At 44.4% G+C, this 72,089-nt stretch overlaps 1 protein-coding gene across 3 annotated transcripts; it reads left to right on the top strand.

Moving 5' to 3' along the window:
• Nucleotides 1–19,180: 19,180 nt before the first annotated feature.
• LOC112115954 (adenylate kinase 4, mitochondrial) lies at nt 19,181–56,250 on the top strand. 3 transcript variants are annotated; one of them, XM_024213198.3, is made up of 6 exons: nt 19,181–19,214; nt 19,874–20,055; nt 46,254–46,373; nt 52,225–52,397; nt 53,096–53,214; nt 55,804–56,250. In XM_024213198.3, the coding sequence occupies exons 2-6, from the start codon at nt 19,911–19,913 to the stop codon at nt 55,916–55,918; spliced, it is 672 nt and encodes a 223-aa protein (XP_024068966.1). In that variant the 5' UTR covers nt 19,181–19,214; nt 19,874–19,910; the 3' UTR covers nt 55,919–56,250. The 3 variants fall into 3 exon arrangements, with proteins under 3 accessions (XP_024068966.1, XP_024068964.1, XP_026511736.1); XM_024213196.3 differs by lacking the exon at nt 19,181–19,214 and adding an exon at nt 19,331–19,368; XM_026655951.2 differs by lacking the exon at nt 19,181–19,214 and having other exon boundaries at nt 19,823–20,055.
• The last annotated feature ends 15,839 nt before the right edge of the window (nt 56,251–72,089 follow it).

The raw sequence follows: 72,089 nt of genomic DNA, 5'->3' as shown, positions 1-72,089 counted from the left end.
GGGCTGGGGCCGAGGGGTTCTGAGTGTGGGAGGGGGCTCCGGGCTGAGCTTGGGGCAGAGGGTTGGGGTGCAGGAGTGAGGGGTGCAAGCTCTGGGAGGGAGTTTGGGTGCAGGGGTAATATGGTCACACTGCACCTAATCTCATAGAATCCACTGGACATTTCATGAGTTTTACTTTTTATTAGGGTCATTTGTGGTTTATAGATCCAAAATCCTTCAGGGATTGTCACAAATCAGTGTAAAATTCTCAATTGTGGGGTGTGCATTGGTTGAGCCTGGGGCAGGGGGTTGGGGTGCAAACTCTGGAAGGGAGTTTGGGTGCAGGAGGGGGCTCCAGGCTGGGGCAGAGTGTTGGAGTGCAGGAGAGCGTGAGGGATGCGGGCTCTGAGAGGGAGTTTGGTGCAGGAGGGGGCTCTGGGCTGGTGCAGAGGATTGGGGTGCAGGAGAGAGTGAGGGGTGCAGGCTCTGGGAGGGAGTTTGGGTGCAGGAGGGGGCACCGGGCTGGGGCAGGGGGTTGGAGTGCAGGAGAGAGTGAGGGGTGCAGGCTCCGAGAGGGAGTTTGGTGCAGGAGGGGGTGCCGGGCTGGGGCAGGCGGTTGGGAGCTGCAGGGATGGTGCTGGGGCCGGGAGCAGCACACAGAGCTGCCTCCCCACTCCCCCATGGGTCGCAGAGACGTGCCAGCAGCCAGCTGCTTCCAGGAGCAGCATGGGGCCACGGCAGGCAGGCAGCCTGCCTGAGCCCTGCTGTGCCGCCAGACTTTTAGCGTCCCGGAGATCGCGATCGACTGGCAGAGGTTCCAGGATCGACCAGTCAATTATGATCGACGGATTGGTGACCACGGTTCTAGCCCTTTCTACCCCCTATGCACTGTCATAGTAACAGCCACATTCAGCAGTAATATCATTAACCCCTCCCCCCTTTCCTTAATTCTTTGTATACTGGAACTGGACCTTTATCAATCCCAAAAGGACCCTGGACTAACTTTATGCATCTGAAAATATTAGGTGAAATCCTGGTCCCATTGAAGTCCATGGGAGTTTTGCCACTGAATTGAATGGACCAGAATTCTACCCTGCCCATAGTATGAAAAAGAGAGTAAGAGTCTGATCCAAAGCCCATTCAAGTCAATCAGAGTCTTTCTATTGGTTCCAGTGGTCTTTGGAGCAGGCCTTGTATCAATAATTCCTCCTCTATAATGTATTGAGGGCATAATGTGATTGACTTGTAAATTTAACAATGTTTTGGTGACATTAAACCCCACCAGCGACCAGGATTTCACCTAATAATGTAAAATCTATTTCTGAGTTTTTAAGGTTCAGTGCTAACAAACAGTAAGTGTTCTATCATAATAACCAGAAATGGGCCAGGTGGCACATGATAGAAATTGCTTCCTCTGAAAGGGTAATTATGTGAGTTAACCAATTGGAACAGGAGTTCTCAACCTGGGCCTCATGGTTCTGAGCAGGTACAATGGGGCGGCGTGTCCCAGCTGTGGGGTGAGGGTAGAGGGGTGTCTTGGTATGGAAAAAGGAGGCCCTAGTGGGGAAAGGGCTGAGAATCACTGGAGTACAGCAACATGGAAAATGAGTTTGGACCTACAGCCAAACTGTGGGTCAGAAAGGCATGATTTTAACTCTGGATCGGGATCACAATGAGGGGGAGAACCAGAATAGTGGAGGTGCTGGAGGGCTTGTTTCTACATGGAAAATAAAGCGACATATCAGTGTGCATGCAGTGGTTTTTTGTTTTTTTTGCTAAATGTGGCACATAGGAGGAAGGAAGTGTTTCTCTCCCTCCCCCCCAAAAAACTTTTTTCTTGTGGTGTTTGTGTTTGGCAATATATATACAGCAGTATAGATTTATTAAAATACTATCATCTGGTATGGGATCAACATTAAGATATGGGAGGAGGAGGGGATCTGAAGGCTAGTTCTTTTGAGCTAGAAGGAATACAACCGATCTGTTCGTTCTGACATTGCATAGGGTTTTCAGGCTCAGATAACATTCTCAGTTCCTGCCCTGCCTTGGTAGCCTCCGCTCTGTCTAAACAGGAAATGAGAACCAGTGTCTGTGGAGGTGCCCCCACTGCTCTGAGTTTAAACAGGCAGCTTTGCTGTGTCTTCATCCATACGTGAAATATGCAATACATGATGACTAACTGTAGTTAGCTGGGTCTGATTACGTAGTCTGGTAGGTTGTAATAAAATGGATGCTTAAGCAGCGTTAGGGAAGTCCTCATCTGAGGCCTGATCTAAAGCTCATTGAAGTCAATGGGAGTCTTGTCCTGTGGATCAGGCCTCTAATGAAAACTGTAACAGGCTGTGGGCATTCAGCCTATTTACCCTGGCTGGGGAGGATAATCTTTTTAGAAGTCTTTTTTGGGGGGGAGGGATAGCTCAGTGGTTTGAGCATTAGCCTGCTAAACCCAGGGTTGTGAGTTCAATCCTTGAGGGGGCCACTTAGGTAGGGATCTGGGGCAAAATCAGTACTTGGTCCTGCTAGTGAAGGCAGGGGGCTGGACCCGATGACCTTTCAAGGTCTCTTCCAGTTCTAGGAGATAGGATATCTCCATTAATTATTATTTATTATTATAAGTCCCCTTTCAATGTCTAGTGTGATTGTCTAAAATAACTCTCTGGACAGCAAAACTCTTCCTCATTGCAGAGACTTAGACTGCATGGCTGCATTTCCAATCTCAAGGGCCCTGCATGATCATGAGCTTTCCTTTGACCAAGAAAACTGGGTGCATGTTCCACAAACATCTGTCAGCTCCCAAAATGGCCTCAGAAGTAGCTGAAGAGAAAAATAAGGTGCTCCAATCTCACAAGGGCTAAAGGGGCTGTTTTCTCAGCACCCCCATCTTGTGCTGGCCTAATTTGGTAACAAAGGACTAATACCATCTATGGTGACCCATTGATAGTTGGACTCAGAGGACTGTAATACAATATTTCTTTAAATAATACTTTAGTTGTCCTGTGTAAAAATAATACACACACACACATAAATATCAAATGATTGCTACATCTACACTCATTGAGAAGAGGAAACTTGATAGTTAATGTACTTACATTCTAAATAGAGATAAGTAAACTCTTTGGGGGATGAACTGTCTTTTTATTCTATGCATGTACAGCACCTATCATGATGGGGTCCTGGTGCCTGAGTGGTGCTCCTAAGGTGTTACTTTAATAGTACTACACCACCATAACTTCCTTTAAGCAATTAAAACCAGCTAGATGTTCAATAATAGCTATATAGCACTAAGGTAAATACAGACTCAGATATGTCCAGCCCCAGAGCTGTGGTAGTGCCTGTCTATATTAAAGGATTAGAGAAGTAAAACAAAGCAGGAATTACCATTCTGTGTCATAGCAGGGGTGCATCAAACCCACTGTTCTGTCTCCAAGGGCCAGTATCCAGTGCTTTGGAGGAAGGTGCAGGACACTCTGCCTATATGGAAATATTTTCTTAACCCATCTGAGGTAGCAATAGCAGTACAGAGAACAAAGGGAGATCACTGCTGATTGATCACCTGTCCAATGAAACCTTCACAGGTAACGAAAAGGGTGCTGCGTCACACGTGTATACTTCCTTAGGAAGTATGCAGATAGGGTGACCAGACAGCAAGTGTGAAAAATCGGGACGGGGTGGAGGGTAATAGGAGCCAATATAAGAAAAAGACCCAAAAATCAGGACTGTCCCTATAAAATCGGGACATCTGGTCACCCTATATGCAGAGCTGGGAATGGTCACCATGTTGATATGTGCAGGTGTCTGTTCATCTATGAAACAGTTACTTTGAAACTTCACCACTTCCAAAAGAGAACTGATCCAATGGTCCCCTCTGGTGTTAATTTTCCAGCATTGCAGCTTCGTATCTATAACATTTGGACAGGACGGAGGCTCCACACAATAGTCTTTGCTGAGGAAAACACCAAAAGATGGGAGTATTGAAAATCTCAGCTTTAAAAAAGCCCAAACATATTTTAAAGTTAATGCTCAGAAAAATAAGAGACTCTGGCTTCAATCAGGAGCAGATACTCTACCACCTCCTCTCCAATTCCTTTATAGTCCTTTTATCAAATCACCTAGCTGTGTGTGGTCTTTCAGTCTTCATCTCATTACATTTTGGAGAGGCAAGGATAAAATAGTTGATTGAGCATGAGACAGGGCCAGGAGCTCCTGAGTCCTAATCCTAGCTTTACCACCAGTTTGACAGGGGGCCTAGTGCACACTCCTGTAGCTCTATGGTCTAGCTCCCAATTAGTAAAATGAGGATACTGGCCCACCACTTATTTACCTAAATGGAAAGATGTTGAGGCTGAATTAGTCTTTTGAAAGTATGTAAATATTTATAAACAGGAGGGATTATAGATCCATGAAGAAAGGAAGGTACACCTCTATCCCGTTATAATGCCACCCGATATAACACGAATTCGGATATAACACAGTAAGCAGTGCTCCGGCGCATCAAAGCAAGTTCGATATAACGCGGTTTCACCTATAATGTGGTAAGATTTTTTGGCTCCCGAGGACAGCGTTATATCGAGGTAGAGGTGTATGAATGTCGTAACTACTACTTGCATTAAGAACTTGCCTCGTTTTCTATTGATCCATCCGGGTACCTATGTGATCCTCATCACCACAGTACACAAGCACCTTCCTTTACTTAAAATGTCAGTGTTTTTTCACTACCTTCCCTGCCACCAAGAGGCGGGGTTGGGGAGGGGGTGGTCTTTAATTTGAGAGAGAGCCAGGGTGAAGAGGTGGGCTTTATATTTGGCTCTGAATCTAATCTTAATTCTTGTGGCAATGAGTTCCATAATGGATAGGGACCTCCATCTACTGTTACTTTATGAATACTCATCTTTCAAACTCTATAGCATGCTTCTTCAAAGCCTAGAGTACTCGTTCAAAGCCTATATTTTTTTAAAGAACTTCCAAGTAGAAAAGGTCAGTCAATTAACAGGCAAACTCAACAGATATAAAGTGATTTTTTTTATTCCAGTAGAACTAAAGGTCTTTTTTAAAGCCATTTATTCTTTTCTTCAAGTGAGTTAAGATGTACCCTTACAACAAGCATCTTTCTGCTCGAGCACCTGGTCACTTTCATAAACAAAGCATGTCCGGTATCCAGAAAATAAGGACATCTTCTCTGATTTCTGCTCGTTGGGTTCTTGTGAAGCTAAGATGGCTGCCATCCTTCAGTTATCACAGTACTGTACCTTTAGAATAGACAGCATCAGCACTGTGATAACTGAGCCAGGGCAGCCTGTCAGTCATTATGTCTGTTAGTATCATATAGAGAATAGTGCTTAATTTATTGTGTGCTTACATAGTGTTTCCTCTTGTGCATGTTTCAAAAATAAAGATCACATCAAATACTGAGGTTCAGCTCTCCGAGGACACGGATGATGGATTTAATGCACGTTTAATAAATACATGTGGAAATGAACAAAGTGTTCTGAAACTTCAGTTAATTTATCCACTCTTTTTGAAAATTACCTGGTTAATTGGTATCAGTGCAGTTAAATTCAATGCAGCTTTAAAGTATTTTTCAGAGCTGTACAATCTTTTACCAATAACAGTCTTAAGAATCCAAATCTACTGATACTGTATTTAACAGGGGGGGAAATAATTTACTCATTCTATGGAGATACTCACTGATGGAATGAGGGTATTTTCCCCTCTCATTTTTTTTTTTTCAGTTTCAATCAGCATTTGAAGTAGAGTGCTGTTCCCATACATAAACTACATAGGCAAGATCCTCAACTGGTACAATTGGCATAGTTCCACTTAAGACAATGAAGCTGCACAAATTTACACTGGTGGAGGATCTGGACCCATTATCTAATAGTTTAGCTAATTATGTGGATATAATATCTTTTAAGTTTCAAAGTAGTATGTTCCACACTGAAAGTGCTAGGGCCTTGACACACAAAAAAGACAAGGTTTCTGTCTTGTGGGATTCACAGTACCATCTCATGCCTCCATTCTGCAAACGCTTACAGATGTGCTAAAGTTCCAACAGGTGCGTCTGCAGCACTGGGGTCCTTTGAGGCCCAATCCTACTCCCACTGAAGTTTTGCCATTGATTTCAGTGGGAGCAGGATCAAATCCAAAATAGTAACAAGCACTGGATGTGGAAAGGATCCTGGAGTTTGAAGAAAGAGTTGCTGTCTGACGGGCTTGTTTGTTCAGGCTGTGCGATGGTTGATTTGGGCCATACACTGAGGTCTAAATGAAAACTGCTGAAATCAAGAATTACATTGCAAACAATGAAAGACGCTTATCAAAATATTTTCTCTGGTTTATGTTTGAAGTACTGCTGAAAAAGTCATGGTAGTTTTTCTCTTTGAATAAAGGCATCTAATCTAGTGAATCAGTTCTGTAATGATCAGCATATTAAAATAAATGTTTCATCAGGTTTCACAATGGAAAGGAATTGATAAATAGATTTTACATTTCACATAATGTTCCATTTAAGAATTTGATGGACTTAATTGGTGTAAGTGGTACTTAAATATTTCTAATAGGGTAGAGCAAGAACTTTAAGGATAACATAATAAATAACCAACTAAACTGACAATGTATTTCCTTAAGTTAAATAAAATGCTTTTAAAAGTCAGAAATGCTTAACATTCAGCTGGGCCCAAGTACTACCAAAATGGACTCTTACATATTTTTAACACAAGAGGGCAATAAAGAGACAAATGTGAAACACAGCTTCCTGGAAAAAATATTTGTGCATTTTTAAAACAAATTACAAACATATGTTTCATAAACAAGGGACCAGTCAATATGTTATACAATATTGTTCCAGGATGCAAATATGAATGGGCAAATATGTACAAAAATATTAGGATATATATTTGCCATCAACTGCAAATTTATCAGCATCCTTAGAATAAACTGCCATTTTCTGAAAATAGTAACCGTAAGGTAACCTAGGAGCACACATTTATTAAGGATTTATATAAAAAATAAGTGTTTCCTGGCTTTCAAAAATGTGAACAATGTAAAGGTACAAAAATGTCATTAGAGCATTCTATTAGCATCACAAAGGCTGGACACTTTAGATGTATTTACATTTTGCAGATGATAAGGGGATCTATTTACTCTGCCTTCTCACCTTTTAACACTCACCTTCTTTTCTAGAATAAAAAGAAAGCTTTCCTCAATGGTCAGGTAACATAGGTCCGAATCCTGAAAACATACAGGAGTAGTCCCTCTGATCTCAATGTGGTACACATACATTTACTCAAGTGCATTTTTCGGTGTGTATTTTTGTTCAGCTTATTTCTAAGGCATTGCAAATACTTTAACTTGATTTTAAAATTTTCAAATCCATGTTCTGTTTTTTGCTGTCAGATTTTGCGTTTGAAAAAAATTCTATTCACATTTGTTTTTATTTTTGCTTCTTTTCCATGTGTGTCCCCCACCCCCCCACCCCCATTTCCACTACTCTCTTCTTTCGGGGTTGATAACTTACCACGTTTCTTGAGTGTTTTGAATTACACAACACTCCTTTTGATTAGAGTCTAAAAACTAAATTGGCTATTTACTCTCCCCCTACAAATACAACTTTTCTTTCTTTTCTCCTAGCATGTAGCTTGGAATTAGAGCTCTGATTTTTATAGGCCAACTCTGACACTGACTAGGAAGAGATCTGTCTTATCCAAAGCTAGGAAAAGTGGGGAAAAAATCCACCTTTATTACAAATATTTTACTTTGTGTGTGATCTTAAGAGCAGAAAACTGCAGTTACAGGGATCTAATTGATCTTTTGGCTACTGGGTAAGTGACTTTACTCCTTAAGAAAGTTACTGGAATTTTAATATGGCAGGAGCTCCTCCCTACAGTGCAGTTTACAGCACCTAGAAGTGAAAGACTCTAGTGTGCTAGGACAGTTATTAAAGCAATATTTTCTATAGCTTTAAATTCTTCTTTATTAGTTTTTAAAGATTTGCTTCTTCACTTGTAAGTGAGGTAGGAGACAGGTACATTCAACAATATGAGACTCTCCCATCAAGGAAACTTCCGTAATGGGAATTGTTTATAAAATCTTCTCCATTCTTTATCTACGTTCTGCTTGATTCCTTCCGCCAACACTTACCTTTTAGTCTTTTTGACTCCCTTCCCCTCTTAAACGTTGATTAGTGGTTGAGTTAACGGTCTGATAGATGAATTCTAACTGCTGCTGTTGGTGTACCAAATGTATGAATAATTAAATAAATAAATCTCTAAAACATGATTAGTCATTCATCAGCTACGGTCTGTGGGCAAGTATTCAGTCACTTTTCTGGAAACAAGAGCTTCTAGAGGCCCCTTCCTGAAAAATACACAAAAATATTCAAGCAAATTTAACACCAGCAACCTGACTGGATCCCCCAGCACTCTCTTTCTCGGAACCCCCCTCCCTCACACACACATACACCCATTATTAGAACACAGCTCAAGATGGACCAACATCTCCCATGTAAGGGGAGCTCAATATAGTGACGGGGGGGGGGGAGCAGGGATGCTCTTTGTTTTCAGCTCATGCTGCACTGAAAACATCTGCTAACAATCACAGAGGCTGGCATGGCAGGAACCAGGGCCATGGACTTGGCCTTTGTCACTTATTAGCCAATGGGAAGAAAATGTCCCTACGCTTTGTTAAAGAATAACTTACTAGGTCAGCAAAAAGAACAGGAGTACTTGTGGCACCTTAGAGACTAACAAATTTATTAGAGCATAAGCTTTCGTGGGCTACAACCCACTTCTTCGGATGCATATAGGATATATGCATATATGCATCCGAAGAAGTGGGTTGTAGCCCACGAAAGCTTATGCTCTAATAAATTTGTTAGTCTCTAAGGTGCCACAAGTACTCCTGTTCTTTTTGCGGATACAGACTAACATGGCTGCTACTCTGAAACCTGTTACTAGGTCAGGAAACAAGTTGGTGATCTAGGATCTGGCCCTGTACCTGCCCCCTTTGTCCAGCTGAACTTGCCCTGAGGCCCTCTCTTTGCAATAAATAAGAAAATACCCTGCTATGTAAGTGAAAGCTAGAGGGAACTGGAGGTGTGGCTCCAAAGGGGGTGAGGGGCGTGAGCAGGAGCACAGAGACTAGGAAAAGCCCCTCTGGCATTCTCCCTTGCTGATCCCAGCCAGCGAGTAAGTGCCAGTGCCCGCCACTGTGGGAACAAAAGCACCATCAGACAAGTTTTTGCCGCTTGTCTGGGAGAGGAGAGAGCACCGCTGTCCTGCAGCCATAGCTTGGTACCCAGCTCCCAAGGGCTGCTGGTGTGAAGCTCTGCCTGGCGGTGGTCGGGGGCAGGGGGAGCGAATCTGAAACTGACAAGCCCACGTACCAGGCAGCTTCCAGGCTGCTTGAGGGAGACTCCAGCCCCGTCTCGGCTCCTCCTCCGTTTGGGAAGCTCACCCCAGCGAGCCGTGGAGACTCCTCCATCTTCCTCCTCCTCCCAGGCTCCTCCCGCTGGATGCTTCATGTAAACAAGATCCAGGCTATATTTACAATCGCTTGACGGAAAGGAACCAGTGCCAGGATCCCGAAGGAAAATAACAGTGCGCAACATTAAAAACCGCACACACACGTCCCGAAAGGCCAGGGGCTGGGAGACCTACAGGGCTTCAGCCCTGCTCCCCATCAGCATGCAAAACCACCCCGCAAAGGCAATCGGACAGCGGTGCGCCGGTACCCCACCCTCCCTCTATAACCGTCCCCACCGAAGTCAGCCCCCCGGTCCGCGGAGCGCCTGTCAGCGTGCGAGGCAGAGCGGGTTACAACGCATCCAGCTGTTGGGAGGAGCACCACGCGTGCGAGGAAGAACAAGCCTGGCTCGAGGGAGAGCGCTGTAAAGAAAACAACATTCCCAACCAAAACTCCTCTTCCTTTCTCACCCCCCCCCGGCAGCAAGAGAACTCCTGCCTGTCCTCCATCCCGCTCACACCCGCAAAAAATAGGTCCCCTCCCCCAAAACATAAACAAACCTCTGGCTTTCGTTTCCAGCGCTGCCTAAAGGTGAATTATGAGAGGACAGCACAGGACTTGTGATGCCAAGATTGCAACGCCCTGCAATACCCCCGCTCCCCGCCCCCCGAGCTGCAAAAGGGTGCGCTGCTCCCGATCGCAGCCCGTGCACCCCCTATTCCCTGCCCTCTGCTCACCCACCTTTGCGGCCGGGGCTCCTTTCCCCTCGTCTCTTTGTTCTTTGCGATCTTTGCATGAAGATTATCTAATGACGCAGCATAGACTCGCCACAACGTGACTGTCGCCATTTTTCTGTTTTTATTATATCTCTCTGCCATGTGATTAAAAAAAAAAAAAACTTCCGGGCCCCCTGCCCAGGACCGCCCATAGCAAAAACGGAGACAAGACACAACTTCACACACACACACGCGCGCAAGTGTCGCGTCTCTCCTTGTCTCCAGCGATGCGTCCCAACTGTCAGAAAATAACAAGCAACCAGAGGGCACCGCTTCTTGCATTGTGGGATTTAACCGTCTGGTAGAGAAAGTCACCCCTCACTCACGTTCTGCCCCAGATTTACAATCAGGAGCTCAGAAGCGGTTAAGATGAGACCAGACACTGTTCTGCTTGATCAAATGCCTCCGATTTCCACGCCGCTTTCTGCTGAGCTATACCAACTTTGGGCTCTGTTCACTCGTCAGAATAATAAAAAAAGTTAACGCTGTTACAGCATTTTTTTAATCATTCTTAAAATGACTTGTCTGCTCCATGTTGATATCAAAGGTTTGGACGTGTGACACTGAAATCTGTTTTCTCATTGAATTGATCCTCTTCCCACAAATACAGACACTGGTTTGTTATGTTGGGTTATTCATAAGCTACTGGCAGAAGTTGCTATGACAGGAAAAAAGGTTAAAACATTTTTTAAAATAGTTTCACATGTGAAGCATTGTACAGACTGCAAATGGCTGTAAGAGCAAAGTAGATAAAACTGGGGGTCTACCAACCAGCCATGACAGGTTCCCACGCAGACATTTACAAAATAAAAACAATGGGCAACACCATGTTGTCTTTTGTCTGGCAAAGCTCCCATTGAAGTCAAGGAACCACATTACTAAAAAACCTGTTAGGTCTTTTACTAACATCACCTTAGATTAATAAAACCAGGATTTATAAGAGTGGGGAGGAGCAGGGCTAGCCCTAGACCAAATGGCACCTCCCGCTTGTTAAACTTTGAATACTTTATTGCATTTGTAGCTTATTTCACAACTTTGATGCATGATTTATCCCTGTCATATAAGATGATAAATTTGCACGCTAGGATCTGTAAATCTGTATTTATTCATGCCATATATAAGCAAATAAAAATCATTTCCTCTAAGCATATAGAAACTTTTTAATTTTAAGAATAACTGAAATGTACTAACATCAAGAAATTGAACTGTGCACCAACATTGGGTGGACCAGTATTAAATAGTGTTACGGTAAGTGACAACCTTAGAATGTTAACCTTAAGTCCTTTAGTTCAAAAGGTCACTTTTCTTGCCTTTGCCCTCCCGAACTGAAGCACAACATCAGCGAGATCCAAAGACTGGCCAATAGCATTTTCAAGCAATAAATAGCAAGCAATGTCAGTCTCTCGTCAGCCATCGTCGATCAAAGATATGTTTTAATGAGCCTGAGCTTTGAAAAACTGCGCTCACCACTCGCAACTGTGACTGGCAACATGAGCGGACTCTTGAAAGCTTTCCAGACATTAGAAAAAGTGTCCTTCAGCTCTTCATCATGAATTAATCGGAGAACTTGGAGTGGAAAGTGCTTCCCGTGTTGCAAAATGTGACGGATGTTGTCCATTTTGACATAGAGGTCTTTATCATTGACCTCTGAATGGTCCCCTTGTGTCAGCGTCAGGTGAAGGTCTGTACAATTGTTCAAGAGTGTTTTTCTGTCAGCCAGCAGGTCATCCCCCCCCCCCCCCAGGTCTTTTTGTGGTGATTCATTTGTCCAAATATTTCTTTGATGGACACTCAAGCAGTGTCAACCAGCGAGCAAAAAAGCTCCCCCTTGAATTTTTCTTCCAAGCTTCCCATCACCTCATCTCCGCCCTCATAACCAAACTGTCACTTCTTCCAATCAATACGAATTTCCTTAAAGACAGGCTCAACTCCTAAGCTTTCCGCCATTTCTTTGGCAGCAGTGATGGCATCTTCAAATCCGTTGTCTCTGTAGGCCACAACGAAATCAAGCAGCTTCTCATCAAAGTAGTAGCAGCCGCAATGTCCATCGACTGGTTTGTAATGCCTTGCTTACAATATTTACTTGGAACAGGATATCATGCCAAATCACAACTGAGAAATTTGAAGTCAGTGATCTGGTTTGCCAGGCTTTGCAATCAGATTCCGGCCTCGACTTTACTCAGCTGTGCCAATTCCATCAGGGTGTCATAAACCTCAGTCACTTAGTACCTCTCTGGCCTTACGCTGTCAATGCAGCTCTCCCAGCAAGTGTCCCTTAATGCCTTCAGGGTCAAATATGTAACACTGTCTGTGAGGATCTTCCACGTTCCACCTGATAGTTGATGCTGAAAACAGAACGTATATCCTTTGTAGTAATCCAAAGAGAGATACTGAATCTAAAGAAGATGACGCGGCATCTTACACAACCACGTTGAGGGAATGGCAGCTACAAGGCACGAAGAAAGCTCTTGGATTCAGCGCAAGGATCCTTGCGTGGATGCCACGGTTTCTTCTCTTCATGTTCGCACGGTTGTCAAAGCCTTGGCCATGGCAGTCCTGAAGCTTTATTTTATTCTCATTCAAAACGTTCATAAACAGTTCTGTTAGGCCTTTTACAGTAGAGTCGCCCATAGATCGGAAACAGATAAAGTGTTCCTTTACTTGGATACAGCCATCCTCGTCGTCAACAAATCTTACTGTAAATGACATCTTTTCACTGTGACTTACATTGGGAGTGCAGTCCAGTATTATGGCATAGTTCTTGGCTTTGCCAAGCCGCATCAATATGTTATCAAGCACTTTCCTTGACATAAGGTCAATCAATTTGTTTTGAATTGTTCTGCTGGAGTAATGTCCCATATAGCTTCTTTACAAACTACTCAATGTAGGTGCTCACGCAAGACATTGTGGTATTTCCCAAGTGTCGGAGACACTTTGGTTGGGTACAGCAAAATCAGATACTGTATTCTCTTAAATAGCTACATAAAGGGAGAGAGTGCACTAGGACACAGGGTCTCCCCCTCCTAGGCAGGTCTTTCAACAGGTAAACAATTACAGCAAACATTTATACCTTTTGTTACAGACAAAGAAAAGCAACAGCTGCATTTTGTTTATACATAGGTCATTCTGATATCTTGTTTTTCTCACTAATGTAGACTCTTAGTCTACATTCCATATTGTTTGCACATTATCTACACAAGGTCACAACAACGTCTTACACAGTTCTTTCCCACTCGCCTCACACAATCCTCGCTTCTACAAATCTCGCGTTATTAGGGTTACAGTTAGCCTGACTCTTGCTAACAAACTGTCATGTACTGCAATCCCCTTCCTGTCAGTTCTTTCTCTGCTTCCACACAAGGAACTCTACCAAACCAAGGAAATGACTGTTATGTTCAGTGAACAACTTATCCATCAAACCCTGGAAAGCCAAATTATTCTTTGCAAGGAAGTGGGTAATTGAGATCAGATGCTCGAGCAAGATCCTCCAATGCTAGGTTTCTACATTAATAATGCGCTGGCTTTCTGTGTCTATGCATTTATTTGGCTTGAGCCTGGACTCGACCTCCATCCATTTAGAGTAGGACATAAAATGGCCAGGTGACTTTTCATGTTGCTTAAGAGCATCAGCTAAGTTATGCCAATAATTGTACTCGGAAAGCGCAAGCAACAATTTGGCATTCTTATGAAATATTTTGCAACAAAAAAACGAACACTTTGTCAGTTGATTTTGAGTAAACTAGCCAATGCCGATTTAGTTTCTCACCATTCTTGCATACTCTTTTGCAGTGTGACCTTGAGAAGTGTCACTTCTGCTCATTTAAGGGAAACATCATATCCTTGATTTTGCCTGACCCATTCAAAATTGTACGATCAATATCGGCAGAGTTTAGGATTGCTGGACATAAAGTGGGATCTGATGTATAGATCTGTGGTGTGCAATTTTTGTCACTGCTGTTTCTGTCATCATGCGAGACTGATTCTTCTTTATTGTTTCTCTTTTCATGTAAACCAGATTTTTTTTGTCATCACTCTCCTTTTCATGTGAACCACATTCTTCTTTATTACCACACTCCTTTACACCGCCACGAAAACTGGATGATTCTCCATCACTTTCCTCATATTTCCATTCCTGATCTTCAGGTAAATCTGCTAATTCCTTAGTAATAGGACTTCCATCATTTATGCTTTGCTCCTCTATTTCTTCTGCGCTGGGATGATGCCTAAAGCCCAGTCTGTGTTGTTCTGTTTCAGATATTTCCCATCAAATGTGCCCTTTGCTGCAAACTAGATTGCAACTGAGTTTTTTGGTTCCTATACTGGGCTCCTGAAGGCTTCTTCAGGGGCATCTTTTATTTTCTACGGGGGAAAACAGACAGTATTATGGAAAGCAAAAGTTTATGTTCCGCAGTCTTAGAAAGTCATCAAACATTACATGTTAAGTATGGCAAAAGAAATAACAGTATTTCTTTTATATTGTTGCATAGACAGGGATTCGATAGATATCTCTGGCATCTCATTAAGTATGTCCTTTATTAGTTGCTAGTTACACTCTTCAAGTCTTAAAACACAAATACACTTTCACAGTTACACAATAAAACAAGGTTCACAATACTATAGGTGTGCTCTCACGTCTTCTGATATCTCACTGGTGATGCCCCGCCCCTTATATACCTATGATGGCATGGCTGACAATATTCTAAGAGGTTCAAGGAATATGTCGTTCTCAAAAAGTCGGGAAGGTTCTACGAGATTCTGCAATGGTCCAGAACATTCTAGGAGGTTAGTGAAAAATGAATCCACATATGGAATAACGGAAACATTTTTACTTCAAATATTCTATTAACAACAGAAACACCATTCCAAGGCTGGCACCCCAGATGGTCGCCTGCCCCTAGATCCAGCCCTGGGGAGGAGGCAGGGAGAACACAGCTCTCCACTTACCCTCCTACACCAGATGTTAATTCATGACAGCAGTCAATGGAGGAAAGCATATACCAGCAGTCAGAGTGGCAAGGGGATTGAACTAGTTATGTAAAACCTTCATGGCAAAGTCATGTTTCCGATTCCATGGAAACCAGTTCATCCCAACATAATAGGGAGCTAAGTGATGGGGGAATATAAAGCTGTTGACCATGGGCATGTCTGCATTCCTTTCTCACTCCATTAGAGGACCTGCTACCACCAAAATTTTCATGACACCATTTGAAAAACTGGTAGTTTCCCCAGTACATGTTGTATTAATTGTTCTTGGGGACAGCCAGTTTTATAAGGCAAATAAACAAACAAAACACCCTACTAGGATCCCTACCAGATTCCATCTGTGCTGTTCAACCAAAACTATTATGAGACATTGTGTATCAGCAAAAATAGGATCTGCAGGAAATGCTTTATCATAATATACATACCATAATCATTTCACAACACCATGCCACTGGAATCTACCTTTCCCGCTCTGAAAGGCATGAGTTCAGGGCTCATGTGTGGTCAAACAGAATTCTGGGTGAGGCAGAATTCTATGCTCACATCAGGAATACTAAGGAGATAGGAATGAACGTTTTCCTATATATAACTATGATGACACCCCTTACTTAAACTTTCTAGAAGCCTACTTGAGTTACCCCCTAAAGCCAGCCTTGCTTTGGTTGGCTGCCCCTGGGTGTGAAAAAAGAGATGCTTCTTGTTTTCTTTAGTAAAGGAGGAAAACAATGCAGTGCACTCTCTTCATAAAAGCCAAGCATTTTTATTCCTATGCATGCTGGGAATTGACAACAGAATTAAATAGAGCTGAAGCTCTGTATTATTGAGATTCCTTGTGTGATGAACTTTGTATATACTTTCTTGCTTTGGACTCTAGTCACAAGTGGCTGATAGGGTGACCAGACAGCAAGTGTGAAAAATCGGGAGGGTATGGGGGGTAATAGGAGCCTATATAAGAAAAAGACCCAAAAATCAGGACTGTCCCTTTAAAATTGGGAGATCTGGTCACCCTATGGCTGAAAGAAGCAAATAAGACTCCTTTTCAAGGAGTAGGTACCAGCTAAGGATAATTAATCCTTTACTGCTTCTGCTTCATTTAGTCTGGACTCTTGATTTGTCCCACAGACCAGAACATCTCCCATTCCTAACCTTTGCCATGAAATCTCACACTGGACCTTGTCAGCTATGGGTGAATAGCTTTTATTATTCCCCATCTTGTTAGCATTCAGTGCTGTTGTAGCACTTTCTGTATCTCTCTTCTCCACACAGGCCAAGGATTCAGCAGTTTGTAGATTTCAATACTTTCTGCTCCCTCTGCCCCTGCAGACGGGGTTCTTGGTGGGTAGATAGGAGCTTTAGGTTGGGCATCTCACCTGCTCCAGCTATGTGATCTGGGAGATGGACTCATTGCAAGTGTGGGGATTTCAGACCCATATCACTTTTCCATTTGTAGGCCTCCAAGCACTTTACAAAGGTGGGTAAGTATTAATTTCCCATTTACAAATGAGAAAACTAAGGCCCCAGGTCACAGAGCAAGTCCACGACAAAGCCAGGGATAGAAGCCAGATCCCATGATTCCCAGAGAGGAGAGGACACTGGGAGAGCTAGGGAGATATGAACATTTTCACCCTCGTGTTAGGATTTATCCACACTTTTAACAAGAGTAGTGGTGGCATTAATTAGAACTCAGAAACTATTTCCCTGATTCCTTGAGCCTGCAAAATAAATCCCCATCAATACATATTGAAATCAAAAGCTGCATGTGCACAGAGGTGAAAGTAAGCCAGTACGTCCCGGTACGGTGTACCGGCAAGAGCCAGTGCACTGTACCGGGGCGGATCGGCTTCCCCTGGCGGAAATTTAAAGGGCCTGGGGCTCTAAAGGCCCTGCCTCTTCCGGTAGAGGCCCCACCCCCTCATAAGGACTCCGGAGTACTGGTAAGTCCTTTAAGTTACTTTCACCCCTGCATGTGCAGCATTATTTGTACAGGTAAGTGGCTTAACTCCATGCAGAAAGTAGACCAGACATGTCACCTAAGCATTGACCTGTGCACTATGGGACAGTAGTGGCAGGGCCGGCTCCAGGGTATTGGCCGCCCCAAGCAGCCAAAAAAAAAAGCCGCGATCGCGATCTGCCGTGGAAGGTCCTTCGCTCCGAGCCGGAGTGAGGGACTGTCCGCCGAATAGCTGGACGTGCCGCCCCTCTCCGGAGTGGCCGCCCCAAGCACCTGCTTCACAAGCTGGTGCCTGGAGCCGGCACTGAGTAGTGGGAAGACTATTTGTGCTCTTGGGGTTATTACACTAATAATTCCTGTCTTCAGTGGCACTGTATTGATGGAGATTGGCAGAGTGGAGAACCACATGATGGTTGGCCTGGCTTGAAGGAAGTCTACTACAGATATTTATAACACTTGCACAATGTTGGGAACATTTCTGTCTGTGAACATGAAGCATGTTACCAGATACTGCAGCATTATGCTAGTGCATCAAACCAGAAAGTCACCTGACTAGTCGGTTTTCATTGTCCAAGCAGAAGGAGGAATCAACAAGCAGCAAAGGTGGGAAAGGTTATATTTAAAAATATCCTTCAGTTTTAACCACACAGTTATTAGTAACACTAGTAAGATATTTGCTTTTAAAAAGTGTAATTTTGGAACTTGTCAGTTTCCCTTTATAAACCATTCAAAACAAGGGAGTATCTCTCCCAACTGAATGAGACTTGGCAAGTCTGCTACCTTATAAATATTTTGTGTGTGCGCACATGTTCTACACACACAATAACCATAGTCTGCAAAATCACTTTTGTAACAGCTATTTTCATAATAGCCCCTGTGGTAACATGCCGTTCCAGTGTAACATATCTACTAGCTTTCAATGATGAAGTGTGTGAATGATTCCTCTCTTTTGAGTTCTGTACTTTAAGAGACATCCCCTAATTTGGTGCCTAATGTCTCATGGCCTGGAGTTGCTAAAAAGCATTTGATTAAGAAAAAAATTATGTTTTGAAAGAGTAACCATAAGCAAGTTTACACATTGTAAGGCAAATGCATGATTTTGGGCCACTTACACAACATTGTGGGAGTGGTACCCTTTAAAAATTGTCTTTAAATGTAGGTTCCCCCCCACCCCAGACTCCTCCTCTGAGTTTCTGTGGGTTAATGACTACCCCACGGGCACCCAATTAAGAGTTATTAAATAGGCAGCAGGTAAGTATTAAATAGGCAATATAAGGAAGTATTTCTTCACATAACACACAATCAATCTGTGTAACTCATTGCCAGGAGATGGTGTGAAGGACAAAAGTGAGTTCAAAAAAGAAATAGGTAAGTTCATGGAGGGCAGGTCCATCAATGGCTCTTAGCCAAGGCGGTCAATGATGCCAACTTAGCTCCAGTATCCTAAAGCCTCTGACAGTCAGAAGCTGGGATTGGACATCAGGGGATGGGTCAGTCAATAAATTGCCCTGTTCTCTTCATGCCCTCTGAAGCATCTGGCACTGGCCACTGTCAGAAGACAGGATGCTGGGCTAGATGGATCATTGGTCTGATCCAGCATGGCCATTCTTATGGTTTTAAGTGTTGCTCCTAGACCAGTGGTTCTCAAACTTTTGTACTGGTGACTCCTTTCACAGAGCAAGCCTCTGAGTGCGACCCCCTCGTATATATTAAAAACACTTTTTAATATATTTAACACCCTTATAAATGCTGGAGGCAAAGCGGGGTTTGGGGTGGAGGCTGATGCTGCAACCCCCCATGTAATAACCTCACAACCCCCTGAGGGGTCCCAAACCCCAGTTTGAGAACCCCTGCCCTAGCCCCAAGAGATTCATTCAGGGAGCTGGGAGGGAGGCCGGCTGGCTGGTGGGGTTGGCTGGGATTTGTAGTCCTTGTGGGCGGTTCAGTTTGCTGTTGGGCGTGGGAGAGACGCACCAATCGGACTACAAATCCCATTGCGCCAGGCCCTTTGGGGGCGGGGCTGGGTTGGTGACTGCTTGCCACTGGCCGCCGTCTTCCCTGCTGTTGTGAGTGCTGGGGCTGGCGAACGCGAGCGCGGCTGCTCGCGCTCCCGGGGCTGGGGCTTGCATTTGCCAAGGGACCCAGCCGCCACGCTTTCGCTTAAAGGCACAGGCGGAGGCGAGGCGAGGCGGAGGGGCAGCTTGCTGTGTGCTATGTTGGGTCAGTAGCGTGTTATGGGACAACCCCTCGCACATTTTTTAAACGCCATATTGCAGGAGTTTCCCCCGTCCCCTCCCCAGTCCCCCTAAGAATTAGTGAGTTGAGTTTCCCTCCCGCGGAAGGTGGCTCTTTGGAAGCGCCGTGGGTGCAATCAGGGTGGGCGGGCAGGAGGCTCCCCCGTCCCCCTTGCAAGCAGTACCGACATCGGCGGGGGTCCCCAAGGAGCCCCAGGGACTCAGTGACTCGGCGCGTTGGAGGCGAATCCCGCAGGCGGCTGGGGAGAATTGCCCACGTGCAAAGCGCCCCCCGCTGCCCCCGCACGATTTGCGAGCGTCTCCGCTGTAACTTCGGGGTTGCTGGGTGGAGATGTCGGGCCTGGCGCTGGCGGGGTTCGGCGGTCTCTGCCCCAGCCCGCTCTGATCGGGAAGGGGTGCGGGGGGGGGACCTGCTCCTTCCCAGGCCACCGCTGCTCTGTAACTTTGCCGGGGTCGCTGTCGCTCCGTAGGGATCAGCGGGGAGCTCTGAGTGCGTGAGCGGCTGCGATGGCTTCCAAACTCCTGCGAGCCGTCGTGCTGGGTCCCCCCGGCTCTGGCAAAGGGACCGTGTGCCAGAGAATTGCCGAGAGCTTCGGGCTCCAGCACCTTTCCAGCGGGCACTTCTTACGGGAGAACATCAGGGCAAAGAGCGGTAAGTGAATGCCCAGCTGTTGAGGATCTGCTCACCCAGGGGCGCCTACGTGTTTCCTTGCATGCAGGAGGCGCCGTATGTTGCAGACCATCTGGGCTAGCGAACCGCAAGGCGGAATGGCTCGGGGATCAATCGGGGCAGATGATCCTAAACGCTGTTTGTCCCGAGAGGGGAATTGTGCCATGAAATTGGGCCCTTTGCAAAATGATCTCGCCGCTGGCTAGCAACCGTCGCTCAAGAAGCCAGTCGACACAGCCTTGTGTGTGTGTTGCTCAGTGCATTGCATAACCCACTTGTACCATGTAATCTGGAGTGAAGAGAAACAGCACCTAACAACAAATTCTTTACGTTTGTTAGGTTGTAATGCAGTCTTTGTCCACTAATATGGTGCGTGATGGGGCTGACCAATCTTTAATCTAGTTAGGACGCCAACCTCTATAACATTATGTATCTCGTTTAAAAAAAAAAACCTACAAAAACAATAGAGTTCTTGGTTAATGAAAACTGCAACAAATTATCCATAACAGGAGGCAATTGTGCCTCCTTGCACAATTTGCAATACACAGGCGTTAAGTTCACTCACTGTTTTTTCCTGCCGTAGTAAATACAGCTGTGCAGTTTAAAGGGATGCTTCTCTTATCAGTGTTACTAATATCAGTGAATACAATTAAAACTTTTAAAATGTACTATTCATCATGTATGCTGCCTGTTTTTTTTTTTCATGGTGTGAAAAATTGTAACTTCCTGGTTTTCATGTTTAAATCCATTAACACCATTAACTTTTTTTAAAATAGTTTTCTCTGAAAAGTTAACAGTGATTCTTGCATACATAGTAATTGAGGTTCAGAAGAAGCCAGTATAAATAATTAGTGTGTGCCCATTCATCCACTATTAGCTGTGGTTTTGGGGAAATATTGCACACTAGCTTTATCTGAGTACAAATATTATGTATCCTCAATTCATAATTCATTGTGAAAAATAGCTCCCTACTCATGTAGTGTTACAAATATCTCAGCTGGGTTGTCTGCTTAGTTTTAAATCCTAAAGCTTAAATCTCATCATCCCCTCTACAGGCACATATGGCTTGAAAGGCAGTGGAACCAGTGCAGTTCTGCTGCATGGGGGCAGGTTATGGCACATCTGTGCAGTGAAGTGTACTATACTGTGGAGCTGTGCTGTAGAGTGGGCTCCATCTGTGGCAGCAGAGACTTCTCTCTGGTTCTTTTTTCAGGGTGGAGGATGGTGCTGGGGTCTGACCAGTAGCTGTGACCACATGAACCTGTCAGCTTATCTCCTATGTAGTGGAGTGAGTTAGTTCATACTAACAGAAAAGTCTGCAGTGAAACATGGGCTGCAGGGCAACTAGAGGCATGGGAAAAGATCTTGACAGTCCCATGCCCCTCATAGTTCTCCCAGCTCTAGGCAGGGGAAATAATTTGGGCTTCTTAGAGCTAGGCATTATGAAACTGGCTCAAACTTGGTTGCTTCTGGAAGTATTTTTATTTTTTCTAAAATAAAAACTTGTGCCATTTCTTCCTCTAACATATAAATGGTAAACTGGCATTGTAACTTATAAAAGAAAATATTCACTTTAGGAATTAAGCCTTTTATATGCTGTTTCATCTCAGAGCCAGAGTTTATGGCCAAGTTGTGAACCCTTCAGAAACAGGCTTCATAATGAAAAGACTAACAGAGCCAGGGGTTGAATTTCAGTGGTCTCTGTTTGGGGGAGTTCATCTCCCCCTCACTAAGAGAGCAGTGGAGTATGCTCAGTGTACGCAAGCTAGGGGCTACTTATCACCCCTGTATAGAATTTTCAGTGAAGATCCCAGAATCTATTTCCTTTGTGTATCAATATTAGCTGTTCACTTTCAGGTGCGAAGGTGGGTAATTATGTAAATACCACTTGAATTAGCAATCGCACTCTCTTATTCCTCTATCTCTTCCTTCTTTCTCTTGCCTCGCTTCTCTAGGGCTAGATCTACACTCAGGGCCGGCTCTGGCTTTTTGGCCGCCCCAAGCCAAAAAAAAACCCGGGGGGCCCCCGGGGCGCCGGGGGCGGGGGGACCGCCGGGGGGGGGGGGGGGCGGGCGGGAGAGAGAGAGAAGGGGGCGGCCAGGGCTACAGCAGGGGCGCTGCCACGCGGCCCCTCCCGCTGCGCCGCCGCCTGCTGCCAGGGCTCCGCTCCGGTCGGCGGGGAGGGAAGGAAGAGGACTGTCCTGCAGGGCGCTCTGGTTCTCCGCGCCGCCGCCCCCTACAGGGCGGCTGGAGTGGAACAAGAACAAAACAAAAAAAAGGGGCCATGCGGCCCTAGGATTGGGCAGAATGCCGCCTCCAACAATCTGCCGCCCCAAGCACCAGCTTGCTCAGCTGGTGCCTGGAGCCAGCCCTGTCTACACTAGAAGAGGTTTTCTGGTACCTGTGCAGGCAAACCCTCCTAGCATTAACACTGCTTATACTGGCAAAAATGCTTTTGCCGGTATAGTTTAATTGTACCGGTTTCCTGAGCATAATTAGCTATACTGGCACAAGCATCTTTATGCAGCTATAATTGCATCTGCACTAGGGCTTTGGTGGTGCAGAAAACACTGCAGACCTAACCAACGTTGATATACTAGCAAAAGTTTCTACTGTAGGCCTTGCCTAGATCTCAGTATTTTTCCTCTTACGGTAGACTGTTCACGTCCCTTTCCCACTTCCTCTTATTTTTGCCTATCTTTCCCTCTACCACCTTATTCTTCCCCCCCCTTCCCATTTTGAGTTTCTGTTCCTTCTTCAATCCAGTCTCCTTTCCTTCTTCCGTTGTCACACTCCTTCCCTTTCAATGTGAGTTTCTTCTCCTCCCTCAAGAGGTTCACACTGGAGCTCCTGCACAACAGCACAGATCTTGTGGTGCCCAGAAACCGTTTGGAATGGATAAGTGGGCAGCAGATCTTGTTGGGTTTCAATCTGGAACTGCTGGCCTCACTGGAGATGTAATTCTGTGCAGGAGCAGAGGTGTGTGTTTCCCCTGAAGTATTCTTACTGAAGTAACTAAAAATTAGAGGGACAGGAAGATGTGGGATGCCTGCAGTTTCCATGTCCAGTTTACATTCCTGAGAGCTTTGACTTCATTGGCATTAAAAGAGGTCTTGTGCTAGTTGTAATTTAAATGGATACAGCCAACTTCGGCATCTTATATGCTAAGACTGCTGCCTGTTACACTAAGGGCATGGCTACACTTGCAGATGTAGAGCGCTGTGAGTTAAACCAGCCCTTGGAGAGCGTAGTATGGAAATTGCTGCAGTGTGTCCACACTGACAGCTGCAAGTGCACTGGCGTGGCCACATTTGCGGCACTTGCAGCGGCATTGGGAGCGGTGCATTATGGGCAGCTATCCCACAGAGCACCTCTTCCCATTCTGGCGCTGTGGCTTGTGGGAAGGGGGCGAGGGGTGCGGGGCATTCTGGCTCCTGTCCCAACACCCCGTGATGCATCGCTTCGCATCGCAGCAATCCACGTGCTTCCGTCCATATTTGGCGCCATCTTTCAACTTTTTTGTATTGCGCGCTCTGTCTTCCCTTTCGGTCTGCGGGAATGGAGCCCGAAGTGCTGAGGAATATGCTGATGGGTCTCGCCAGCATGTCACGTTTGGCAGTCAAGTTACTCCTTAAGATTCAAACTCAGAGTGAGGAGTCCGAAGATATCGTCTCGCGTAACGCATATGACACGAGATTGCTTGTGGCATTCACGGACATGCTCACCACCATGGAATGCCGCTTTTGGGGGAAACAAGCACTGAATGGTGGGATCACATCATCATGTAAGTCTGGGATGACGAGTAGTGGCTGCAGAACTTTCGGGATGAGAAAAGCCACTTCCATGGGACTGTGTGATATGCTTGTCCCCACCCTGCGGCGCAAGGACATGACATTGAGAGCTGCCCTGTCTGTGGAGAAGTGGGTGGCTATTGCAGTCTGGAAGCTGGCAACACCAGACAGCTACCAATCAGTTGCTAACCAGTTTGGAGTGGGAAAGTCGACTGTTGGAATCGTGTTGATGCAAGTTTGCAGGGCCATTAATCGCATCCTGCTCAGAAGACCCATGACGCCGGGTAACGTGCATGACATTGTGGCTGGCTTTGCACAAATGGGTTTCCCTAACTGTGGAGGGGCGATAGATGGCATACATATTCCAATTCTGGCACCAGCCCACCTAGCCTCTGAATACGTTTACCAAAAGCGGTATTTCTCCATGGTTCTCCAGGCGCTTGTGGATCACCGTGGGCGTTTCATTGACATTAATGTAGGCTGCCCGGAAAGGTGCGTGATGCATGCATCTTTCGGAACACTGTCCTGTTCAGGAAGCTGCAAGACGGGACATTTTTTCCCAGATCACCGTAGGAGAAGTCGAAATGCCCATTGTGATCCTTGGAGACCCTGCTTACCCTTTAATGCCATGGCTCATGAAACCCTGCACAGGGAGCCTTGACAGCAGCAAGGCACAGTTCAACAACAGGCTGAGCTGGTGCAGAATGACTGTGGAGTGTGTTTTTGGCCATTTAAAGGGTTGCTGGCGCGCACTGTATGGGAAGCTGGACTTGGCTGATGACAGCATCCCTGCGGTTATCCGCATGCTGTACTCTCCATAACATTTATGAAGGGAAAGGTGAAAGATTCACTCAGGCATGGAACTCAGAGGTTCAACACCTGGAGGCTGAATTTGAACAGCCAGAGAGCAGGGCTATTAGATTGGCCCAGCACGGGGCTGCAAGGATTAGGGATGCCTTGAGGGAGCAATTTGAGACTGAAAGCCACCAGTAATGTTTGGTGCCCTGCACGGGAGTGAAGTGCAGTGGTTCCAATGTTAGTATGAATCTGTGTTTGCTATGCTGACTTGCAGTGTCTGTTGCTTTCCTGGGCTAAGGTATCTTTTACTTAATGCAATAATAAAGAATGTTTTCAGAGCCAAAAAAGCCATTTATTTAAAAGAACATTTATTGAAAAGAAACACACTGTTGAGAAGCAGAAAGGGCAAGGGGGTGGGGTGGGGAACGGTACAATCACAGATTTGCGTATGTCCTGTTATCATACTCAGCCTTCCTGTCTGTAGTGCTGTGCAATGAGTGCTGCGCTTCAGGATGGCTATACTGCATGGTGATAGGGGTTGAGTGCAGTGGGTAAGGGTCATAGTTTGCAGGGCTGGGTGGTGAAGCTACAGGTGTTGGAGGCAGCTGGTGGTGATAAGAACCCGGATGTTGGGGAAAGTGGGTTGGAGGTGACATGGGGGCACAAGGGAAAGAGTTTTGGGACAAGGGCTGCAGGGCGGGGCGGGCGTGGTAGTGCTCCGCCTGCATGGCTACGAGCGCCTGGATCGAGTCCGCTTGGTGCTCCATGATGCTTATCAGCCGCTCCCTGCTTTGGTGCCGGTGCACCGTGCTTTGCTGCCGGCACTCCGCATTCTGCTGGCGGAACTTCCTTTCACTCTCCCTCCACTCCTGAGCTTTTTGATTTTCATGAAGGGACTTCTGCATTACTTCATGCAGCATGTCTTCTTTGCTTCTACATGGCCTCTTCCTAATTCTTTGGAGTCTCTCTGCTGGTGATAACACGGACGGCTGAGATCTCAAGGTTGCATCTGTAAAGGCAAAATGCAACACTTAACAGAGGCAGCATTGTTCACACCAGACAGAAAAATGATTTCCCCGTACTTAAAGACAAGCACAGTCTACACAATTTGCCCGTCTCAAAGCGAGAGCACATAACTCACAGGAGCCCCAAGATGGTGAATAAGCACAGGGTCGAGGGGGGACTGATTGTTTCACTGCCGTACTGTCCTCCGGGGCTCTGCACTTTGGGGAGAGCCAACAGCTGCAGGGGGCTCCTATACTGAACGCTGTCCTCACATTTTCCACAGGAGTTCATCCTGGAAGATATCTCGCTGCTGAGGGTGACCTGGGAAGCAAGGGAGGGTCTCCTACTACAATGCGGCTTCCGCCTTGGCCCATATGTAGCTTGCCTGTGTGCAGCAATGGTCCCCCCACCCCTCACGGCACAGTGGCACGGACATATTAGCCTGACTGGGACAAGGACACAGTAGCGCTCCCAAGGATCCTGCGGAAGCACATTGCACAGCTTCTGCATGACACCTTTGAAGAGATCACTGAGGCTGATTACCGCGATGTGAGAGAGCACATCAATGCCCTATTCCGGATCTAGGCATGCATGCAGCCCTAACCCTCCTCACCCCAAGAGCCCGCACCGATTAACTTCCTTCCCAAAATAAAAGCCGCTTACCGAGAACCTCCTCTGGTGCTTGTCCTTCCCCAAGCACTGGCCGCTGCGACTGGCTACCTTCCTGCTGGCTTGAAAACAGCTCCTGGCTGCATGCATCTAGGGATGTTGGCGTGTCTTCCTCCTCAGCACTCTCGCTCCCGCTTTTCTCCTCCTCCTCCTGCCTTGTTGCACTGGGCTCTGAAGCGTCCATGGTGGTACTCGGAGTGGCGGTGGGGTCATCCCCAAGTATTGCGTCCAGCTCTTTGTAGAAACGGCAGGTCGTGGGGGCAGCACTGGAGCGGCGGTTTGCCTCATGGGCTTTGGGGTAGGCATTCCACAGCTCCTTCACTTAAACCCTGCACTGCAGTGCGTCCTGGTCATGGCTCCTTTCCATCATGTCCCTTGATATCTGCCCGAAGGTATCGTAATTCCTACAGCTGGAGCGCAGCTGGGACTGCACAGCTTCCTCCCCCCAAACACTGGTGGGGTCCAGCACCTTGCCATTGCTCCATACTGGGGATCACCTGGCACATGGAGGCATGGTCACCTGGAAAGATGCGCTGAGAGCACTCCATGCCTGGTTGAGCAAACAGGAAGGGGATTTTCAAAATTCCCAGAGAATTTAAAGGGCGGGTCTGATGGTTGGTCACCCGAGGGCAGGGCATTAGAGTTCAGAGTGATGACCAGGCATTGTGGGACACTTCTGGAGGCCGATCAGAGCGCATTAACAGATCAGGGTGTCCACGCTGCCGCTGCGGCACTCCAGTCAGGGCGCACCAAGCGTTATGCCTCTTGTGGAGGTGGATTACCAGGAGCACTCCAGCCGCGGAGTCCGGGCGCTCTACATGCCTTGCCAGTGTGGACACGTCGTGAGTTAGGGTGCCCGGGGCTGCTTTAATGCGCTCTAACTCGCAAGTGTAGCCATGCCCTAATTAGTATTCAGAGTGGCAGCCGTGTTAGTCTGTATCCGCAAAAAGAACAGGAGTACTTATGGCACCTTAGAGACTAACAAATTTATTAGAGCATAAGCTTTCGTGGGCTAGTGGGCTGTAGCCCACGAAAGCTTATGCTCTAATAAATTTGTTAGTCTCTAAGGTGCCACAAATACTCCTGTTCTTTTTGCTAATTAGTATTCTCACTGTTTCCTTGTGCTTCCCTGGCCTGTTGCATCCATCTGTTGTGTTATAAGTAGACTGAGTCTAAGCTCTTTGGAGCATGGCCAGCGTTTTGGTTCTGTGTTTTGTACAGCTCCTAGCACAGTGGGGCCCTGGTCCATGACTGGTGCTATGACAATACAATGAACTTTAAGAAATGAATTGAAAAATACCTTACATTGGCCCCCAAATTACTCTGTTGACTTTTATGGTTAGGCAATCAGTTCTTTTTCCCCAAAATGTTTTCTCCTCTTACTCTGAAAGTCCTACCCAGAGAGGAAACTGACTCACTGTACAGGGGGAACAGTGAAACTGAATATACACAACCATTAAGTGCACAAAATAAACCGAAACAGAGAAATGTTTTGCCCCTCAACTTTCAGTTGTTTTGTAACAAAAGTAGGTATAACATTCAGACAGCAGTGTGAACTTTTTTCAGTTGAGTATTTTTTTAATATGTGACCTACAGGCTGTGCTGTAGTTGTTAGATAATAAGGGCACGTCTTCACTACCCGCCGGATTGGCGGGTAGCAATCGATCTATTGGGGATCGACTTATCGCGTCTAGTGAAGACTCGATAAAATCGATCCCCAATGGCTCTGCCGTCGACTCCGGAAATCCACCACGGCAAGAGGCGGAAGCGGAGTCGATGGCGGCGCGGCAGCGGTCGACTTGCCGCCGTCCTCACAGCCAGGTAAGTCGACCTAAAATACGCAACTTCAGCTACGCTATTCACGTAGCTGAAGTTGTGTATCTTAGGTCGCCCCCCCCCCACCCATAGTGTAGACCTAGACTTAGTGCTGCCCCTTACATTGATAGGAAGGATTAATTCCTCAAATTGGAGAAATACTCATATAGCTGGATTGTCATCAAAGTACTATTTTAAAGATGGCTAGATTTCAAAACCAGGGAAATCCAGGTCAGATAAACATACTGTTGCAACAGTAAGGGTGTGTGTGTGGGGGGAAGGGGACTCAAGTGTGTGAGGGTAGGGAGGAAATAGTAGAGGGGGAGATTTAAAAATTATGAATCACTAGTGACTTGTCCACTTGATGGGGTGAGTGTGCAGCAAGCCAGGGAATAACTCAGTGTGCCATCTTGCTGTATGCTAACTGGCCATGTGGACTCTGTTGCCACATAGTAAAAGTTCCATAACTCAAAAGTTCTGTGGCACTCTTAGTGTGCATAGCAGGGTCCACGTGGTCTGTTAGTGTGTGGAATTCAGGCGTGCTGTAGATTCACACTCTAGCTTGCTGTGCAGACAAACCCTAATGCACAAGAATTCGTGGCCTGTCATGATCTAATTGTTCCTTCTAGCTTTCAACTCTTTGAAGAATTACATTTTTCCTATGGTTGGGTCTTTTAAGGCCAAGTTCTTAATGATTTTAGTCCAGCAAAGCCAAATTGTCTATTTTAAAAGTTTAACTGCAATTTTTTTTTTAAAAAAGGAAAAGTACCTGCATACAAACGAACTGTTTCTGTGGAGGCTTACAAAAGGGGATGGGACAATACTACAGCAAACGAAAAGCACTGCTGTTCTCTATGCTTTACTAGTTCAATGGGACTACTCATTTGCATAAATCTTGGCAAGATTGGGACCTAAATTATTAGCCTTTCCTGAACTATGTTTCAGTTCTTACCTTTTCCTTTACACGAATACCATGTGCTAGCTAAAGCCATCCCTAGAGTAAGCTAGTCTGAACTTGGCCCTGTGTATTCCCATTCTGAATCTTTATTCGGTACTACTTGGTTCATGTTTTAGGTGGTGACAATCTTTCTTGCTTCCAAGAAACCTTTCAATGTTGTGCTCCTATAGGAATTTTAATCCAAGGATCTCCTACAACTACTATGCAATGCAGGTAAGGTGTTTGTTCCACCTACCATTGAAATGCAGCCGCTTCTGGGTGTCGAGCAGCAGCTGTTAAAGTGCATGACACTATACAGTTCAGGAAATGAAGACTAATACAACAACTAGGGGGAGCTTGACCAGCACACTGGAGATGGCACTCCTATTTTTACCCAAAGTACTGTGATTATATTTTACTTCTCCACAAGAGGAGCTAGGTCTCAATCAAAAGGCCGAGTGCGCTGTTGTGTCGGAACTACACGGTGTTGAAGTTGAACTATAACATCTCTGATGGCACACCTGCCAGCACTGGTTTAGGTATACATGTTAATCAACATCCTGCTTACTAAATGGTTGTGCTATTGAAAGAAAACTCAGCTTTAAGAGTAAAGAGACTCTTAAATCTGTTCTGTCCGATATGTTGAGAAGCCTGACAGGTAACGCAGCACCCTATCTTGTTGTGTATTACCTTAGTTTTGCTTGATCTGGATGGAAACTCTTTCCAAACAACAACATTTCTAGTCCTGCTTTTAAAACTGGAGGGGATGGTTCTACCCATGCTAATAATCTGACGCCATCTGGATTTCTAACTGTTCAATTATCTGTCCAATAAAGAACCTGCAGTGCAAGGAGATGGAGCTCAGCTGGAACTATCCTGTGATCTGAAGTAGCTATAGGAAAAAGCCAGAATATTTTTTATATCTGTAATGTTTACTGGCCACTCTGTTAGAACTGTTGTTCTTAGTCATCTTTGAGGCCTTCATATCCTCAATTAGTCAATAAAGATCAGATCCTGCAAAGTGCTGAACATAATGAACATTGAGAGTGAAAATGCATCTATATTGAAGAAGACATTCTTACAACAGCAAGGAGCTGGGGGAGTAGAGACATGGCTACAAGTGTTGCTGATCACCCTCCATTCCTCTTGACTTCAGATGGTACTTAATTATGCAGGATTGAGCCCTTTCCATCCAATGAAAGGCTTGAACATTGTAATAGACACCGATCTGTGGAAGAATGCAGAATCATGAGTCCTTAACAGAATCATGAGTCCTTCACAGGTTATTTGTATAATGGGATTATTAAAACTCAAGTTTAATTTTCTGCCAAAAGGCTGCATGTTTCTGAATTTTTCTGGTTTGTGTGAGTCAAATATCCTCCAAGTGAGTGGCTTGTCTATGTCTCTTACTTTAATTGCATCATTCAACTCCCTGCTTCTGCTTTCTATGTCTAGCTATGCGTGATCTCTTTAAAACGTTATTTGTCTTAAAAGGTAACAAGCTTACTGACAATAAACAGCATTAATGAACATGCTTCTGTCAGCTATCTCTGTTCAGGTGCTTGGTTAAATAGGGTAGAACCCAGGTTCTGTGTCATAAAGATACATTACAAAGCTGCTGGGATTGTTTTTTTTTTTTTTTTTTTTTTTTAACAGTACTGAATTTACAGTCAAGTTAGCAATAGTACAACATGAGAAATTGGAGTATGTTATCTGAGTATGTTGGAGAACAATAAATCTTGACGTAAAAGAGGGGCCTGAGTCATCCAGTTTGGGTTTGAGGCAGTTTAGTCAGATTCCGTTCGAGTTCACAGGTGTGGTTTATACTTGCTCTTCAGGTTTGGGGCCCACTTCTAATTAGGGTGGGGAAAAATATACTCAAATAGTTACTAGTGACCTGAGCCATCCACCCTCGAGTATGGGCTGCTGATTCTTTCATCAGTTAGTCACTGGTTTGAATGTGGCTCAGATTACTCATCTCTTCTCATTCTCAAAGTTCTCCTCAATCCTTAATCCTTTCTACACCCTTGTGAGGTAGATAGTGACTTGCCATGGAACAGTTGTGATTAGACTAGGAGTCTTTTACTCCCAATTGTGTCCACCAGCTGCATGGCCACACTTCCCCCTCTGAGGGGGAAGAACGGCAGAAAAGATCGGGCCTCAGCCAAAATTCCTTGTCCAGATCTCTCTTTCATCTCTGTATGACTGGGTAAACCAATGTAGGGATTCAAAATCCAAACTTCAGGCAGTTAGGAATCCAATGTCTGACTTTGACCCATTTCAGATTTGAGCTGCAAGCTCTCTGTGCCTGGAGCTGTGGCTTGTCTAAGACTTTCCTCTAGAAGGGACTGAAAGTAGTTAGCTGTCAGTGGTGTTTTGGCCTGTGTGACATAAATTGGTTTCAGCCCAATGCCTAATATGTGGGTGTCTACTTTACAAGCCCCTCATAGGTGGTCTCCTCAGAGAAATTAAGGTTTGAATGAGCATGGATCCCAAATGACTGTCTTGCATCTAGGGGTGATCATAACCCCAGTGCTGAGCCACACTGGCATGGCAGTTCAGGAGAAACCTTTCACTATTACTTCCCAGGCTTTGCTTGTTTAATGGATTGAAAAGATAATCCTCCAGGTCAGGCAAGCTGGTACCTCTCATCACTGTAAATTCAACTGTTTTGCCCTTTACAAACAACCCTTGTGTAGCTGTAAATAACCAGCTTCTAATACTTCTCTGGCTCTTTTGAACTCTTTCAGTCTCCTCATAATTAACTTTACCTGTTGGTGCTTGGATCCTGATGGACTCTTGAAACTTCAGACAAGTTCGCCAGTTAAGTGAAATAATGTGACTTGCCATATCCATTCCATTATGTAGGTAGCTAACAGCTTGGTAATAAGGGCTGCCACACAAAGGAAAGACTGGCACACATCCCTTCAAAAGAGTATTTCTCTAACAATCTATTGTAATGACTATTTTGTCATAGAGTGGGCAGAAATGTAAATCTATTTACACTAATGTAAATCAGAAGTGGGGAGGATGGCTCAGAGACCACTTGTTAAAATCTACCACAATACTGAGGGGAAGTTTGGGATGATCTTTCCTTCTCTCTGATGGAGCTTGTGTTCTGCTCTGGATGTTTATGGATGATCTCTGCAAGTCATGAGTTATCCTTCTGACCTAGAAAAGATCGTGCCAAGTGTAGGTGAAACTGGCTGTATAAGGAAGCCACCCTGAGTGCCACAAGTTTTGAGGTCAGAGAATGTAATCTGGTAACTTGGTTCTCTTAAAGGTAGCAAGTATTATAGACGTTAAGGCAAGAAGGGACCACCATGATAATCTAATCTCACCTCCTGCACATTGCAGGCCACAGAACCTTGCCCGGCCACAGAACCTTGCCCGGCCACAGAACCTTGCCCGGCCACAGAACCTTGCCCACTCACTCCTAAAAATAGACATACAATCTCTGGCTGAGTTACTGAAGTCTTTAAATCATGATTTGAGAGTAAACAGTTTTATATAAACCTTATTGGTCTGACTGTTATCTAGTACAACACTTATTAACACAGAAAATGTGTAACTAGTTGTTCACTGGCTTGTAAACTTGTTTATAAAGTCCACTTACGAGTTTAGAAAATATCCTACGTATGAAAGAGGATATGCTTCCTGCATCATGAATCTGGTTAACTGTCTTTGTGCTGTGACTCTGCAGTAGTTCATAAACCTCAGTTAAGTTAGTAATACTTTACTTGTGGCATTTGCTGGAGAAATTAATGACCACGGAGCCAAGATTTTTAAAAATACAAACCGATAGTTTGGCTCCTAAAAGAAGTGGTGCTTTTTTTTAGTGCTGAGCATTCATCCACTTGAGAGGGACTGTTCATGTGCTTAAAGTTAAGACTAGAGCTATCATCTGTCGTCTCAAACCTAGGGTGCTACTGAATGTCTTTCCCACTGTCTTGATGAGAGCAAGTAGGCTGAGGATTAATTTACATAAAGCTGAACTGACTATGGTGAGATGAGGGCAGCAGCTTGGGTATTTAGTTGAGATAGGTGCCCACTACCAAGGCTTTCAATTTGGGCAGTAGAAGAAGGGGTGGCTTGGTTAGGTTCCGAGTTCATGGCAACTATGTCAGTAAACCCGCATCTGGCAAGAATGCTGGCCGGCTCCTTTCCTGTTGAACACTGTAGTGAGGCGGCCTGGCTCCCAGCTGCCCCAGAAAGGGACGAGCCCCTCTGAATCCCGAAGTGGGCGGAGCCACTAGAGCCTGCACCCACCCCCCCAAAGGTCAAAGCGCAGGACAGGAAGTATAAAAGCCCCACCCCAGGGCTCAGAAGCTGCCTGGCTGCCGGAGAAGCCAGATGCTGGGGGCCTAGCTCCCGCTGGGGAGACTCCTGCAGCCTGTGACCGACCTGAGGACTGGCCATACCACTTAAGGCCTGATGACGACCAGACCCCGGAGAAGCTGTTAAGCCTACCGGAGAGAAGCGACCCAGAGGAGCTGCCAAGCCTACCGCTCGCTGAGTACCCTGAGGAGCCCATGGTGCTTGATTCCGTGGAGGAGACCGACCAGACGCAGGTACTGCTAGAGGGGGAGGTAGGAAGTAGCCCGGGGGCAGCCGACCCTAGTCTGGCTGGGGCACACCCAGAGCCGATGTCAGTGTGTTGCGGCCAGGATCCCCACTGACACTGCAGCAGGCTGCCTGCCGCAGTTAGGGCCCTGGGCTGGTACGCAGTGGAGTGGGCGGGCCTGCGTCCTCCCCTGCCACCCCACTCACGGGTGGCAGTCTCCCCCTCGCCCCAGATGCTCAGAACCAGGAGCCTGGGCTTGTTGTTGAACTATTTGCTCAGCCCCTCCCTAAGGGCCTGAGCTCCTGCTTGTTGCTGTCCTGCCCTGACCGAGGGCCTGGGCCTGTTCCTGAACTATTTGCTCAGCCCCTGCCTGAGGGTCTGAGCTCCAGTTTGTTTGCTGCCCCACCCTGACCCAGGGCTTGGGCTTGTCCTGAACTATTTGCTCAGCCCCTGCCTGAGGGCCTGAGCTCCAGACTGTTTGCTGCCCCGCCCTGACCCAGGGCCTGGGCCTGTTCCTGAACTATTTGCTCAGCCCCTGCCTGAGGGCCTGAGCCCTTGACTGTTTCCTACCTCACCAGGCTAATTCCCCGACTCCCTGGACCTAAGTAGGGAGGCAGCTTGGCTCCCAGCCGCCCCAGAGAGGGGTGACCCCAACCGAACCCTTCTACAGACATGGACCTTACTAATAGTATCCAGGCCTCTCCCACCTTTCCAGTTGGACTGTGTAGTATGTGCCATATAGGGCTACACTTTAAATCTCTCTTTGAAATTGAAGCTTGTGCAGAATGCATCGGCTCACTTTTAAAAGCAGAGCATCTTGCCTTGAGCCTCTGACACTAGAATTCTGGGATCCCACTGACAGCCCACTTGTTTCTGGGAATGATATAAGCTGTTGTGTTCGACTTACAAAGAACTAAATGGTCTGGGAGCATCCTACCCGAGGGACTGCCCCTCTTCCCCATGTGATATTGCTGCAGGAGAGATCAGCAGAGGCACCTGAGCTGAGTCTCCCCCTCTACAGAAGAGAGGGACCTGGTAACAGGATGTGCTCTGTGAGCAGGGCCGGCTCCAGGCACCAGCCCACCAAGCTTGTGCTTGGGGCGGCACCTGGAGGGGGGCGGCGCGGTGCTCCGGCCGCCGGGGGGAGAGCGGAGCCCCCGCCGGGGCTCGCCGCCCTCCTCCCAGGGCTCCGGACGCCCTCCCCCCCTGGCCGCCGGGTGGAGAGCAGAGCCCCCGCCAGGGCTCGCCGCCCTCCCCCCCCCGGTGCTCTGGCCGCCGGGGGGAGAGCGGAGCCCCGGCCGGGGCTTGCCGCCCTCCTCCCAGGGCTCTGGCCGCCCTCCCCCCACGGCCGCCGGGTGGAGAGCGGAGCCCCCGCCGGGGCTTGCCGTCCTCCCCCCAGGGCTCCAGCCGTCCTCCCCCCCGGCGCCCTCCCCCTGGCAAAAAAGCCAGAGCCGGCCCTGTCTGTGAGGGGCCCTTCAAATATAGAATTCACTTCCCCGGTCTGAAATAGCTGGAGGGTGTTGTACAAAGTCCCATCTAGTTGACCAGGCTTTGGGTGGAGGGCTGAGAGGGTTGGGGGTGGGATTTGCTTTAGGAATCTGAGATGGGAGATCTTGAGTTGATCATGTAAGTCCAGGCAGCAAAACCTGTCCTATAGGTGGGAATGTGCTACTAATGTAGCTTTAACTTGTGGCAAGGGCACCTGAGCTGGGGCACAGGCATTCCTTTATCTGTCATTTTAAATCTGAACAGATAGTGTTGTACAGCCTGAGTCCTCATAACCTCCTGGGAGGATGATAAATAAATACCTTCATTCTACTAATCTCTGACTCAGGGATGAAGATGATGTGGATTTCGTAAATTGACATTGGTTTGGTCAATTCTCACCCCCAGGGTTTTTTGTTTTACTGGTATTAAAAAACAAACAAGCAATATCCGAACTGTGTGAAGTGCCCGACTCTGTATCTCGGGCCTTGGCTACACTGGCGCTGTAGAGCGCTGCAACTTGCTGCGCTCAGGGGTGTGAAAACACCCCCCCCCCCCCCCCCCCCCGAGTGCAGCGCTGTAAAGCGCGAGTGTAATCAGCGCCTGTAGCGCTGCACGCTCGCTCGCAGCGCTGCAAGCTACTCCCCTCGGAGAGGTGGAGTACATACAGCGCTGCGAGAGCTCTCTCGCAGTGCTGGCGGCGCGACTACACTTGCGCTTCGCAGCGCTGCCGCGGCAGTGCTGTGAATTCCCAAGTGTAGCCAAGGCCTCAGTATCAAAGACATTCAGGTCAAAGGCAGAAACTCTGGGCTAGAGTCTCGGCTCAGGCTGAGCTGTATTTGACACAGGACCTGGAAGGGGTGGGTGGCTCTAGACCACTTTTGTGTTTTCTTGATCCCTAGATCACTCTTACTTAGGGAGCTGGAGACTCCAGCAGGTAGGAGCAGAAGCAGCCAAAGCAGGGACGTTTGGCCATTCGGAGAACTTTCTACAGCGTTGACTGGACTTTCTCTACTCTGTGCTGATTGGCTGTTTGCCCAACCCTCTCCCATCTTCCCTTATAGTTTCCTCACTTTGACTTCACTCCACACCTGCCCCTCTTACCCTCTTCTATCCTGTCCCCATACACCCTTCCCTTGAATGTCCCCGCCCCCTTTGCTTTTCTTTCTGTTTAGCTTATCCACGCTAAACCCACCCAAAAAGAAATAACCGTGGAACTAACATGACATTTGCTGCCATCCCATGGTTAACTGTGCTTGTGCATGCTATCCCTTATCCCAAACCTGCATCTGTCTGTTTTTAGACTGTAAGCTCTTTGGGGTAGGGGCTGGCTGCTCCTATGTTGGTACAGCGCCGAGCACAATAGGGCCTCATTCTTGATTGGTCTATAGGCACTGCTGTAATAAACATGACTGAGACTACTTAGTGGATCATCTGTGTGGAGCTTTCTGGGGGTTTAGAAGAATCTGGTAGCCTGCCATGGCAATGGTTCCAGAACACACAAGTCTGTGCTTTCCTCTGTGTCCATAGGAGGAGGGGAGCATAGGCCCTTGGGGTAGATGACTTCAGGTGTCTTTAAAATCCTAAGCACAACTTCTGGCCTCAGAAGGTTGGCCATCATTGTTGTAACTTAACCATCTTAGTACACAGTTAACTGTTGCTAGTGTTGAATTAACTGTCTCTTTTCTTCATTAACGTTAGATAATTTAGATGAAGTATAAACAAGAAATCGTGTAAAAGGTTACTTTGTACAGGGGAAAGTATGAGCTTATCTTGAGAAATCTGGCCATGGGAAGGTAACTGGAGGGCGGTTGAAAAATTAAAACCCTTCCCATTTGGCTTTTCTTTGAGGACTTTTGTGCTGCATTTTTTTCATCCATGCCAGTTTCTTAGCAGCCGGGCACTCCAGAACTTTGCAGCAGCTGTGCCGTGAAGATCACACTTTCTTAGAGTCTATGTGTTTGGAAATATATTCTCCATGAGCCAATACAGCAGTAACTTTCTCACGCTCTTGTCTTGTTTTCATTTAAATACCAGCAGCCTTGGCTGGAAACCCAAGATCTAATGGCAAGAAATGTAGCAAACCTGTAACCACAGCCCTGGCTTTGACAAATGTGTGATCTGGTTGGGAGGAGGGGGAGGAGGCTGGCTTGTGAATGGAGGAGGGAGATGGGGCAGTGACACTGAGGAAATCATGAGGGAAGAATCTTAATTTTTATGCATTGCTTAGGTTTTGTTAATCCTTTTAAGGATTGGCCATTCCACAGAAGCCTCATGCTACTGCTGCCTGCCCCTTGCCTTTTAAGGCAATCTGACCAATGACTAAAAAGTGGCTCATGCAACTCGCTTCTGAACACATGAATGTGCAAGTTGCACATTATTACAGGCCACAGCTTCTCTAACGAGGGCAAATCTCAAATTGTCACATGGGAGGCTCAGTTATGGAGCCTGGACTCTTCGGTCAGTTGGCATGCGCTGAAAGTGCTGGGGAAGGGAGTCCCTGCCATTGTTTAAAACGGCCCTGAAGGTAGCTAAGGAGCTATGCTGAGGGGTACCGTTTTCAAGGGCAAAGATTACTTTAACATAGTGCCATTACTTGAAAGCATCACTGGAGTCTCTGGCTACACCTACAGTGCAAGTTAAATTGTAATTGCAGTGTAGGAAGCTATACCTATTGTAGCTTTAATGTGGTTAGTGCGGGTAATGGTAGTAGTGAAGATGTAGCAGCATGGGCTACCAACCTGAGTATGTACCCAGGGTCCCCGGCTGGCTTGTACTGGGGCGGCAAAGCCAACGCAGTCCTTGCTGCTACTGTTACCTGTGCTAGCTAGAGTAAAGCTAGCACAGGTGTGCCTACCTGCATTACAATTCTATCTTAATTTGGGATATAGATGTACCCTGTAGCAACCGAATGAATGGAGAGAAAAACATAGTGGAATGGTATTTTCTATTTCCTACTTTTGGAAAATGAAATCTGCATTTCTGTATACTTGCTAAGGATGAGTTGTTTATGTGAGCAGTGTGAAACTTACAATGTCCTTCACTATTCATTTCAAGAGCTTGGGTTTTGTAAATTAGATCTTGGGTAATTACATTGTTCTCATGCCGCCTTAACAAGGTTTTGAAACACTTTTTTGGCTTTGGACTAGTACTGAACCATTAGATCAGTATTCGCAGCAGCTGTATAGTCCAGAGTCAAATGATAAGAACATAAGAATGGCCATACTGGGTCAGACCAAAGGTCCATCTAGCCCAGTATCCTGTCTTCCAATAGAGGCCAGTGCCAGGTGCCCCAGAGGGAATGAACAGAACAGGTAATCATCAAGTGATCTTTTCCCTGTCGCTCATTCCCAGCTTCTGGCAAATGGAGGCTAGGGGCACCATCCCTGCCCAGCCTGGCTAATAGGTTCTTCAATGGCTATCTTCCATGAATTTATCTAGTTCTCCTTTGAACCTGTTATAGTCTTGGCCTTCACAACATCCTCTGGCAAAGAGTTCCACAGGTTGACTGTGCGTTGTGTGAAGAAATACTTCCTTTTGTTTGTTTTAAACCTGCTGCCTATTCATTTCATTTGGTGATCCCTAGTTCTTGTGTTATGAGACAGAGTAAATAACACTTCCTTATTTACTTTCTCAACACCCGTCATGATTTTATAGACTTCAATCATATCACCCCTTAGTCGTCTCTTTTCCAAGCTGAAAAGTCCCAGTCTTATAAATCTCTCCTCATATGGGAGCTGTTCCCTACCCCTAATAATTTTTGTTGCCTTTTTCTGAACCTTTTCTAATTCCAATATATCCTTTTTGAGATGGGGCAACCATATCTGCACGCAGTATTCAAGATGTGGGCGTACCAGGGATTTATATAGAGGCAATATGATATGATATTTTATCTTATTATCTATCCCTTTCTTAATGATGCCCAACATTCTGTTTGCTTTTTTGGCTGCCGCTGCACATTGAGTGGATGTTTTCAGAGAACTATCCACAATGACTCCAAGATCTCTTTCTTGAGTGGTAACAGTTAATTTAGACCCCATCATTTTATATGTATAGTTGGGATTATGCTTTCCAATGTGCATTACTTTTGCATTTATCAACACTGAATTTCATCTACCATTTTGTTGCCCAGTCACCCAGTTTTAGAGAGATGCTTTTGTAGCTCTTCGCAGTCTGCCTGGAACTTAACTATCTTGAGTAGTTTTGTATCATCTCCAAATGTTGCCACCTCACTGTTTACCCCTTTCTCCAGATCATTTATTAATATGTTGAATAGGACTGGTCCCAGTACAGACCCCTGGGGGACACCACTATTTACCTTTCTCCATTCTGAAAACTGACCATTTATATCTACCCTTTGTTTCCTATCTTTTAACCAGTTACCAATCCATGAGAGGACCTTCCCTCTTATCCCATGACAGCTTACTTTGCTTAAGTGCCTTTGGTGAGGGACCTTGTCAAAGGCTTTCTGAAAATCTAAGAACACTATATCCACTGGATTCCCCCTTGTCCACATGCTTGTTGACCCCCTCAAAGAATTCTAGTAGATTGGTGAGGCATGATTTCCCTTTACAAAAACCATGTTGACTCTTCCCCAACAAATTATGTTCATCTATGTGCCTGACAATTTTGTTCTTAACTATAGTTTCAGCCCAGTTTGCCCGGTACTGAAGTCAGGCTTATCAGCCTGTAATTGTTGGATCACCTCTGGAGCCCTTTTTAAAAATTGGCATCACATTAGCTATGCTCTAGTCTTTTGGTACAGAAGCTGATTTAAATAATAGGTTACAGACTACAGTTAATAGTTCTGCAATTTCACATTTGAGTTCCTTCAGAACTCTTGGGTGAATACCATCTGGTCCTAGTGACTTATTGCTGTTTAGTTTATCAATTTGTTCCAAAACCTCTTCTAATGACACCTCAGTCTAGGACAGTTCCTCAGATTTGTCACCTAAACAGAATGGCTCAAGTTTGGGAATCTCTCTCACATCCTCAGCCATGAAGACTGATGAAAAGAATTCATTTAGTTTCTCCGCAATGGCCTTATCGTCCTTGTGCTCCTTTAGCATCTCGTCCAGTGGCCCCCCTGGTTGTTTAGCAGGCTTCCTGCTTCTGATGGACTTAAAGCTTTTTTGCTATTATTTTTTGAGTCTTTGGCTAGCTGTTCTTCAAATTCTTTTTTGGCTGTCCTAGTTATATTTTTATACTTCATTTGCCAGAGTTTTATGCTTCTTTCTATTTTCCTCACTAGGATTTAACTTCCATTTTTTAAAGGATGCCTTTTGGCCTCTCACTGCTGCTTTTACTTTGTTGTTTAGCCATAGTGGCACTTTTTTAGTTCTCTTACTATGTTTTTTAATTTGGGGCATACATTTAAGTTGAGTATTTTATTTTAATAGCCTCTCTAATCTCCCTGAGCATTTCACAGTCGCTTATCACCGTCCTGGTCAGGTGGTCGGTAATATATCCCTACTGCTATATTCTTATTATTAGAGCATGGTTATCTCTTAGTATACGTGCAGGGATCATCTTTTTGTTCTGTGTTCATACATCACCTATTACAATGGGGTCCTGATCTGTTGATGCTGTAGTAATACAAATAATAAGTTCCATTTTAGATATTTAGAGCATGGGGATGGTGGTTTGAAATGAGAAACTTAACTTTGAAACTTTCTCAGTGGGAGTATAAAGCTGACATTTCAGGCAATATATTGTATCGGAGGGCTGTATTTACACATGTGGCTTCAATCAGCAAATCTCTGTATGCTGTAATAAACCTAGAAAAGCTCTATTTAAACCGAAAAAGGAGAGGAAGTTACTGGCTCCTTCCAGGGATCTGTCCTTGGAGGTGGAGTTTGGGGACTTTCGGAGATCAGACCAGCAGTTCCTTACAGATGTATTAATCAGTTATGTGAGATGTGGTTTTGTAAGTCATTGTGGTTTGGGGGTGGGGAGGAGGAGGGAGGAGAAGAGGAAGGTTCAGGCACTGGAATGGGACTCTGGAGACCTGAATTAAGTTCCTAGCTCTGCTACAGACTCCTTGTGTGATCTTGGCTAAGTCACTTAATTACTGTGCTTCCGTTTTCCCCATCTGTAAAATGGAGTAATAAAGTTCCATTTCTCCAGTCATTGTCTGCTTAGCTTATAAACTCTTTAGGGATTGGACTCTTACTATATATTTGTACAACACCTAGCATAATGGAGCCTCAATCTCAGATGTTACTGTAATGCAAATAATACAAATATTACAGAGATGGGGGAATCACATAAATACCTCATAGGAGCTCTTAGCACTTCAGGATGAGGTTTGTTCTGTGACAAGTAGTAATTCATCCCACCCTCTGTCAGGTGAAGTTTCAGTTACTGCAACAGTTTTCCCTGGGTTAACTTTGAAGATCACTATGGGAATATATTAATTTTTCCTCTTTAAAGAAAATGCTTTCTCATGACCTGGAAAGGAGAGAATACTACTTGGCAAATTAACCTCATTTTAAGTGAACTTCCCTGGAAATGTATAAACTTCATTCCTGAAAAATATGCCGCTTTTTAGAGCGAGACTAATCAATTGACATAATTCAGAGGAGGCTGGGATGAAGACTTTGTAGAGAAGTCTATATAAAATACCTGGCACCCAGCACAATGTGGGTTCATTCCAAAGGTAAAAACCTTTGCTTTTCAGAAGGAATTTTATGAATCCCAGGGGTAAGCCCTATCTGGTAGGGATGACTTAGCAATGTCTAGAGAGGAAGAGCAGTCCATTAGTGGCAAGGAAATCATCCTAACCATCCCTTCACAGAGGAAATGGTGGCGATGGAATTTTAACAAGGGGCCTCCAGAACTTCACTAGACTATGAATCAGCTGCAGTATGTTGCAGCGTCTTCTAGGTCCCTGGATGTGCTCCAGGTACAAGAATGTGACCACGACATCAGTGTTGAGTGAAGGATGTATAGGTTTTGCATGTCTGATCTGGCCTATTTTTGAGAAACTGACCTAGACCCCAGTCCAGCAACTGCTTCTGTGGGGGCAGGTTACCACTGAAGTCAATGGGGATCTGTATAGAAAACTTCCCCTTGTGGCTAAGTAAGTAAACATAGTTATGAACACCAGTTGATATTAGGAATTGCAATGCTTTGAATCTGGGAGTGTCTCTCCCTAGCAACAAGTGCATTCTTGCCAAGCCCTTGGCTTAGTGCAGACCATGTGAACAGGTAACAAAAAATGTGCATGCAGAAGGGTGTGATAAAAGTTCATGCCTGTGCACAGGTTGCATAAGACACATGTTTTTCCCTCTGATGTGTTTAGAGACCTAAGAAGCATGAGAAAAGTGAACGACAGTGCAGTAATGGTGGCAATGTGCATTCATGACAGCTGGTGACTATTCCAGTACAGAAATGGATTGCCTTCAATTGTAAAAGTCACTCCTGGTCATCTTTCTGTATTTACACAGGCTCACCGTATTACTACAACAACAGGCAAATAGCTGACTTCCCCATGATATTTTAAATTTATCCGTAGAAAGAGAAGTACCCCATTAATCTCAGTCCAGTGGCTCATCTTTGCAGTCCATCTTTTGCCTTACAGTGTTCCCCAGTGTTTCTTTAAAGACTACATTCTCACATGCCGGAATTGGACATCCATGTAGTCTTCTAATGTTCCTTGGCAGCAATAATCTCAGTTCTAGGATATTTCTAGGGCCCAATCTTATTTTGTTTTATCCTACTTCCTGGGGTTGTAAAGTTGTGCACTGATTCTTACTCAGTCTCGGTTTTAACCTTACAATTGGTCCTAATTAACTAGTTGTTCTTTGGAGGGCTTTTGAGGCTGGCTTGCATTCCCCCTGTTTATTAGTTAATGTGTATCCTCGAAAACACGCTGCTATCCTATGGGGGTAAGAATATTGAGGCAAAATGAGTGAATTGCTTTACTCTGTGTACCAGACACAGTGTTTAGGTTTTAATAATGCTTCAGCTTGTTAAGGGGAAAACACATTCTGTTCATGTGAATAAACTTTTTTTTGTAAAAGCTACAGAAGACTAAAAGATGAAGAGACTTGGTAAAAAGACGGAAGGAAACCATGGTGAAGCACTTCATTCATACCTTGGTGCTGTGGAGGGCGAGTGTGTATGTGAGACATTGCCCTCTAGAGGGCTGAAAGATAGGATACAGGACTTGCTGCTGCTACAACCATCAGCTAAACAAGTGTCATTCTCTCTCTCCCTCTTCTCCTGACCCCCCATTAGTTCTGAGTCCTGTGTAAATGGAACTGAAGGAGCAGAATTCTAGTCCTAGCTCTGTTGCGAGATTTATAGATGGACTGACTGCAGCACATCGGTTTGTTCCAGCAGTCGATGAGAGCAACCTTCTCCATAATGAGCCCATTCCCCTGCAAGTACAGGACATAGTTCCCAGTGGAGGTCTTATTGGACAGCATTAAATACATTTGCATTAGCCAAATGTGTCTTCATCCACCCAAGCCTGTGTATGCTACCCAAAGCAAGTGATTAAAAATAGATCGAGTATTGTATTCACTGGTTAAAAATCTTTAACCTGTGCCCTATTTCAGATCATAAGATGAAATGTGTTGCTCGTTGAGACATTACTCTGTCTGTTTTAAATAAGTCCAGTTTTAAGCTCTCTAAGTGCATAGGATTTAAAAAATATGGAGCTCTTGAAATGATTGCACTTAATTCTCAGTAAGATTCAAGCTGTGTTTGATCTCGCGTGTGGTTGGTTTTGGGGCATAGTATTTTGCCACAATTAGGAAAATGAAGTTTCTGGAGAACCTCTGTTCCTGGGTTGGTGGAATCTGGTGGAGATGATTTGTGTTTCCAGAGGCAGCTGTTTGCAGATGAATTAATTCTGCAGCCCGTCCGTGACAGAGAACTGTGTGGTATACTCCTTCTCCTACCCAGTAAAAGGTAAAAACTTCATAGGTCCAAACTCCTGCAAGGACACAATGTTGCAACTCTAGGCTGGTAAGGGCACCTCCTTTAAAAGGAACACTTGAATTGTGATAGTTACACTAGTACTGAAGTCAAGGGATAGCTTTCCACCTCGCATGTACTTCACACCATTTTAAAAAAAACTAGTTAAGGACCTTTGAGCATGGTTATTGTACGCACTTGCCTCACTGGAAAATTTACAAGTGAGTTGATCAAAAGTTGGTAGAAATTCCAGAAAATATTAGCTTAAGGTGGCAACTGTTGCTTAGGCAGTTCAAGCCCATGAAATATGGGTTAAGAGGAGATGCACTTTTATTCTAATTATGAAATTCCTGTTACAAGAAGTGATACTTTTTACAGTTCTTAATATTGTATAACTGCCAGCCCCCTGTGACTTAAGGGATATTATTCACATGGGGAACTGAATCAGAGAAATTGGGTGACTAGGCCAAGGCTGCACAGGAAGTCTGTAGCAGAGCTAGAGTTAAACTTAGACATTTGGGGTCCCACTCTAGTGCCTTAACCACCCTCTATTCCATCTGATGCTGACATTTCCTATGAGGCTGTGATACTTGGTTGAAAAAACAGCATTCCCTATTGAAGCAGAAAATGTTATACTCAAATTTGCAATGACAACAGTAATAACAAGTTCTTGTTATAGATCTAATTGTATGTAGGTGATGGCTGTTTGAGTGACTTTGGCTATTGCAAGACTGTTTTTAAGATTTAATTATCCTAACTACACTGAGTTTTGCACTGGTACAACAATGGACTTTGAAAATGAACACTGGATTTAAGAAAAATTAAGCTAACTCTTGAGATTTCTGAAGTGTATAAAAGTAAGTTTGCAAAAGTATTTAAAATTATTCATTCCTGGGTATATATACAAACAGAGAAGAAATACACATTCCAAGTTCAAGCTTTTGGTCTAGAAAAGCGTAGCTAGAAAGCAATGTTCTGTATTCAGCAACAATAACAAAATGCTTTGTGTAAAAGCTCAAGCGTGGGTTCAGGTTTTTGATGAACCGTGTTTAACTTTGTTAGTGTTTTGTGTGCAGACTTTGTGAGAATTCCTATCTCTAAAGTCCTATGTAAAGGATGGTGCACAGTTTGTACACCACTTTAACCCTTAATATTTTTTCTGGGGGGGGGGAGGGAGAGAGGGGGAAGAATAGGATTAGAGAAACTCTCAGGCAAGTTTAACCCTACTAAATTACCAGCACTGTTCAGAATGTCTGTGCAGTGTTCCAGTGCTCTAATTATTTTTCACACTCATGGGAGCCTCTGCTATCATCCCTGTAGTACTCTGTTGAAAATCCATTCTCTGAGGGATTGCAATGGTTATGCATAAACTTGTGCCTATAGAAAAAGGTTTAAATTCATAGTCTACTTGCACAGCGCCTAGCACAATAGGGCCCTGATCTGGTTAGCCTTTGCACCACCACAATATAAATGTTGAATAGTAACTTTTAAATGTTGCTACCTGTGTTAATAATAACTTAACATTATTAAAACAGAGTTTTAAACATTTTAGTCTTATTTTTGGCTTATTACTAGTCTGATTTCACTGAGCCTTGATGACTCAACAGAATCATTTAACTTATGCCCATTTTTGTTTTCTGGTTCTTACATTGTTAACTTGTAGGCTGCAGATGCAGTGGGAAGGATACTATTCCTTCAGAAAAAAACTCTTTTAGAGAGGGGGTCATTTGTAAAATAAAATAAATATGTAATATTTAAGTTTTTGGAGTCAACATTGGCAGAGTGTCCCTCTTAAAATTCTGCGTATACATCCAGCATTGCAAAAATTAGCACAAATGCACTTCTGTGTTCTGCTGTCCATTAATCAAGAATCTATACAGCATCCTTTCACCCAATCAATTGAAGAAAAGGCTGCCAACAATCATTTGGCATTTTCCTGGCCACTTTTGCGCCTCAAGGCAGCCTCACTCTTTTATTCCCTAGCCTACAACTTCGCAGCTGGCAAATTAGGTTTTCCCACAGCACTGTTAAATGTCCCTGGACACCAATAACAAGGAAGTGTTCCCAACAAAGCTAATGAACAAGAAGGAGGCTAGGGAGGGGTTTCTGGATTATCAAGGAGAAATTTTAAGGTGTGGTGTTTTTCAATTAAAAACAAAACCAAAAAATTCTGTTTTGTTTTCTTTAATAGAAGTTGGTGTCTTGGCAAAGCAGTATTTAGAGCGAGGCCTTTTGGTACCGGATCATGTCATCACCAGTGTCATGATGATGGAGCTGGAGAAAAAGCAGTCTCAGCATTGGCTACTTGATGGTAAGTAAGCTGATGTGCATGATTTTGGTATCCTGGGTGCAATAATCTTGTATCCCTCTGCTCTGGTAGCTCGTTGTGGATTGAAAATCCCAGTCCGCTTCAACCTCCTTGAAGCCTATATCTTTGAATAAGACATTACTTTACCAGGAACGATTTCACAGGAAAAGAAATAAAACCAAGCACAGCTTTTCAATATTTTTAGCAGCTAGGGAGGGGTGAAGGAGAAAGCAAAAACACTTCGGAGCGCTTTTAAGGACAGAGCTGTTCAGAGCTGGTCTCCTCTTAAAGACTCATGCTTCCGAAAATGAAACTCAGATCCTACTTGCAAGAGATCACAGGTACTGAGGAAAGATTTTGTTAATTTAAACAAGAGGTCAGAAGCTCCACTCAACATACTGTCACTCTAATGGAAGGGGTTTTACATCACCATCATGGTAGTCGTACAGCATGGAACGGTGCCTAGTATAATGCGCATGGGGCTCTCCAGACCTCGTACTCCCCGGCGCGTACTTCAGGAGGTGAGGGCCGCTTTGCCGCCCGCTGCTCGGGTCTATCTCGACCGGGTCCTGCGAGAGGGCATGCCCTGCCCACCTTCCACTCCGAGCCCTCCAGACTTTTTCATCGGGCCCCTGCCCCGTGGACCCAACCGCCCCGCCCCTTCGCCATGAGCCGGCTGCACGATCTGCAGCCGGTCCGTTTCCAGATCGCGCCAAGGAAACATCTATACACGCTCGTGCTCCATACCCTTCATGTCCTCACCCTCGTGTCCTGCCCCGACACGAAGTGGCGGACCTCCTGCCACCTCTGGAGGGTGAGGAGCCCCAGTGGGCCAGCCTTTACTCTACCCTGATCCTGAGGCCCGCCGGGGACATGAGTTGGCGGCTCCTTCACGGGGCTGTGAGCACTGGCGTGTACTTGGCGCAGTTTACCCCTATCCCAGACACCTGCCCCTTCTGCGGCGTGAGGGAGACCCTGGCACATGTTTACCTGGAGTGCGCCAGGCTGCAGCCCCTATTCCGGCTCCTCACGGATATTTTGTTAAGATTTTGGTTGCACTTTTCCCCTCACCTTTTTATTTATGCACTCCCTATCCGTTGCCCCACAAAGTCACGGGACCTCCTGGTCAACCTCCTCCTGGCCCTGGCGAAAACAACCATCTATAAAACCAGGATGAGGAGGTTGGCCGATGGAGTCTCCTGTGACTGTGGGGCCTATTTCCGATCCTCCATCCGTTCACGTATCCGGACAGACTTCCTCTGGGCGACGTCCACTGACTCCCTTGACGCCTTCGAGGAGCAGTGGGCGCTGTCCGGGGTTCTCTGCTCGATGTCCCCGTCTGGTTCACTTCGTTTGTCCCTTTGACCGCACTCCTGTCTCTGTTCTTTCATTAGTTGTCCCCTGTAATTTTTTGGTCTCCAGGTCCTGTGGACCCCCCGCCCCTTAGGCTGGGGGGTGGGGGGATCCCAATAGGATAATGCGTCGTAGAGCGAACTGCTACCGAGGATGTCTGCAGTCACCATTCGCCCTACTGCTTCCTCCTCCCCTGTGGGTTCTTCGTATCCTTAACAGTCAGGTCTCTGTAGCCCAGTATCAGCAGTTTTCAGACTATGGGCTATGGCCACCAGAAATTCTGTGAACCTTGAGAGGCTCTGTGTCACAGTTCTCTTAGCTCAAGGGGAGAGAGAAGTCACTGCTGGTGACCCTCTGTGCAGAGGAAGGGGGTAGAGGTGAAGGGAAGATGTACAAGCCCCTAGCTTGTTCCCCCTCCTTTCCACTCCTGTGAGGAGCAGTGCACATATGTCTGGCCAGTCTCCCCTGGGAAGGTATGTCAGAATCCTTGACTTACACCAGCTTTATGCAGCAGACAAACTCTCTCACACTGCCGTTCCAAATCATGACATGAAGCAACTGGTGCATGGGAGTGACTGGACACAAGCCAAGATAAATCACTTCTTGTTTCTTGTTCAGAGACATGTGAAGTATCAACCATGCATCGTGTATGCTAATCAGAAGCCTTAAAAACACTTTGAACATAATTAGCTTTGTTTTTTTATAGCCATCTTGGTTGTGAAGATGAATTTTTGTTCCTGCAAATAATTGAGCCCCCAATTTTACATCTAGAATCAATTGTGGGAGCACTCAAGTAGTGGGATGTCTAAATGCGACAAAATTGGAGCCCAGATAGAGGCCGTTTGTAAATATCAGTCCTGAAATATGAATTGTTTTATCAGAGTAAGTGTAGTTTTAAAATCTGTGATGCCCCTAGTCTCCACTGTTGCTTGCATTTAGTCTTTCATATGTTGCACTAAATATTTGATTTTACTTACTAGTAGAGCAGTGGTCTTGCGTTTAAGTGAATGTGAGGGGGTAAAATGAACATTTTTTGCAAAAGTTCCATTTCTTTCAATGAAACTTAGAAGAAACATTTCTGAGCATCTCTAATTAACTTGAAGGTAAAAACTGACTAATGGAGAAGCATTCAGACACCATGGTAATGAACACAATATAAGCAACCACTTGTTCATTTACATTCTAATTAGCTGTTTGTTTATAAATGCATACGCTGGAGATTAGGACCCACACTAGAACTGAACTCTGTTCAGAGCATTCCCTAGAGAGGTGACCTTTTCGGGTGGGCATAATCATTCAAACCCTCTGGTAGTTCCTTAATCTGGGAATCCCAGAATTTGGCCATCATTAAACTAGAACTCAGACCTACGCCTCATTAATACAAGGGTTTATCATTTCTGTACTGAAATGTTGCTGTTCATGGAAAAGCAAATAACGTGTTGCCAGAACTCTTTGGGTTTTGATGCGTTCCTGTCTCTCCAAATAAAGCAACCAGTGTTGGCCCGTGTTGCCATGAAGTGACTGGAATGGTTTGTGGTACTTGTGTAAATGATCATCTTGTTTCCTCATGAAGGACGCCAACGCTCTGAACTGCAGGCTCTTGTTTCTCTTGCAGTGGCTTTGATTGACACCTAGAGAATTTAAGGACCCAGTCAAGGCTGCCGTACAACCATAAATTTAACTTTTCAAAATGCGTATTTCTGAGTCTCTTCTAGCTGCCTTTGGTGTCTTTCCTCTGCTGCTACCTTGTCTCTGCTGCTTCCCTTTCTTGTGCTCCTTCTCTGCTTGCATTAGCTGCACCACAGAGAGATTGACTTCAATCTCGAGTTCTTGTGCTGATGCTCCTGGCACTGAAATCCTGCTGTGTTGCTGGTGCAAACAAGTGACTGGAGGACAGATATGAGCGTGATCAAATCAATAAGAATACCTGGATGGCTAGATCAAGCAACGCTGCTGCAAGTGGAGTTGCAAAACTGTCCTATTGCCAGGTCCAGGCAGGAAAGAATGGGGGATGTATGTCTCAGGTATCCCATGTTGTTTCTGGCCTGGGGGATGCTAGAAAGTCTTGAGGCCCCTTAACAAAATCCCTATGTTCCCATTCTCTCCTTCTTCCTTTTCTCTGCTTTCTACATTTGTTGCTTTTTCACTTCCTCCGTTAAAACAAACACACACACACACGCACACCTGTGTGTCACCCACTTGCACAAGTCAGAAAAGAGAGCATTTAAAAAGTCCACTGTTCCCCTGGAGGGAGTAAATACGTTGATAAGTGAACAGGTCTTCCTGGGGTTTTAACTACCAATATAGCTTTCCAGGGAAGTGGGGACCAAGATCAGTCATGCCATTGGTATGAGTATTGTGCTCACAAGGAGACTCCTCCTGAATGATGAAGTTCAGGCAGTAAGCTTTACGAAGACTGCAGTACACTGTGCAGCATATAGCTAACCTGTGGAACCCCTCGCCACAGGAACTAGTGGGGGCAAAATAATGGGAAGAATTAAAGGGCTTAAACATATACATGAATTAATATAACTGAGGCAGCTCAGCCTATGACATCACAAAAGCCTTCAAGCAGCAGGGCTGAGATCCTTGCTTCCCTCCCTTTCGTGCCTGTCCTTGGCACAAGTGCATTCTGGGGAGTGGACTCTTCTTGCCCTGTTGCATAAGGTCACTGTACTCTAGGTAATCTGTCGTACTGGTGTTCTAGAGTCGTCGCAGCTCCTGGCTTTAAATACAGGTGTAGAGAGTAAGGGTGTGCACACACTATTTATTTCGGTGTAGCCTAGGGTACTTCTGGGCTCCTGACTTTCACCACTTTGCCACAATGCAATGTTTTGGCTTCCCTAGTCTGTGCTGTTGTGAGGGACCAAACAGCTGACTTGACTGTTAGGCTTAGGATGACCAGACAGCAAATGTGAAAAATCAGGACAGGGGGTTGGGGGTAATAGGAGCCTATATAAGAAAAAGATCCAAAAATTGGGACTGTCCCTATAAAATTGGGACATCTGGTCACCCTAGTTAGGCTCAAAATGCCATCCTGGAGGAAATCACAAAACCAGACTTTCTTTTGGACTGTCTTCATTGGTTCTGATGCTGCAAAACAGCCCTTAAGGTCAGAATGACCTTGGCCGTGGGATTTAACATACCCAGTCCCTGTCTCTCTGCCTTCCACAAAAAGAAAGGCGCTAGTGATGAAAATGTGCTGTATAAAGCAGAAAAAATAGCTGGCGTTGGAGCAGGTGCCGGGAGCCGTTCTCCAAAGTGAATTGTAGTAAAGGTGCACTATTTTGTGTGTGTTTATTCAATAAAAACTGACTGGAGTAAATGTCACTCTGTACCTGGAGAATACAAGCTCCAGCATGACATGTAGCTGTGCAAATTTGTTGCAGATCTGAGGTGCCCAGGGAGATAGATATTTATAATCGGTTTTTATTGGAGCATATCATTGCTGCTGGGTGGTAGGAGTAGCAGGCTTTAGCATTCCCTCTGGCTGGGAGGGATAGCGCTAGAGAATTCCCTCTGAGCTTGAGCAGGGAGGGATACAGAGTATTCCTTTGGGTTACCGGCAGAGATGCAAGATGAGGAGCAGCTGACTCCTTGTACATGTGGGAAGGCTTCTAGATGTGATGCATCCAGGTTCGGGTGTCAATGGCTGACCTCTCTGTAAATGTTGGGAGTAGTGGGGGGTTATAATCTCAAATCATGCAGTGCTTGGTATCTGCTGGAGCCACAGTACATAACTGTTTTGGGGGTTTTTTGGAGGTACTTAGACTCTTGCTGTGCCATGAGGCAGTGAGTGTCTGTGGTGGTACTGAGCTTGGAGAAAACAATAAGAAATTTATCCCTCTGTGAGCAGGTGTGTGGAAGCCTGGCCTGGAATGACTGGGCATATTGACACCAACGTTGGAGGTAATTTTGCATTATACGCAGTTTGCCCTCGCTAGATACCATTATACTGGACACTTGATTATTCTAAGCAAAATATGGCACCCCACACTGCTCATCCTAAACTGCTTGAAAAGCCCCATCTGCCCTTCAGAAATGTTTTCTCGCTGTTGGTGTCTGATATCACAAAGGAGGGGGCAAGGTATCTTTTGTAAGAATATGGGATGGGAGTAGGGATTTCAGGGTGTTGGTGATGGCTGTAGAAACCATCTCACTACAGTATCCTCTACACCCTTTGTGCAAAACTAAGCATCATTTTAAACACTTGATTAAGCCCTGAAGTATGGGATCAGACACTGTGCATGCAACAAAGTGGGCTGTCTAAGGCATGGAGTGTAAATTCTTGTGTTTGGGTTAGTTTGTTTTAAGTGTACATCTATTCAAAGCCTCGGATACTTATTGCTTTTGCTGTAACAGAGGACTGGTGGTTTTTCAACACCAGCGCTGATATTGTGAAACTGTTCTTCACGATCCAATAAATATTAGTGTCCTTTGTTAGTTCATTTGGCATTTTTTTTTCTCTCTCTCTCTCTCTTCCCCTCCACCCCCCATTCAGGTTTTCCTAGGACACTGGTGCAAGCTGAAGCACTTGACAGAATCTGTGAACTGGATCTAGTGATCAATTTAAATATCCCATTCGAGACGCTAAAAGATCGTCTAAGCGCTCGTTGGATTCATCCAGCTAGTGGAAGAGTGTATAATATGGAGTTCAACCCACCTCAAGTACATGTAAGAGAATTTACCACATTAAAGACTAATTTTAACTGGAGAAAATTTAAATCTACTTCTAGATCAGTGAAGATGTCTCCACTCAAGAATGGCTTATTAGTCTTTTTAAAAATATTAGGGGGAGAAATCCTGTTGTACTCTAATAAGTACTGAATGCATGGGAGTTGAATTCTTCTTGCTAGATAAGTTTTAGAAAACTAGTTAAGTATTTCATGCTTGGGGGCCTTAAGAGGACAGCTGAAGATTGTGTGCAAGGCTGTTTCCAATCAGACAAGATTTATTTAGGAAAATAAGATTTATGTTAATCATGGTGTAAGAAAATGTCCTACTATAATTACTGTGATCCAGAATACCACAGTGTTTTATTGTGCAGTCACGGCACAAATGATTATCCTGGGAGTTATGCAAGCTAGCACACAGATGCCATTGTTATCAAGGGAAAATACAAGGTGTTTTACAGTAACTGGTACGAATGTCATAGATCAATGTTAATTATCCCTTTGCCTCAGATTTTTATCTACTATATATATTGTAGTAAGTAAAGTGTCTTTCAGTGATATCATCTTACATGAATGCAAGTTCTTTATAGCTGGCCAAATTCTATCCTCCGTTACACCCATGCAACCCCCATGGCTCACTGTGTGGCACTGGTTTAATCTGGCACAGTGTTCATGATGTATTGTTTGTCTTGTACACAGGGGATCGATGACATCACGGGTGAACCATTAATCCAACGGGAAGATGATAAACCTGATGCTGTTGCTGCTAGGCTAAGAAAATACAAAGATGCTGCAAAGCCAGTAATAGAATTATATAAGTGAGTTTGAACGCACACAAGTAATACGGACTGTGCCTGTAAAAATAAGTGCTAAGTTTTCATCTCCACAAGTCTGTTCTTGGCTTGCTCAGGGATATCTTGAGGTGGCCTCTCCCAAGTAAAATTGCGTATGTGTTAAGATTTTTGCCTGGCCGTAATCAGCAGCCATATGCTATACCTTTTGGGGCTGGATTCAGGGCCCCACTCGAGTGGCATATGGCAAGCGTAAAGAGCTGCAGTGGGCCAAAGAACTCTCCCAGGGCAGGAGCAGTGTAGGGGTAGTGGAAGAGGTGAGGCCGGGAGCAGAAATATCTGTTGTGCTCGCTGCTACGGGGATTCTGGGCTGCAGAGCAGCCCTGGTGAAGCTGCCTTAAATTAGAACACACCCCAGGGCTGCTGTACCTTATGCCAAGGCCTGTTTCAAGCCCTACAGTAGCCCAGACCTCAGGCAGTGAGATGTGATTCCTTTGCCTTTCTTTCTCCTCTGCTGCCACTGGTTAGCTAGATTCTGTGCTCTCTCCTCTTTCTTTTCAGCCCAAAGCAGAGCCTTCCTTGGGTTCAGCTCAGGGGATGAGGCTAATTTTGCTGTTAAATTTAATTATAGGGGGATTCACCATTTCTCTGTTATGCTTAATCTGCTGCGTAAGGACAGTTGACTCTTTTAAGTGTACATAGTGTTGTCTTTAGAAAGTGCAGTGTAAATGATAAAGAATACAAATTATTACGCATGTGCCTCTAAGAGAATAGAATTGTATGTGTGGTTTTTAATCTAGATTTTTTTTTTTAAAGGAGCTTTTTGTCTAGCTTCCCCCCCCCCCCCTTTTTTTTTTTTTTTAATCACCTCAGCTGTCAGCTTTAGATTGTGCGGGTGGAATCGCATGTTTGAAATAGCCGTGTATCTGTAAGCAGATGTTTATGAGAGGAATTGTGATCTATTGATTGGAGCACAGAGATGGAGTCATCTGTAAAATGGAAAGATCCCCACCTGTCTCTTAAGGATGCTGTGTGTTTGATTGAAGCTGGAAGATTTTAAAATTAACATTTCTGATTCTTTTAACTTCTTTAGGTAGAGCCTCTCAAAGCACTGGACAGTGAGAAAGAGAAAAGCTTAGAGACACAACAAAACAAAACCTGTGCATAAAAGTGTAGCAGAAAATCAGTTTTAAGACTCCAGATAAATGGAGGTTAGTTACTTACTGGCAGCATGTTCCAGGCACAAAGACCACAACAGCTTTCTTTAAGAGTTAAAACAGACTCATGAATTATTTGTATTGTTGTAGTGCCTCGGAGCCCCAGTCATGGGCCAGGAGGACGCCTTTGTGCTAGGTGCTGTACAAACACAACAAAGATGGTCTCTTGTCCCAAGGAGCTTACAATCTAAGTATAAGACGAGAAACAACAGATGGGTATGGTGTCAGCATGCTAGGCAGTGTTCTCAGCACACCAGCTGCCTTCAAATGCAGTTTTATCTCGTGAACAACAGGACTCTCTCAACCCTCCATATTTATATGTGCACTAGCAAACCAGATATTGGTGTACAGCGTACTAAAAAAAGTCTCTCAAGAAGTTTGAAAGAACTTACCCCACTAAAATTTTGAATGTGACTCACCAGGTACAGCTTCCTTCCCTGTAATTTTTTTCATTTTATTGTTCTGTACCAGTAAACATTTGGAGCCTGATGTAATAGGGCTAATCACACGAGTCAGATTATTCACATGCTTAAATATTTGTAGGACTGGCTCTTAAGAGAATGTGTTCATGTTCTTGCCTATGCTGTGATTATTTTGGGGCATGTTTTGTTGTAATAGCCGTGCCTTGCTTTCAGCTCTGTGCTAACGATCTAGTGATTGAGACTGAACATTTTAAAGCAATGCAGCATTCAGTAACATTTTAAAAGTTGAAATAGTCATATGGAATGAAAGGGACATGAAATACAAGGGACTGAGGCCCTAAGTCATCCAGGACCTTAAGTGTGTGAGTAGTCCCATTGAAGCTTGTAAAACACGTAAAGTTAAGCCCATGCGTTGATAAGTTTGAGGCTAAGGCTTTTACCTTGCAGTTGTTCTTCTGATGACACATCCATTGTAATGTGCTTGGAGATCTACTGTAATGAGCAAAGCTGCACTGCAGAGGGACAGACTGGATAAGTCTCTTGTATATAAAATGTAGTACACTCCTGTCCAAGATCCTAGGTACATCCTTGGGCAGGTAGCCCAAACTGCCGCCCTTCCCGCTGCAGCCACCCTGCAATTTGTAGCACATGTACATCTACCTGAGTTGGGAATTACACCTCCCAGCTGCAATGTAGACATACCCTAAGTAGTGAAGAATCAATGAGTAGATTAGATGAACATTAAGCATAATTGGCTTTTTGTTTCTACTGTAAATTACACCGCGTTTTGCAAAAATTTGACCCGAAACTTGACCTGCAATCCAGAATGGTTATTCGAGAGTTTAGGCTACATTCATTTTCGTTGGTTATGCTCCTTTGCATGTGAAGGCAAGGGATCATAGACACTGCATAGTCCTAATGTGTTCCAGAATTTTCAATCCATTATACTGATTTCTAATCTTAATTATATTTTTCAGGAGCAGAGGTGTCCTACACGCATTTTCTGGGACAGAGACCAACAAAATCTGGCCTTATGTTTACACTCTGGTTTCCAGCAAGATCCGGCCTGTCAATTCCAAAGAAGCTGATTAACCATCTTATGTAGAGGATCAAGAATTTAATATGGTTGTTCATTTTGTTTCTCTGTGCTGTATTGGTGCTATGCCCAGTTAGAGGATAGTACAATGTCTAGAACAACTTCTTGGGTTTACTGGAGTTTACAGTTCTGGAAATGCAGTTACAGCCAGCGTCAGGGTGGAAAAGAACTCTTTCTGTAAAAGGTGAAGTCTGCTGGAATAAATTTTAGTTTTCATGCTATAAAGTATTGCTGATGTGATCTGGGAACCCTAATCAATGATGCAGACTTAGATATACTCTTTGTCAAAAGCGACAAAGAGTCCCGTGGCACCTTATAGACTAACAGACGTATTGGAGCACAAGCTTTCGTGGGTGAATACCCACTTCGTCAGATTCTCAAACTTCACATGCGTCTGACGAAGTGGGTATTCACCCACGAAAGCTTATGCTCCAATACGTCTGTTAGTCTATAAGGTGCCACGGGACTCTTTGTCGATTTTACAGATCCAGACTAACACGGCTACCCCTCTGATACCCTTTGTCAAGTCTCTCTAACCTGTCACGGTTCCCTCCAACCTACTCCCAAATCCATGTACATATGCAACGTGCTGCTCCATTGCTCCACCACACCCTTTTCCTTGGGATAACTCTACATGGCAACTTTTTTATTTTCTCTAAGAAATAAAAACCCTAAATGCAGACTTTGACCCCATGGGGAATCAGTGAGTAACGTGGAAAATATTTACACTGAAAAGCTCAAATGTGAAGACAACATTTCCAGTATTAATAAACATAGAAGAAAAAAAAATCCTGGGGGTTAAATATATACTTGTGCTGTCCTCCAAAAAAAAATTGAAAAAAAATGCTGCTATACGATCTAATTTTCGCTAAGTGGTATGATATATGCCAACCAATAGACCAGGAAACTGAGTAGGCCTAAGTTTGTCCATGAGAAATGAGTTGCACTAGTTTGTGCTTTGGTTGTTTATAACTTTAACACTACAAGATATGGGCATAGCATATTAGTTTGTCCCAAAGATTTATTCTAATGTCTCTTTTTTTTGGGGGGGAGGGGGGGGTAATTTTCTCTGGAAAAAGTTCATTGTATCTATTCTGCCTTATAACTGAGGTTCTTTCTTTTCTCAGTATACAGGGGCTATTCTGGGGGGAAATACCCTTAGCAGGGGATTACTTTTTCATATAATAATGGAACACTTTAGGGTCTGGTCCTTCAGGTCTTACACAGACACAATTCTCATTGACATCTGTGAGAGTTATGCACGTGTGTTGGATGGCAAGAGTGGCAACCAATTGGTGGTATTTAAGCACTTTGTGAATCAAAAGCAAATTGTTTGTTCTTGTACATTCCTTGATAGGCAAAACTGACTCTGTTACTTTCTGTACGCATTGTTGTTGTAACTGTGTTGGTCTCAGGAGATTAGAGGGACAAGGTGGGTGAGGTAATACCTTTTATTGAAAGTTGATCCACTAAAAGATAATGCTTCATCCGCCACCATGTCTCTGTTACTTTATGCTCAGTCTAGTCTTGTGCTTGAGGTTATGTACAGTTAAGCATGCAGCTAATCTAAAAACACTGCCCAGCTTCTTGCCAGAAACCTTTCCAAGCACTGAATAAAAACACTGCAGTTTTCTGGAGGCGTCTCGATTTTAATATAGGCTTTTTTCTCTGTTCAGATTTTTAGTTTCTGGTTACAGCTAATGGAAGGGGAAAGCTTTACTGTATATTTTTTTTTTTTTTTTTGGTCCTCTGTAGACATTCATTTCCAGTTTACAGCTACAGCTGCAGTGATCTGAAACACTTTGAACTACTAGTGATTCTTTTTTTTAATTTGTGGGGGGAAAATATAAGTGTTCCTGGATTGACAATATTACATGTGCATGAATTGTTGTGAACAAACACCTTTAAGGTGTATGAAATCTCTTCCTCAGTTTCCTTTGTTCCTATTTTCATGTGTTTGAGTCATGAAGCTAGGTGTAGTGGTGGCTTTTCTAAACTGGAATTCCTGTAAATTTGTTTGACTTGATCTTGAATACTTACAGTACCTAATTAACAGAGGGTGTGATTTACCTCGTAAGGCCATGTCTCCTCAAGTTGCCTTATTTTATAAGCTATTTAAGAAAATCCAAGATGTGTATTTTTGAGAAATAAGAAGCTGAATTTTACAGAATAGCCTTTAGAGAACTCTTTACCAAGCTGTTTCAGTCGCATAGCTTGCTACAGTCCACATTATTATCAGTAACCAACTAGAAGAGCTACCTCCATATTACAACAGACCAGTGGTTTTCAAACTTTTTTTTTTTTTTCCTGCAGACCATTTGAAAATTGCTGAGGGTCTCGGCGGACCACTTAATGATCTTTCCAAATGTTTTGTACTGTTAGCTAACTATTGTAAAGCGCTTTGGATAAAAGCGCTATATAAAAAAAAACCTTAATAATAATTTAACGTTTTTTATTCTACAAATAAAAGCACACAACTCCTATTTTAATATCAGTAGTCTTACCTTTCTAATGTGATGGATGTGCCCTCTCTCACCTGCTGTGGCAGCCCCCGAGCTGGGGCTGGGAAGGAGGGCCGTCTCTCCCTGGCAGCCACAGCCCTGGAGCTGGGGAAAGTTGCCTCTTTCTCTGGCCACCGCAGCCCTAAATCCCCCTCCCCACTGCCCCCTCTTCTCACCCCACTGCCCCCTCCCACCTACCCCCTATTCCCCCCAAGGCCACCACCTCACCTTTCATGTGCGTCCTCTCCAGGGTCCAGGCACCTAATTAGTGAAGCCATGCCTGCGTGGCTCCGCTAATTAGGTGCGTGGCCCTTCATTTTCTCATGTGCGGCCGCCAAGGTGCACACCATAGAGGGAACTATCCACGGACCACCTGAATGGAGCTCGTGGGCCACTGGTGGTCCACGGGCCACCACTGTTTGAGAACCTCTGCAATAGACAATTTGATTAATCACAACAGTTAACAAGCAGGGCAAGCGTCTGCTGCTGAAATGTCATAGTTCCTGCTTTTTGCTCTTGAAAATACACTCCTGAAGAGTGGCTATAAATCTGTAGGGGGAGGATTCTGAGGTGGAACTTACTTTGGCTTTCTGAGGCCTGGGGAGATTTGTTTGAGTAGAACATTTTTTTTATTTTAAAGCACCGAAAGAATTGTCATCCTACTGCTTTTCCCAGCCAGGAAGATGCTAATGTTTGTCTTGGCATTCTTTTGGGATGGGAAGACAGTGGGTTATTGGTATGTTTGTACCCTCCCTTCTTTCATACCACTCACATTACATTGGCCCAGTATTGCACTAGATTTCCACCAGCCTTATTCTGGATTCCATTTTCTTCCCTATAAATCGTGGCCCCCTCCTGCTCCTGGCAGTAGAAGGCACACTCTGGTAGTCCCAGAGTATTGCAACCAGTTGGCCATTGTCATCACTAGCCCATCAGACAGGCAGGCATCCTGTGACCCATTTGCGTCTTAGCCATGATGAGACTGAGCAGTATTGCACAGTACGATCTCTCACTAAGGACCGTGACTGTTGCATTCACAGTAGTATAACTAGGAAGTTGGACCCTATTTTGATTACAGAACCACTGTGAAATGTGGTGAGGTCAGTGCCTCCCTAGCTGGAATGCATGGCTTTGGACTGGGATCAGACAGCTTTCTAAATGTCATTACTGTCCCTTTCTAAGTGAGACACAGCAGAATTGGTATTTGTACTGCTGTGGTATGAAAAGGCTGAGTGGAAAAACCCCAATGGCCTGAACCGATCTCTCCACTAGTGTATGGGGCAGGGTTTTGAGGTGCGTGGAGGGAACAACCTAGAGGACATGAAGAAGTGTGTGCTACCCCTCCTGGGAACCCATGTTGTGCACCAGGGTACATATCAATCCATAGGGTTTTGGGGGTAGGGCCAAGAATGGGAGGTGTAGCACCAGTTATGGATCTGCTGGGTTGGGAGGCCTGGTTCTCAGCTGCCTATCCATTCTCCCCTAGTTGCCGTCTACTGAGGGTAATTATATAAAGGAGGCACTGAGGTGTTCTAAGGCCTGCTCTCAATGGGAGACTTCCCACTGACTTGAATGGAGCAGAATTGAATTACAGCGCTAACAAGGTTCTCTCTTGTGGGAGGACAGGGAGCAGCCGCAGAGCATGTGGGAGATCTGTGCTAACTGTATGGATGGGGAGCTCCTAAAAGGGATCTACCATCCATCTAGTTAAAACATACTTGTAATGATTGGTCCTTTCCACTAGCAGGACTGTACTCTAAACAAAAGAAATGGCTTAAATTCATAATATATGTTAGCAACAAAAGGGGTTATTTGAAAGTAAAACTGCTGCTTGAAGAAACAAATGAGGCTCCTGGAAAACCTCTTCTTTCACAAAGGGGTTAGGTAAAGGGTATTTAAAAACATAGGGACAGTGGGAGGTGCTTGTGTGCACATCTCTGACCTTGAATGCTGGTGTGCTCCACTCACTGCACGGGACAGACCACTGCTGCATTTCTAGCCATCTGAGGAATCGCATATGCTGCAGTAGTCACTGTTTGTTGCCATGAGTGTCTGTTCTGTGGGATGAGGGTTGCCAGAAGGGAAGGCGCTAGGGCAGGAGTCTTCAGAGCACTCCCATTCCCACATGCTATTGAGAAGTGTGATGGAGGGAATGCCGAGTCTGGGAGATGTCTGGATGGAGCCCTTGGAAAGCAACTGCTGTACGGGGTGGCGAAGAGAATAAATGTGACACCTAACTAAAAATTCCTAATATCTAAAATATATGGGGTTAAATTTATCAAAGTTGCTAAACTGATGCAACTGTGGAGTAGGAGGAAAACACTTACTGGTGGAAAAATAAGTGTGTGGGAAGGGATGCATTTGAGAATATTTTCTGTTTGCCAATAGGTGTTAAACTCCTGCTGGAAATGCTGTGTAATCTCCATTTTAAGCAAGCATTCAAATCCAGGGTCTCATTTCCCTGCCTTTACCGTCCTGCCCTCCAGTGCCATTCAGGGAGATATATTTGAACACTGTCATTTGGGGCTTTCCTTTGTATCCATTATTTTTATTTGCTTTTTGTCTCTGTATTGAACACATTAAATGTTTTAAGCGTCTTCCTTGAGATCATTCTCCTTATCTTTATCCAAACCTACGAAAGAGCAAATGCTTCTGTTTCCATTGATTTTCAGGCTGTTGTATTTCATAAGACCAGAGGCTCTTTTGGGCATCCCATGCTGCATCTTAGGGAAATTCTTCTAGTTATGCAAGATGAATGGCTTAGAACAACATTTGGACGTGCTAGAGCCACAACAATTCCTAGATGGATGTAGACCTGCACATTTGAGCAGTAGCTAGAACACCTTTCACTTTATTATGCCTCTCTCTCTGTCCATTCATAGCCTTAGCCTTTTTTACATGCATGTATAATATTTCATATTGGGCTTTCTAAACATTAATTAGTCCTCAGGCAGTGCATGCTACCCCTATTTTGCAGATGGAGTATGTGACTTGCCCGAGATCACTTGCTGACTCTGAGCGTGGGGCTGTAATCCTGTGCACAGTGCATTGGGCTGCGTGTGTGTAACATTCTGCTGAAGAAGTGACAAAACTACCTGTTGGAGACACGTCCATGCCCCGTTCCCACACAGTAGCTGCAAACGCCATTCTTGGTTGCCTTTCTTCTGCAACTGTTTTTAATTGTTAGGTTTCCCTTAAAGTTACCATATTTAGAAGATGATTGTTGCATGTCCAGGTTGTTTTGAATGAGAGAACGTTGTGCGTTAATCATAGGACTGGAAGGGACCTCAAGAGGTCATCTAGTCCAGTCCCCTGCACTCATGGCAGGACAAAGTATTATCTAGACCATTCCTGACAGGTGTTTGTCTGACCTGCTCTTAAAAATCTCCAATGATAGAGATTCCATAACCTCCCTAGGCAATTTATTCCAGTGCTTAACCACCCTGACAGGAAGATTTTCCTAATGTCCAACCTAAACCTCCCTTGCTGCAATTTAAGCCCATTGCTTCTTGTCCTATCCTCAGAGGTTAAGAAGAACAATTTTTCTCCCTCCTCCTTGTAACAACCTTTTATGTACTTCAAAACTGTTCTCACATCCCCTCTCAGTCTTTACTTAATGTTCTTAGATTTTAAATTCACTGTCTCCACTGCTGGCAGTTTTCAAATTTAGATTGGATGTTTTTCTTAAAAATATAATCTGGGAATTATTTGGGCTAAATTCTATAGCCTATGTTATACAGGAGGCCACACTAGATGATCACAATGGTCTCTTCTGACCTTGGACTCTGTGAATCTATGAAAATAGCAATCGCTATTCTTTGTGGCATCTACAAACTTTTTTAATGTCAATTTTTTAAAGAGGTGTAAATTCTTTACATCAATTCGACACCTGATCACCTTGGGGATAATACTATATTTACATACCACAGCAGGGCATTGGTGGCTCGACATAAAGCACTGTATAAGTATGAAGTGTTGTTTATTTCAAAGAGTTGGCACTCACAGCATGTGCATTCCTCAGGGTTTAATGATGCTATGGATTGGAGTGGTAGCGATTGACTTCAGGAAGAATACTAACACTAATACACTACACATGGTTGCACTGTCATTTCAGCACTGGGTTTTTAATTTTGAGTTTGTAAGATGGCTGCCACACCTGTTCTTTAGTGCAAGCAGAATCCAGGAGACCCTGAATTGGGGTAGGAACCCCAAAACTCACTTGAAACTGGGTACAACCTGGCAATCTGTGTCAAATCCAACAATTTAGGATGATTCCGCTCATCCCAGAGTCCAGCTCTACCTTTTTAGTAGTCTATGCTGTGTGCAAAGGGGTGGGTGTGTGTGTGGGGGGGGGGGGGTTGGAGTGTACAGTTAAAGGGATGGAATGGATGGGTGTGTATTTAGCTTAGAACAGCTATGGGAGGGCTTGTTAGAGGTTTTAGGCCCTAAATAAATTGACTTTTTTTTAAGGAGAGGAAGGAACAGGTCTAGTTTTACAAGGCATGCACTAATTAAATATTGCTGTGCAAATTATCTACAGATACTTGTACTGTGTTCTTAAAGGATGGATCCAATCATTGCAGAGATAAACATCTTCAGTTTGAACTGCATACCATCCCACAGCACTTGAGTCACAGAACCTACCTAAGTTAGTTACACCTCTACCCTGATATAACGTGACCCGATATAACACGAATTCGGATATAACGCGGTAAAGCAGTGCTCCGGGGGGGGGCGGGTCTGCACACTCTGGCGGATCAAAGCAAGTTTGATATAACGTGGAAAGATTTTTTGGCTCCTGAGGACAGCGTTATATTGGGGTAGAGGTGTATTTTACTTCAGCTTTCTCCTACAGTCTGAATCTTCCTGTCAGAACACAACACAATTCCCCACTCCATCCCCTGACTTTGGTACTTTACTGTGAATCTTATGCTTTTTTTTTTTTTTTTAAATAAAGTGGTGACAGTTCTGTAATAAATCAAAGTCGGGAGGAGGAGGTTTCCTCTGTCTGTCCTCTCGCTTAGGGAACCGTTTGGTACTTGTATGTTTGCTGATGGCTGTAAATATAACCGCGGGTTTATTCTTGGATGGTCTCGTCCCTGGAGAATCACTACAGCTATATTGCCATTTGATATATGTAAATAAATGTTTTCCCCCTGCTTCTACCTGTTTTACGTGGTGTTTAATTTGTGGCAAGACCTGGCACTAAGATCACCCTCTTTGGTGAGCACCAGCTGTGTACTTGCTCCTGTGTGTGCAGAAGGAGACGGTCCCTGCCTCTGGGATCTTGCAATCTACGGCCTCTGTCCTGCAAACGTCTCTACATGGCACTTTTGATTTTTTATTTTCTGCTGGGGATTTAAGGAGCTTAGCTTTGCAGTTTGGAGACGCAAACACCTGGATCAGTGCAGAGATGTATTCATGCTTTTGGCAGGATGAGTTTACAGGGACTACTTTGGGAAGGTAATGCTGTCAGCAAAGGAAGAACTTGCTTTTTGGGTAACTCCTTCCTTTGCCCCTCTAATAGTAATGCATCCTTCTGCTCCTGGGGTTATTGTGTCTCTGGTTGCTTAATTATTTTTCCCAGTGAAGGAATTTGCATATAGTGTAATGTACATGAATGCAACTGAATCACATTAGGGAACTTTTTTGTGTAAATTGTCCAGAAATCCAGGTACATTTTTGTATCTCTGCAGAATGTAACAATTGAAAGAATAACAAAATTGATTACCCCCCATTTATCTTGAGCACCCCTCTCGCTACGTACGTGTGAAAGTTTGGGCCGGGCATCCTGGTGACTGAGTCCCTATCAAGACCCGTTTTAAAGCTTTTCAAACAGGAGTCTTCATTAATCAAGGAGACAAGAAATCAGTGTGTAGCAGTAAGAAGTCTAGCCACTTCTCCCCACGGCTCCCTGTCTCTGCTTTGTTCCTCCCCACACCATGCCTCCTAATTGGGTGGTCATCTGTCTGTGTGGTCCCCCACTGTACTGCCTCTCTGCTGTCTCTTGAACTCTCAGTGCGTCACTTTTAATGCAAGAGATGTTTGACGCATCATTGTGACTGCAAGAAGCCTGGAGGCATCTGCCCAACTGAAGTCTTTTATTGGCAAGACCTGGTTCCTCTTTTAGCTCCACTGGATGACCTTTGTGTCTCTTCCTGGAGTCAATGGGCAGTAGTTCCATTACTGAATGAACCAGGGCCACTCTGTCACGAAGACCACATAGCCACCATTACGACCATTCAACAGGTTCAATGCACTTGGAAGAGCAGTGATTGAAGAGATGTGAACAGATTTAGTTACTCTAGTCGCACAAGAAGGCATCTGTCATTGTAGTCTGATGCTGACCCACAACACTGGAAAGGACTTAGATCAAAAAAGGATCTGGAATTGCAGTGAGACTGTAGTGAAATCTGAATTTTAGTCAGTCCTGACGTCAGCTTGCTAAGCTTTAGAGCTCTCCCTTACATCATAAACCAAACAGCACACTAAGGGTTTTCTTTGCCTATTATAACAATTTATTTCTCCGCAAAGGCAAGTTTACACTGCAGTAACCAAATATGGGGTAATATGGAATTATAACAAAATGTTCCAGGAGTGGGAAGCAACATTTAATAAGATGATTGTATTTGTCCTAAGGAAAAGAACACTCCTTTCTGCTCAGCTGTTAGATACAACAGAGAGTGCACATTAGCTGAATCATCTGTTCCTAATAAGTTGCCTAACTACATATAAACCAACACCTGATAAACAGGAACTTTATTCTTATGATAAACTTTGCATTTACATCTAGCATTTTGTATCCAAGAATCTGAAAGCATTTCACAAACCTTTAATTAAATCTCTCAATTCCTGTGAAGGAGGGAAGTGTTCTTATCCCCATTTTACAAATGGGTAAATGGAGACGCATACTTATAAGTGACTTATCCAAGGCCCCAGAGTCTATTAGTGGCATGGGTGTGACCTGGAATCCTGTTTCCTAGTTCTAGGTTCTCTCCGCTAGACCATAAAACTGTCACTTGTCAAGATACCGTTTGTGATAATTGTGACAATTTACCTTAAGTCCACATAACTCTCTTGATACTAGGAAGCCAGTTGACTTGTTACTGTTTGTTAAAACTCTTGCTATGTGTATGAGTTGGGCTATTGTTTCATGTGGGGAGGCAATCAGTTTATAAGCCTCTTCCTTTCTCCCCAGTACCTCCTACTGGTAGGAAAGGGCTAAATTCTAGCACTACTGTACTTTTCAGTGTCATTACTAGAAAGTTACTGATGTTACCAATATTACAGTAAATGATTAGCACTTATTTTTCAGATAATCTACTGTTGAGAGTCGAGCACACCTGCTTCAAGATTCTCTTTCCATCACTTATTGGTGGAGGTTTTAACTGCTTTTATCTTTGGTAATCTACCATCAGGATGTCTGTCTTGGTGCTAATCTTGTACACTAGTTTCTGTTGTAAGAGGCTTCAGAGCCAATAGCCTGAACCTGATTCTTCCCTGCCACTTGTGTAAATCCCAGGGTAATACTTTACACAGTTGTAAATGATGACATAAGGCTCAGGCCAATGCAGAACCAGGCCCACTATGAGAAAATGATCTTGAACATGCCTTTGCCAGATCATATGCTATGAATGCTCCAAATGATTGTAGTCAGCGCTCAGCAGTCTTGAACAGGGGGAAGAACCTCCAACATTTGTAGCTTTTGGTTTCGCTTTCAGCCAATAATTCAAATATGACCTCTTTCCAAAGCCAGAAACTCTAAAGGGCTTGTATGGTGAGCAAAGAATGGCTATGCCAGGCACTTCCTAATAGATTAGATCACATTTCTTCAGTGCATGAAGGGGATCTAGGACTTTATTGATAACATCCATGGGGACAGGTTATTTTTCTATTAGAGTAGACAGAGTGAGCAAGAGCAGTGCATTGTTGGTTTTATGGATTTTTTTTTAATGGCGGTAGTAATATCCTCATATTGATATTTGATCTTGAGTTTAAAAAGCCTGTACAAAAGAAGAATTGGGTTACCAATTGTTTACTTTCCCATTTATTTGTGAATGCCCATTTCCTTACAGGAACAAACACTCACCCAAATGCTTTCTTCACCTATCCCCTTCAGCAAGGCTGTCTGTGCTCAACCAGTTCTCACTGGTGCAGTCATTAAATTCCAAGCCTGGATAGTACAAGTTCTGGGTTACATTTTTGCCTTATTAAAACCTGTCCCCCAATTCCTACCATGTTACCTCCCATTCCATTTAATGTATAAAACATGACCTGGATGTAGGGCTCTTCTCTGGCCAGCAGGCATTACCATAGAGCAGGAGTCGGCAACCTTTCAGAAGTGGTGTGCCGAGTCTTCATTTATTCACTCAGATTTAAGGTTTTGCGTGCCAGTAATACATTTTAAGGTTTTTAGAAGGTCTCTTTCTATAAGTATATAATATATAACTAAACTATTGTTGTATGTAAAGTAAATAAGGTTTTTAAAATGTTTAAGAAGCTTTATTTAAAATTAAATTAAAATGCAGAGCCCCCGGACCAGTGGCCAGGACCCGGACAGTGTGAGTGCCACCGAAAATCAGCTCGTGTGCCGCCTTCGGCACGCATGCCATAGGTTGCCTACCCCTGCCATAGAACATTTCACCAGAGGTCTGATTTTCAGAGGTGCTGACCATCCACATTCTCCATTGACATCAGTGGGAATTTCTGGTGCCTGGAACCTCTGAAATTCATCTGGGTGACCTTAATTTCAGAAGCAACAGCCTAATATTTCAACACGCATCTGCTCACTTCCTGGTGCTTAGCACTCTCATACTCACCAAGATTGCTTAAAGTAGTGTCTTTTGTTTGTTCAGTCAAACCAGATTTGTATGAATCCTTGCTGTTTGTGGAATACTGTGGTTCAGCTCCCCTCCCCTGTGAATTCCATGTGTACAACCAAGCTGCATGAAAAGCAAATATTTAGTAATTTAGCTTCACTGCTTGTATTCTACTTAGTTCATTGTTCCTTTTGGCTGTGATGTTTCTCAGAGCTGGGTCTTTAGGCCCCTCTAAAAGCCCATGAGCTTCTCAGATTTGGGAGAACTGGAGATGTAAAGGACATTCCAGTTACAAAGTATCTAGCCCATTTTCCTGTGCACATGTAAAGACATAAATTGAAAGGAAACTTCACTTTCATTTCTGCAGCTGGGAGCTGGAAGGCGTCTGATTAGCATAACATACTTTTATGTAAAAAATTAGTCAAATTTGGGATGTATCTAAGTGAGTCCTCTTTCAAAACCACTCTTAAATCCTTCTGTTATCCCTGTGCAAACTGGGATAAAGTTGCACAGAGAGAATTGTTTTGCAAATCTGTGCAAAATATTAAGGCCAACTGTGAATCAAATAAGCTAAAGAGGAGCTGGCCTGTTCTGTATTTGGACGGTATAACATCAACCATCTCCAGGACATTGTGGACTTAGCACCTGGAAAGATTGGGGTGGGTAGTGGGGGGACAATTTTCCAGGAAGGAAAGAGACAGGAGGAATCAGCAGAGTTCTACTTCCCCCCCCCCCAATTTGAGTTATGGTATGTTCCTCCAGGCTTCTGAAATGAAAATATTGTGAATAAAACACCTTTCTTAATCGCCATTGCTGTATTCAATGTTATGGAAACTGTGACTCGTCAAGCTTCAGTTCACCAGCCTGATTCATGAGGAAAGTGAGTCAGTATTTAACAGGAGATTTGGCAAAACAGGGAGATATGACTTGTGTCTGTAGTGCTCTGTCCAAAGTTTCACTGGGAACTGAGTACATTGTGTAGGAGCAAAGATGATCCTTGAAAACAAACAGAGAACAAGTTCATGCCATTTCTATCATTCTGGACTATTTGTTTAAGAACATGCCTGAAATTGTTCTTTATGTACATTGAAACCTGTAGTGGGCCTGAGTTAAACTTGATTTAACGGTGAAAAATAAGCATAGGAATTGCAAAGGTCACTGTTGTAGTATCTGATTCATCCTGGAGCATGAGATGCTTGGGTTTATTTTTATCAGAATATTCAAAGTGTCTAATACTTACAAGCAACCTCCTGTGTACAATGGCCTTTAGACGGGCGGGACAAGGAGGAGAGCTCTGTGAAGTTGGGCTGTTCCAGGAGGACAAACAACTATACAATTAAATCAACTTAGAGTCAAGTAACCTCTGGCTGGGCCTGAGAGCACTTCAGGGCCTCATTCTCAGACGTAACCTGAATGTATTAGCGTAGCGGCCTGGAGCAGACTGAGTAATGTACAGTAGGAAACATGCTTTGTGGCATCATTTCCCTGCCGCAGCCAACACCAGGATCCTTCACACTTTTCTTCTCTATGTCCCTCTCAGTCCTTTCCTCTTGCTACTCTCTCTGGTCTTGCCTACGCTAGATTATCGGGGGAAGTGTCCCAGGACTTCCTTACAGTCTGTGGGAGTATTAGTGAATAGAGGACACTGGTGGTGTTACCATGGTGTCATCTCCCCCTGTTCAGAGCAGGTCTAGATGACATGATGGTAAAAAAGGCAGTGCCCTATCCAGTCAAGTGCTCCCACCGGTGCTGGTGAGACTTCCCCTGCAAAAGACTAGTGTAGACGCACAACCTTCGTTTCCTTCACATGCACTCTCCGCTTCCCACCTTCAGTATGGCTGCCCTGTGCTTGGAACAAGCTCCCACTTCTCCAGCAAGTGCCCCTTCTTCTACATCCCACTCTATTGTTTGCAGTGTTGTTGTAGCTGTGTTGGTCCCAGGCTATGAGAGAGAGAAGGTAGGTGAGGTAATATCTTTTATTGGACCAATTTCTGTTGGTGAAGAGCCAACTTTTGAGTTTACACAGAACTGAAGAGGAGCTCTGTGAAAGCGTGTTTCTTTCGCCAGAAGAAGTTGGTCCAATAGAAGATATCTCACCTACCATATTGCTCTGTTGATAATCTTGGATTAAGCAAGCTCCTTAGGGCTGGGAGTGTGATTCACTAAATTTGTAATTATTTATGGCCTCAGGCACACATGGGGGCAGATTTTCAGCTGCTCAGTACTCACAGTTGGGCCAGATTTTCAAAAGAACTTAGCACCCACAAGCTCCCACTCGGACACTTCAGGCCAGATTTTCAAAATAACTCAGTATCCAATGAAAGTGAGGTCTTCTTCTGAAACTCTGGCTCTTCAGGTCCTATATAAATACTTAGGGGCAATATCTGGAAAAAACCCACATATAATGATATACATTCCATATCTAACGCTGGCAAATATACTGGGCCTTTGTTCTTATGAATCTTAATCTGGCTGGTGTATGTGTATCTTGTAATGGATGGACTCCAAATTTCTCAACTGTGTGTCACAAGCCTGATAGTGCTAAAAGGTAAAGAAGATTCCCCATGGTGCAAGCAAGAGTGGTTGTACTTTTGGAGCAGGTGGTCCAGATTTTATATAATCTGCCACTTTACAGTTGCAAGTGGGCAGCATGAGTGACAATGACAAAGTCTTAGGTACCAATATAGATAAACAGACATTTAAAAAAACAATAACTATGAAATGAATCTTAAAAAAAGAAAAAAAAATCTATTATCAAAACTGAATAAGAGTCTTCTAAAGTTTTATTTTGAAGAGTGCTTCCCAGTGATACTTCTAGGCTAATCTTAGGCCTGGTCCACACTAACCCCCCAATTCGAACTAAGGTACGCAAATTCAGCTACGTTAATAACGTAGCTGAATTCGACATACCTTAGTTCGAACTTACCGCGGTTCAGACGCGGTCCACACGCGGCAGGCAGGCTCCCCGTCGACTCCGCGGTACTCCTCTCGCTGAGCTGGAGTACCGCAGTCGACGGCGAGCACTTCCTGGTTCGACTTATCGCGTCCAGACCAGACGCGATAAGTCGAACCCGGAACTTCGATTCCCCAGCCGCCGAATTAGCGGCTGGGTGTAGACCAGCCCTTAGTTGGAGTCCTACAAAATGTATTAGTTACCCATATGCTAATTAACTAAGGCTGGTTGTCACCACAAGGGACTGGGGAAATACCATAGTTTTTTTTTTAGGCTTCTGTTTCATAGATTGTGGGCTGTTCCATGACTTGTGGATTTCACTCCTGCTGCTTCCAGGCACACTACCTAGATGAGCACTGCTACAATGCACCTTGAAGTGCTCCCCCACTCACTGGCTAGGTAAAACTATCACTGGAACTAGTTTGAAAACGTCATGCTTAGAAGAAACAGAATCCATAGCTCATAATCCTGCTGCAGCCATAGTTGCACTGTGTTAAGGATTATGGGATGAATAGTAATCAAGTTATACTAATAATTAGCTAGGGCATTTATAGATCCACATAACATGGGTCATGCTTCAAGTCCACTACAATATAGTCTCTTTAATCCATAATATTTTTTGGATTTACACTGATTGTTTAATGCAAGAAGGGATTAGAATTGTTATGATCTGTAGCCACAAGTGTCATTCCCCAGGGGAATGACAAAACATAGAAATGAATGTATCTGCATTTCTAAGCCATCTCACTTGCTTATTAGATGCCTTCTGATTTCAAGGTTCTCTATAAAGAACGCCTTTTGGATGCTGTTTTGTCTACATGCTCCTTTATCACTGATTTTTTCCAAACGATTTAGATTTTTTTTTTAAATGAAACTTGATTCAGAACTGAATTAAGGGAAAATCCTTTGACTCCAGATCCTACTCCATGCCACATTTTAGAAAATGTGTTATGTCTGCTTACATCCTCATCCTTCTCTGCTTCTGTATAATTCTAACTATAACCCAATACCAGACACAGTTGCATACAATTATCACACATCAGTGCCCTGGCTTGATGGACATAGCCTCCATGACCTATGACTGGCCGTGAATGACAAATCAAAAGTCAGCATTTCACAAATCAGCTAGTCTTCCTGCTGATCTGCAGCAAGAGGAGGAAGAGGAGAATGAAAGAATCTGAAAATAAAGGTAAGAAAAGACCATAAAAGGAATTGCATACAATAGATGAAAAATGAGATGGTGCATAGTTAAATAAGTGGGACTGTTTACAGTATATTCAGCTGAGTAACCATTTTAAAAATGCATCCTGCATCTTTGATGCAAAGATCCCAGTAAAAAAAAAAAATGCAGTTATATAATATGCTGAGGGAAAGATTTTGCATCAACATCTGCTTCTGATTTCAGTATATCACATATTACCATTTGATGACAAGTTAAGATGCTGAATTTAGCAAGTGCATAGCTGAGTATTTAGCATTTGAATAACTGAAAAAAATCCCCTTTTCCACATACCTAGCTAATTATGTATAGATCATTAAAGCTTTGTTTGACTATCTAAATGTATATTTAACATTATGTTATCATCTGAGCATATTACCTTCAATAGAGAAAAATAATGTGATGTTTCCAGGTTAAAATAATAATGGCATGGTGTGATTAGTAGCTGAGTGCATCTCTGCTTCTGAGAGAAAGATTAACCAGGTATATGTTTAAGAATAAAATATTTAATATAAAGAAATACAGGCATTCAGTCTTTTCAGGATATATGGTCAAACTGACCTTCATAGCTAGAAAATTTTGAAAATTATATTTCAGTTCAGAAAAGACTTTATCACTTTCGGTTAAACGTAGTTTGCTTTGACCTTATTAAGACAGATGCAAACAAGACTGCTC

The sequence above is a fragment of the Terrapene carolina genome, unplaced genomic scaffold, assembly GCF_002925995.2.
Source record: "Terrapene carolina triunguis isolate 2854851 unplaced genomic scaffold, T_m_triunguis-2.0 Scaffold211, whole genome shotgun sequence".
Lineage (NCBI taxonomy): Eukaryota > Metazoa > Chordata > Testudines > Emydidae > Terrapene > Terrapene triunguis.
Note: the sequence above shows the minus strand (reverse complement) of the source record. Positions and strands in the feature narration are given on the sequence as shown.

What these genes read in the sequence shown, in the direction of transcription:
- LOC112115954 (XM_024213198.3), top strand. Translation starts at nt 19,911, where the DNA reads ATGGCTTCCAAACTCCTGCGAGCCGTCGTGCTGGGTCCCCCCGGCTCT. An exon ending in GAACATCAGGGCAAAGAGCG is followed by an intron (nt 20,056 to 46,253) that starts GTAAGTGAATGC and finishes TTTCTTTAATAG; the next exon opens with AAGTTGGTGTCTTGGCAAAG. An exon ending in CCAGTAATAGAATTATATAA is followed by an intron (nt 53,215 to 55,803) that starts GTGAGTTTGAAC and finishes TATATTTTTCAG; the next exon opens with GAGCAGAGGTGTCCTACACG.